General features: G+C 38.0%; 2 protein-coding genes across 2 annotated transcripts; both read right to left on the bottom strand.

Moving 5' to 3' along the window:
* Window positions 1–17009: 17009 nt before the first annotated feature.
* On the bottom strand, window positions 17010–26130 carry LOC144207162 (putative glutamate receptor). Its single transcript, XM_077732449.1, has 9 exons — window positions 26061–26130; window positions 23670–23701; window positions 22359–22544; window positions 20888–21111; window positions 19776–19873; window positions 18726–18943; window positions 18417–18636; window positions 18100–18350; window positions 17010–17447 (listed from the first exon to the last, which is right to left on the bottom strand). Exons 1-9 carry the CDS (start codon window positions 26122–26124, stop codon window positions 17349–17351), a joined length of 1392 nt encoding a protein of 463 aa, XP_077588575.1. The 5' UTR covers window positions 26125–26130; the 3' UTR covers window positions 17010–17348.
* A 3072-nt stretch (window positions 26131–29202) lies between these two features.
* plch2a (phospholipase C, eta 2a) lies at window positions 29203–65977 on the bottom strand. The gene is made up of 22 exons (XM_077714855.1): window positions 65153–65977; window positions 58978–59124; window positions 56742–56985; window positions 56426–56555; window positions 52694–52864; window positions 51562–51655; window positions 50700–50903; window positions 49845–49965; window positions 46236–46407; window positions 44027–44134; window positions 42701–42853; window positions 42470–42568; window positions 42269–42363; window positions 42099–42187; window positions 41836–42018; window positions 41658–41765; window positions 40509–40633; window positions 40239–40323; window positions 39429–39575; window positions 39205–39284; window positions 35441–35825; window positions 29203–31998 (listed from the first exon to the last, which is right to left on the bottom strand). The coding sequence occupies exons 1-22, from the start codon at window positions 65379–65381 to the stop codon at window positions 30440–30442; spliced, it is 4728 nt and encodes a 1575-aa protein (XP_077570981.1). The 5' UTR covers window positions 65382–65977; the 3' UTR covers window positions 29203–30439.
* Window positions 65978–72089: the final 6112 nt, after the last annotated feature.

The following is a 72089-nucleotide window of genomic DNA, read 5'->3' as shown; positions in this document are numbered from 1 at the left end:
GAAGGTCAAACTTAACCTGAGCTGTTATATTTTTGTCTGCAAATATCAGTTGGAATAACATCTGCTGAGCGGAGATGATCTTCAAATAATGTCAATGTCAATTATGTAATTGTGGCATACTTTGAATACAGTAAACACTACTGTAAAAGGGTACTGCTCGCTCCTCTTCACCAAGCAGTATGGTCTCTTTTTCCTCTGACATTTGTATATAACGAGCGCCCCGGTGGCTGTTTGTCTCCTTGTGCCCTGTGATTGGCTGGACACCAACTCAGGGTGTCCCCGCCTCTGCCTCGAAGTCAGCTGAGGTAGGCCCCAGCACCCTCCGCAACCCTAGTGAGGATAAAGTGGTTTAGAAAATGAGATGAGAGAGATCAGATTTGCATATGATGGTTTGATGTCATGTTGCGGATAATAGAGCAAACCGTGTACGGTTTGGGGCAAAATTAATGTTGTATATTCTGAGCTGACGGAACATAAACAGTATCATGAACCTTGGTCTATTCTAATAAAATAGCGTAGTCCTATTATTTGTTACTCTATTTTTCCCAGATAACTTGACCTATCATTAAGTTTATTGCGTATCAGTGGTACAAATAAAAGATGGAAATGGTCATACTTAGTTAATACAATACTGCTTGCAGACCACTAATAGGGATTGTTCATTAGCATGTTGATTAAATAAGAAAACCCTAACCACATCGGAGGTTGATTTGACTTTATACTCATGGCTGACTCGGCTTTATATCTAAGGATGTAAAATCAAGTACACGTAAAAGCTTTCTTAATTTTACACTTTGTTCCTTTTAAGGAAGACTTACAGAAATGAGGTATGTTTGATAAAAACAGAATGATTGTTAATTTGGATAAGTACTTTAAACAAAACTGCTTCTACATATCTGTATGTCGTCTGTGTATCCTCCCCTCTAATTTTATAGCTCTGTTAAACACATTTTAGTACTATTAAACCACTCGTTATGTGTTACTTTGTCAATATATCGCGAATTAAAACAAATGATAATGTTTTTCCAATCCAATGTCTTGTTTTTGGTGTTTTTTCAGAGGGTTGGAACAAATTAATGTGTTTTTAGTTCATTTCAATGGGAAACGTTCGCTCGAGTTACGAGAAGCTCGACATACGAGCTCAGTCCCAGAACGGATTAAGATCGTATGTCGAGGTACCACTGTACAAGAGATTAGCAAAAGGTTAGATAAAAGATTGGATCTAGGAAAAATGCTAAAGCGGTGACAGGTTCATTGGCTTGAATTTACAGTGCTTAACATAACATCTGCACTCCATAAATGGATAACCACATAAATTTACTGTATGACTTTTATTATTTGTTGAACTAATGTCACACCGGCCATTTAGTATATAAAATAACCTGAGAATCATTTTGCATTGACATCTTTTTCCTTACGCCTTTTTTGTTTTGTATTGATAAGATTTTGTCTGCTCATTACAGGTGAGAAAGTGAATTTTGACATTGTCACAATGACACAAGCAGTATAACCTGTCAATAATGTGTTTGTGTATTTGTGTGTGAGTGTCTCTTTATGACAGAGAAGCGGCACGTTGTCATTCAATTTAATGAGAGTCCAATAAATAGAAAGTGGCAAGTGAATATGATGACTAGACACTCTTCAAGCAAATAGACCATCATGTCCGTTACTTATGTACTTTACTTACTTGCACATGTTCTTGAAGTAGAAAAACAATCCATTATTCCAATGACAGTGTAATTTTGAAAGTTTTTTTTACTACTATCCTGATGTCATTTATTTTGGTACTCATAAATTGTCATCTTTAGCCTTAACAAATGGTAAACGACATACAATATGGTATAACCCAAAGAAAACTAGGTGAAGAGAATCACAGACGTAGAGGGAGGAAGTGACTGCACTCTAAAATAAATCAATTAAGCCGGCTAGCTGCAGAAGCAAGTGTAGGGATAATTACTCAGGGAGAGTTATCAGAGGCCAATCTGATGATGATGCCCTTTGCTACCCACTAGCAAGCAGACTTGATGAAGGAGCATTCTTGCGGGATTGGACCATGCTGTGAAGTCGACACATGCAGTTAGAGGACGTGCAAGTGTCTGTGTGGTGTATTGTAGTAATAAGTCAATCAGGAAGCAAATGTGGAAAACGACAGGAATAACATTGATGAGTAAATTGAGTCCTAGCCTTCTTTTATAGGTCTTTTTAACTTATACATTTCTGACAATTTTAATTTTATGAGTTGTAAAAATACCTTTACTCATTGCAATGCGCTGAAGACTCGATCGATTTGAACTGACAGGGGTGGCAGAATATGAACATTGGTTTATCTCACCACATTTTAACTATTCATAATACTTATGTTGAGTTTTGTTTAGTACTAAAACAAATACATCTTACATGATTGTGTGATTTTGTACAATAAGTGGCCAATGGAATCATCAATATTAGACATACAGGCAGACCGAGGCAATGTCAGTATTTGTTACAACTGCGGTGTATGATGGAAGTGGTGGGGCACAAATTCAGGGACGCAAATAGAGACGGGGAGTGAAGGTGCACTAAGAAAATGTTAATAACGTTCGAGGGAGGGTTTAAATAAATAGATATGGATTAACGAGACAATTAGAAACACCTCTACACCATGAGGCGGCCTGTTAAATACATAATCAATAAATAAGTAATCAATAAATAAGTGGTCAACATTGTAAATATGTATTATTCCACACAGATATGTTGTCACATGGATTTGCCATGACAATTAAAAAAGAATCAGCATTACAAGTGAATGGAATGTAGCTCTGTTTGTGAAAGTGATGTGCTGCCATAATATGATATACTTTATGATACACTAAAAATTCAACAACATCGGGTCAGAAGTGACTGAAAGACATGTTCAGATCTGCAAACTTTTTTTTTCTTCAAGTCAGAGCAAGTCGGTTGCAAGTCATGAAATTTGCCACCCGAGTCCAAGTCCCTATGCTTGCTTGATTCCAATCGTCTGCTTATTTGTGAACAACTATGAGAGCCGAACGATTACACAGCACTACAGTACGTGAGTATGGATATTATTACAATCAATCATTGCACATATACCTTCAGGGAATAAAAAGCTTTATCTGGCATGGAAGCTTGGACAAGTTTAAGATGTAATAAAGACACCAACATACAATATTCTAAACCTTGCGAGCTTTGGATTTGCATGTGAAAAAGAGAGAAGGATTTTAATTAGATCTTGCTTTAACATGACTGTATTCTTTTTGCATTTACAAATCACCGAAATGGTTCATTTCTTCTTTCCCACACTTAAACACGGAATCAATGCATGAGACCAGTTGATAAATACTGAGAAAATGTATATGTCAGAAGCATTTGGACCCTGTTTTGAGAGTCTGCCAATGTGGGAACTCCTACACGTTTATCATGTCACTGTTGATGACAAAAAGGTAGTGACAATAACATTTTGCAAAACAGTACCCATGCCAGTTTGTCTATACCCTTGCCTTTCAGACATGGCGGCTGACAAAAATTTAATCCAATTATTGGCCCCATTCTGTTCTTAAGATGTCTCATAGAGGATGTATTTTTGCCAGTGCATCTCTTGTCAAGTCTGCAAGAGGGATTTAAACTGAATGCAAACAGAAATAGCTGATTTAGAAGAGAGAGTTAAATGGAAGACACATCATCATACACTGAGGCATTTTATAAAAAACAGCCAAGAGAGTGAAGCTACAACATAGACTCAGCTGTTGGAAATGATATTGGGGTGCTTAATGCAGTTAACTACTGTAAATGCAAAAGTTTCTGAACCGTGAGTATTCCTGAACTTTTGTGCGACTTCAGATCAATGCTTCACTGATCAATATACAAGGAAACAGTTCATCCATAACGCAGTACTGTCATTACGTACCACTTCACAGCTTCATTCTATCATGGTATTTTATACTACTATTATTTATTTTTAAATGAAGATGAAAGACCAGTGCAGTACGCTTAAGGTGGATTGAAGATGATGATTTTTTGCACAGGGTGGTCTGGTGGATCGAGTGGTTAGTGCATCCTGTGGGATCCTGTGTTGCAGCGGCAGTCCATGAATTTCCTAGCGACGTATTCAACTGTCGGAATCAATCTAACCCTCAAAAACTATTTTATTGCTATAAAACCTCTACTGCAGCTACAGCTTGCAACACATAAAACAAATCATTAATAATAACCTCATACAATTTAAATATGATTTTTTTTCCTCGGGGTACTCTGATTTCCTCCAACAATCCAAAAAATATGCATTTTAGGCTGATTGGACACTCTAAATTGCCCCTAGGTATGAGTGTAAATGTGCATGGTTGTCTGTCACCTTGTGACCTGTGATCAGCTGGACACCTGTTCAGGGTGTCCCCAACCTGGGATTGGCTCCAGTACCCCCAGCGATCCTAATGAGGTTGAAGCGGTTCAGAAAATGAGATTAAATGAGATTCAGCACACAGGTTATTAAGAGTTTTATTTCAAGTCAGGCTTCCGGACGTATTTCTGGAAAAAATCCACCCTCACCGAAGCTCCCCTTTGCAGTTTGCTTAGAGAGCTCTATTTTCGGTAAAGAGCGACAGTATCTCCCATTATTCTTTATCGGGGTGAGTTTAGTGGTGGTTCCCTATCTTCTGCTTGTTTGTGAGTTCCAAGGTGAATTATGACATTTTTATGAACATTTTTTATTTGGATACTTAATATAAAATATTGCGAGAAACTGAAGCCACAAAGTGGTGAACGATGACCGTACACCAGAGACTGGTCACCAGTCAGCCAACAAAGAAAGACAAACGACTGTAAACACTCTAAATCTTCCCACCAGCAGCAGGAATCGAGCCCGCGACTGCCCGCATCAAAGTCAGGGGAGTGAACCTCTATACCATCAGGGAACTTATGATGTATAATGTACTTGCTAACTAAATGACTCTTCTACATTTCAGAGTTCCTTCTTCCTCATTCACTCCAACATATCCCTGTTCCACACAATTTGGCTACCTGGGAGTCTTGAAGCTAATATGTCAGCGAAAAACTTACAGGTAGACTGCCATGGTCCACATCCGTCTCTAGCCACTTGGACACTGGAAAGAGATTATGATGTACATGACAGCTACTCCAAAAGTCTCACTAACAATTTTCAAGAGCGGTAAAGATGAGACAAAGTAAAATGTGGCAGCCATCTCAATTTCCAACCCACAGATACATGATTATATCTTTAATCCGAAAATGTTAATTCTGATGAAAACTAATAAGAAATTTGGTTCCTTCAGCCTGTTTGACATTCACATAATGTTCTTCAAAGAAATAAAACATGAACCCATTGTGAATTTGATAAACCGGTTAGGCGGGCATTGCTAATTTGGGGTGATTACACCACTTTAAATCAGTGGTGATGAAGAACCAACTGTGTGCTGATAAAATCTCCATTCAATATTCACCCCATTTTTTCATATACAGTTTAGTTTAGCCTTAAATACCTAGTTCGACTGACCGTTTACAACAATTCCCTCCATACATTACTTTTCTATGTCATCCGTACTTTATGTTTAAAAACCTAACAATGCAATCTGAAAATATAAAGCTCATGATTTGTCTAGATGATGAGTGTTAAAATTAATGGAAAAGAGCCTCGGATTGGATATCAACAGTTTGTGGGAAACTTCAAGTCCTTCTGTAAATTAGCATCATTGATTTTGTTTAAACTTGTCTCATGGCAGATCTGCTATTTTCTCATCTCCATCTCAACTTGTCGTTAGCCAGCATCAAACAATTACTGCATTAAAATCAGAGGGGATTCAATATTTCATCTGGTAATCTATGAAGGCATAAAGAGACTTGCTGTTCTACCAACTGCCACCTGTTGTAAACGTGAATAGCCATTGTAAACATAGCGCCAAGTGGTTTCAGCAAACGTTTATTTGAAAAACTATTGGTTTACTAAGGCTAATATGGAAAAGTGTGAACAGGTTTGTTTGTGTATGTGATAAATTGATTACATGTTTTGCATGCCAAACTGTTAATGAACGTAGTTGAATAATAAAAATAGTAATACAGTAATAAATACCTTGACATACGAGTGCCCCAACATGCGTACAGGTTGCATTTTTGGTATTAATCAGTGCAAAATTAAGGGGAAAAGCAATGGGTCCAAAGAAGGCCAGTCCAATGAAGCTAAGCATCATTTCCAAGCTGTGGAGTGACATTTATTACGAGATGGAGAGCCTTCGTTGAATATGCTTAAAAGATAAACAGTTAGCGGGAGATAGCGTGACTGAGTCGATAATCTGTGAAAAAGCCAATGGAATCTACATCGACTTGAAAGCAAAGCAAGCATCTGAAAAAGACACCAGCAAAACTCTTCAAAGCGAGTTGTGGCTGGTTCGATAATTTTAGAGAACTAACTGGATGAAACGAACACTCGGTTCTGAGGCATGGATAAGCCGGAAGTTCCACCTCGAAAGCCGCGATGGAATACATTATACATTAACATCTTTGCCTCGGTTATTGCACAAGAAGGTTTAAATTTAGTGTAACGTAAGATTATTTTTTTTTTTTTCGGTGTGTGCCTGCGTGTGTGTAGTAATCTAAGTTCATTTAAGTTAAATTTAAACTTTGTTATGTTACGAGCACGTCCGCCAAGACTCTTTTCTGTCTTTTTTTTCTCTTTCTCTAGAACCCACCGTCTGACTGTACTGAATAATATCACATTTTAGTATTGAAGAGCATAACCACTAGATAGGTATTCGTCACTTTGTGAGTACAGTGTTCCCTCGGTTATCGCGGTTAATGGGGACCGGGACCACCCGCGATAAGTGAATTTCCGTGAAGTAGGGATTCCCCTTCAAAAATGTTTAATTTGAATTTAATTTAAAAAAAATAAAAATATTTTTTATTTATTTATTTTAATTTATTTATTTTTTTACCTCCTTGTATACAGTACACCATATAGAATACTGGTAGAGAGAGTGAAATTCATGTTATAACAAAAAAAAAACTGTAAAATATGTTGTTTCAATGTAATATTTGTATTTTTTTTCCCAAAAAAATCCGCGAACCTCTGAGTCCGCAGTAGCTGAACCGCGAAGTAACGAGGGAACAGAACCAATAAAAGCATGTTTTTCCATTGTAATATCCTGTTTTTGGTGTTTTTTTTCTGAGGGTGCGAAATAATTAGTTTGTATTTAGTTCATTTCTATGGGAAAAAATAATTTGAGATATGAGTAAATTGACATAAGAGCTCTATCCCTCAACACATTAAGATCGGATCTCAAGGTATTACCGTAATAACACAAATCCTTTCATTTTCATTTAACATACTATGTACTCATGTTGGGCTCAAAGTACTGAACCAGACTCATTTGTGAAATCTCCAATGACAACAAAAGTGTATGGCAAACATCCCAAATTTGCAGCCCATGTGATTTCATTTTTTGTTTTTTTTCTCTCTCAACTGTCTTCATTACCAAATGAGTTCTGGACAACCTCCAAGACTTTGCTTCTAGCCACTTTCTGCCACCTGTCTTACACAAATCTATTTCAATGCCTAATCAAGACCATTCACCCTTACCCAGCGCCAACAGCCATTTTAAACTCTCTTTTCTTCACTCCAAATCAACCAACACACTCATTAACAGGCCTTGGGTAAAAGTTTGGAAGAAGATAGGTTCAAAGCCTGAGCGTGTGTGAAGGAGACATCATTTTCTGGTTCTCCCTTGCCGGTTTCTGGAACCAGCGCCCTGTAGGTTAACATATTAACATACAACATCAGATGTGGGTATTCACAAGCATCCAGGAGGCCTATCAGGTCCCAACTCATGCATATGTTGCACAAGATCTATTAGCATGCATGACAGATTTACCATCTGCCAGATAAAATGGGCCATGTCATGTCAAATCATGTTATTTTATATTCTATTATGAAGGTATCAGTTCATTACAAACTGTGTAAATGGCAATGACTATCCGACAATTTAATACTACTCAATCTGAGAGTCGGTGCTTCAGTCTCACAGCTCTGGGGGCCTTGGTTGAAATCCAGGTCGGTCCACCTGCATTTTCTGCCTGGACCTGCATGGGTTTCCTCCGGGTACTCCGGTTTCCTCCCATAAACCAAAAACATGTATAGTAGGATGATTGGATACTCTAAATTGCCCCTAGATATGGGTGTGTGTATGTGCATGGTTGTCCGTCTCTTTGTTCCCTGCGATTGGCTGACCACTAATTCAGGGTGTCAGGGTGATAAATTATAATAATATGCCAATAAATTGGGAAACAACCACCAAGAAATGTAATATATAAACAGTTATTCAAATAACTATACCCTAAACATCACAATTCTTTGCCAAATGTCGCTCCAAATCACTGCCAAATCCATCCAACTCTTCATCTTCATTTAATCTTAACTTAACTTTACTGACTATGGAAAGTGAAGGCATGCCTATAATGCCCTTTGTGTGACTTTCAATGTGTAAAATAAAGATATCAGGTCACAGGTGTGTATATCCAAAGTATGCGAAGAAAATGCAACTTTACTCCCAGAAAATATGGCAAAATACAAATAAACAAATAAATTAATTAATAAATAAATAAATGTGCTGAATCTATTTATGAGGTGAGTGGCAGGATAAACATGTCAGTTTTTCAGTTAATCATGAAGAAACTTGTGATGTAGAGAACTCACGTGAGGCCAGTTAGAACTTGCAAATGCCACAATTTAACAGATGAGACCTTCTCAGTGTGAGACGTCGGTTCTAACTGCCGACTACAGAGTTGCTTTCTTCTTTTGTGGCTCTCTCTGATTTATGCAGGTCTTAATTTGTCACTGGTGTGTATTTACTGTGTAGCTCATACAAGGATGAATGGCATCAAACCTAAAAACAAAAAATGGGGTCTTCTGTGTCCTGGACACTCCAATTCCATCACTTCCAGAAGCGCTACAGAGCGCCAAGCAGATGTCACTTCAATGTCCTTCACAAAGCCATAGTAACTCCTCCAGTTACTTCACCTGCTGTTCTCAGAGTCTTCACCTGTCAGCATCAAAAGTTAGCAGTATGTGGCTGCAGGTGGGTTTCAATGGATGCCAGGTCAGCCAAATGCATCTGAGCATTCGGATACCTGTCTCCAAACATTCCAACTTGCTCCTCTCCGCGCTTTCAGCCGTCTCCTGAGGTTTATCAATAATGCATTGCGGATCTCCATGAGCAGCGTATGAATGCACCCACACAGTCATAAATGCACAGAGTTGAAAATGCTTAACGCAGGAGGCTCAGTCAACTCTGTGTCCCCTGTGTGATTTATAGATCGGCGCTGCAAGGGGCTCCTCCTGTGAAGGCCATTATCATGCAGGCAGGCACATCTGCAGACTTCAATGAAGGAGGCAGGGGGTCGAGGGAGGTCCCAAGGTCACCGCCATGGGGTGTCTTTGGTGTCAGCACCATTCCGTTCTTACTGTTGCTGTCTTTTCAACAGGGGCGACAACAAAAGGTGCCCCCTCATTTCTCTACACTGGCTGACTGTTGCTGGATTGATGAACAAAAAAAGAGCAAAAGACCTCCTAAGACATGTGTATGAACAAGAGGGAGGCCAAAGGAGTAACCCAAAACGGGAGCTAGGGAAAATGGAAAGTGGTCAACTAGCCTACTACGGATGTTTTGGGGATTTGTGAGAGGACACCGATGTACCCAAAGATAATCCAGACCCCTGTCAAATTCAAATCAGGAACCCACTGGGGTGTCAACCTTTGATTTCAGGGAGAGATGCTTACCACTTTACACCGGGGCGCATCATAATCTGTATAATTTGTAGATCATAAATTATTTAGAGTTAAACCATTTAGTCAGGACATCACATCAATTAAAAGAAACATTTTTAAGTATTTGGAGAAAAAATGCAGTTGAGTTTTGCAACTGAAGAGTATTTTGGGTTTAAGAGTGTGTGTTTGTTGTCTAGTAAATCAGGAATAGTGTGTGTGTGTGTGTGTGTTTTAACTATTATGGAATGAGCAAAGTGGTTTTTTTTTCTTGCCAAAATGCCATATCATTTTTAAAAGACTGTTTTACTGCTTTCATTTTGGCAAAAATATATTCAAAAATAGGTTTAACAAACCAGCAAAAGTCAATATAATATAGCAATCTTTAAACAATACATTGTTTTTCAGCGAAGTTTCAGAGCTAGTCACATCATATATAATTTAAATTCAAATGATACTACAACTTCCAACAGGGTGGCACGTGGACGAGTGCTTTGCCCCTCGGCCTCACAGTTCTGGGGTCGAGAGTTCCGTCCCAGGCCAGTCCTGACTACATGGAGTTTGCACATTCTCATGGGCTTGTGCAGGTTTTCTCAGGTACTCCTGTTTCCTCCCCAATCCAAACAACATACAGGATACGCTTATTTATAACTCTAAATTGACCCTAAGTATAAGTGTGAGCGTGAATTGTTTTTAGTTTGTCACTGGTGTGTATTTACTGTGCAGCTCATACAAGGATGAATGGCATCAAACCTAAAAACAAAAAATGGGGTATTCAGTGTCCTGGACACTCCAATTCCATCAGTTCCACAACAGTTCCACCAGTACTCCTGTTTCCTCCCCAAAACAAACAACATACATTATAGGCTTATTTATAACTCTAAATTGACCCTAATGAGTATGAGTGTGAGCGTGAATTATTGTTTGTATCCTTGTGCGTCTTAATTTGTCACTGGTGTGTATTTACTGTGCAGCTCATACAAGGATGAATGGCATCAAACTAAGTATGAGTGTGAGCGTGAATTGTTGTTTGTATCCTTGTGCTCAGCGATTGGCTGGCCACCAATTCAGGGTGTGCACCGCCTGGTGAATAGTTACCTGGGATAGGCTCCAGCACCCCCTGCTACCCTTGTAAAGATAAGCGGTTCAGAAAATGAATGAACGAGCTACTTCCAATATTAGAGTACACACTCAGAACCCTCGTCTCTTGTCACGCACTCATCAGGGAACACCTGTCATGGAAACCCACCGGGTTAAAGCAAAGCCTACATTGAAGGTGAAAAGTAGTTTATAGTTTGGGTTAGAAATCTTTTCTGACTCCATTCCTGGTGCTTTTCCGACACCCCTCTTATATGGGATGCAGAACATAGAAGACGGAACACAGACCAACGGGCCTGCGGCAAGACTAGAAATGAGAGGGAAAGAGGGAGAGTGCCAAAGTCATAGAGATCAATGAGCAAACGTTGCCGACCGCATCCAAGGGAGCAGCAGACTCAAAGTACTTCAAGCCCTCAGTTCAAAGTAGTGACATGCCTGTTAGAATTTCTAATTCTGAGATCATTGACAGGCGTGGGGCTGCAGTAGGGGCAGTGAAGAGAGGAATCAGGAATAAGGCAGAGAAGTCCATGCATAGTCAGAATATGGCATTACTATTTAAACGACAACCTTCTTTTTTCCAATTCATCTTCATAAATGTACAAAACAGGTAATCAGCATAGTCACATCCTTCAAAACTAATCTCAGCAAAGAACTAGAGAATGGGTTCAACAATGGGTGTGCTAAATGTGTAGCATCGTCTATCTGAAGCTCCACTTGAGTGCTTTATGTTGAAATAAATTTCACAAATGTTCATAACAGTCCCAAACTAGAATGGGAATGTTTTGGTCCGCGGGTCAGTAACATTTTCCCAATCACCATTGGAATTGATGGCTAGATCCGTCATTGAATTCAACGGTTATTTCGGCTAATGCAATTAACTAATATTTTAGTCATTAGAGTTGATGAAGACAGCAATAAACTGAATTGACAGATGTTGACAAACCCACACTATATAACTAGGTGCCAAGGTATGGACTTGGCACTTTATATAAAGATAGATCATATAGAGTCTAAGCCTTAACGAATGACAGATTTTTCCATCAATTCCAATGACATCTGTGTCTACACCAATGACGACAATATCTGTCAATTCAAAAGTTCTATCCATAAAAAAAAGTCCAAGATGAAAATGCCCATAAATGTCATTGATTTGTATACGCTATATCAGTTACTTTTTCCAATGCCGTTTATATTGTTGAATTCCACTATTGGAAATTCTGTCAATTCCAGTGAAATGAGGGAATTCGGGAAAACATTACCAACCATGGGCAAGGCATCCCAATGCAATTTCTCCATAAGTGAACACAAGGTATAAAAACCTTGTAATTTCGGCATTACAGTAAGTCATTTAATGCGGCAAAATTGCAGAAATGTGACAGCAGTAGTTGGTGACCGAAGGGTTAGGACATAGGCCTCACAGTTCAGTAAATACAGGTTTTTGTTTGTTTTGGCTGTTTTTACGTTTCATCTGTTTATGGTCTGAGGTACATTAAATGTATTTTCATATTACGCTTGTATTTGGGTCAAGTGAAGCAGTGACCCACCAAATCCTTGAGACTCTCTCTCTCATCTTATTTTCTGAACCGCTTTATTCTCACTAGGGTTGCGGGGGGTGCTGGTGCCTATCCTAGCTGACTTCCGGCCAGAGGCGGGGGACACCCTGAATTGGTGACCAGCCAATCACAGTGGACAAAGAGACAAACAACCATTCATTCTCAAACTTATACCAAGGGGCAATTTAGAGTGTCCAATCAGCCTTCCATGCATGTCTTTGGAATGTGGGATGCAACCAGAGTACACATAAAAACCCCAAGCAGGCCCAGGGAGAACATGCAAACTCTACACAGGTGGACCGACTTGGATTTGAACCCAAGGCCCCTACTGTGAGGCCGGTGCACTAACCACTCAGACGCAGGCCCGTCCATCCTTGAGAATGTAGCGAGAAAACGTCTCGTCTAACAGGTGGCCTCTTCGTAAGGTGCACTACTGCCTCTCACCGGGATGGAATAGTACCATTCAATACCTTGGGGGTTTTCACTCAAATGAATTAGACAGACATGATCGAGTCTTTGAGCCTTGCTGGAGTTTTTTTCTTCATCACATGAAAAAACTACCTTTTTGATCTGATGGTGAACACCGTAGATTCCTTTATAGATACATACTTTCATGGTTTTTACCATGGATACCTCGAATCTTCCAAATCAATGTCATGTGCAATAAGGTAGTCAATAATTATGAGAAGAGGAACAGTGGGGGATGGGGTGCCATGAGTTTGAGGCACTGAAGGGGCGGCAGGAAATCTGTAGGATTTACAGCTTAATCTTCTTAGGCACTTCCCTGTCAGCTGAGCTGCAGACTGTGGCATAGGGAGTGTGTGCTATCTTAGCACAGCTGTCAGGAGCTGCCTGCCACCAAATCAATACTTGTCTTTTCCTACTCCACCACTCGCATACACACCCTTTTTCATGGCTGCAACGTATCATGTTCATGTTGCCTCCTCAACCTCATCCTGACAGCTTCTCCTGTCGGCATTAAATCAATATGTCCTGATTAGTAGGTTCACATGCAGGTCTTTTCACAAAGCCAGAGGACACTTGTGAAGATGAAAATATAGGCTGTTTTGTGGCAATGTGTAGCAGATACATGTGTATATATAAATATGTTTGCTCCACATGTCTGAAAGTTATGGAGCTTCCGGGATGCCAAGGCTAGAAAAAGAACAACAAAATTTTATTGCTAATCTAGGAATTCTTGTGAATTTCTGGGTACAATTTAGTCATCTGTACCTACTGTTTAGTACTCTGTTCTGTGAGTATTAAACTGCAGGTACTGTTTAGTAATCTGCACCTAAAGTTTAGCAATGCCCTGGAAAAAGTAGGTACCAATTTGGTTTGGTGACTTCTATTCCAAAGTTTGGAATTGTGAGTGAGGAGTTTTCTTAGGTATAATTGCTCGAGTTGTTCTTTGGAGTTGTGTGCAATGCACTTCAAAGCAACATTTGACACGCATATTACCTTGGTTAGTCTTTAGTAGTGTCTTCTTCTGATTTTGACATGTTCAATGTGTATCAAATTTCTGGCATCACTGATGACAGCAAGCCAAAAGTGTGATTCATTTGTCCTGAGTTCAAATGATCTATGTGGAGTTTGCTTGGCCAAAAATCAATCCTAATCATTATTTTACTAGGTTATATTTATATATATGTCGGCCGCAGGGTGTGCTAGAGCCTATCCCAGCTGACTTTGGGCCAGAGGCAGGGGACACCCTGAATCGATGGCCAGCGGATCACTGGGCTCAAGGAGTTGGATAACCATGTACACTCATACCCATACCTGGGGGCAATGCAGTGGTCTCAAACCGGTCCTCAAAGGGCCGCAGTGGGTGCAGGTTTTCATTCTAACTCAACAAGGATACCTTTTGCAAGTGCAATCAGTTAATTAGAGCCAGGTGTTACTTATTTTAAAGACACCTGATTGGTTAAAATGTCGGCACTGGATCGGTTGGAACAAAAACCAGGACCCACTGTGGCGCTATGTGGAACCGGTTTGAGACCACTGATCTAGAGTGTCCAATCAGCCTACCATGCATGTTTTTGGTATGTGCAAGGATTCCCACACAGGTCTAGTGAGAAATGCAAACTCCACATAGATGAACCGACCTGGACTTGAACCTAGGACCCCAGAGCTACGAAGATGACGCGCTAAGCACTCGCTCCACCGGACTGCACAGAAGAAAACACTGCATCTGAAATTTGTTCATGTGGCATGCTTTCAAAAACATTGGCATTGAGGACTGATGCTTGTCAATAGAAATCCAATAGCACGGTCAAGTGGTAAAAGAGGGGAACAACATGCTGTCAAAGGGAAACACAAGTGTGACAGTCATACGTTTAGGAATGCCAAATAACCCTATTTGCAAAAGAGAGTGCTGGTGTTTCTTTCATGAAAACAGGAAAAGAACAATACACATACACCAATACTACTACTACAATACTACTACAACAACAGTGAAAGAGTGACATTTCACTTTGGCCCCAATTTGAACAGAGGCCTAAAAGGCTTCTTGCATTTTCTCCCCCAATGTCCCATCGAGTTTCTCAGGCACCTGGCCGGGCCTCAAGTGTTAAAAGACCATTTGCCAGAAATTTTCTGCAACCAGAAAAAATGTGCTGAAAAGACATACTGACCATCCAGCAGACGGTGCAGCTTTGCTCAACCCTGAGAGATTGGTGGATGTTTCAATGGCTGAGTAGGATGTGGCAGAATGCCCTGCCAAGGATACTTGGCCCAGCTTGTGGCATTTTCCACACTTGTACCCAGGTGATAGCTCCAAAGTTGACAATCTTCCTTGCTGGCCTTGCTCAAAAGCTTTCACGGCATATTGTTGATTCCATCCTCTTGATGTCAGAGACAACAAACGTCCTCTCCTTCTTCTTCTTATTGAATGCATAGATGGTGGTTCACCCCAAACCATTAATTCATTCATCCATTCTTTCATTCATTTATTCATTCATTCAATTTCTAAACCGCTTAATCTTCACTAGGGTCGCGGCGGGTGCTGGAGCCTATCCTAGCTAATTCGGGCCCTTAGGCGGGAGACACCCTGAATTGGTGGCCAGCCAATCGCAGGGCACAAGGAGACAAACAACCATTCATAATTTAGGCAATTTAGAATGTCAAATCAGCCTACCATGCATATTTTTGGAATGTGGGAGGAAAGTGGAGTACCCGGAGGAAACCCACACATGCAAACTCCAAAAAGGTGGACGTGACCTGGATTTGAACACAGGATCCAAGAGATGCGCTAATCACTTGATCCATTGGAATGTGGGAGGAAAACCGAAGTACCCAGAGAAAACCCAACCCAAACCAATCTAAAGGTATTAACCTGACCAGGCCAAGTGACATGCTGGTCTATATCCTACATCTTTGTAGGCTAAATTTGATAACAAATTATTAAGGCTAGATCAACACAGCCTGAAAAACATATAGTTTAGCCATTCTGCCGGTTGTTGTATTCGTCTCTAATTTTCATGAGGAATTTGTCTTTTTTTTTCCAGAAAAAGGAAATACATATGTAATCAAAGTAGTCTTTGCTTCTGATTGGTAGGACACTGTATTTTGCTCCTTTTTGGATAAAATAAAAAAAAAATCTTCCACAGATATCTGACAATCATTTTTTTTTTTTATTTGAGACCATTTTTAATATCCTTCTCAACTCCTGGGAATTCATGCACTCGCTGTCAAAGCTGATCTTTCAGGCAGAATAATGTTCTCAAGCTCGCCTAGTTTTTACACTGATATATTCAACAGCACTCGTTTTTCTCAGCTAGGTGTTAATTTTACTGGAATCACTAAGCATTATGTCATGAATCAGAGGCTTTGTCTTCTATTGAACATTGACAATGTTGTCGTGAATTTTCTAATCAAGTCTACATCATATCTATTTGAATATAATTCATTCATTCATCTTCTGAACGGCCTTATTCTCACTAGGGTCACGGGGCGTGCTCGAGCTTATCCCAGCTGACTTTGGGCCAGGAACAGGGGACCATTCGATCGCAGGGCATGAAGAGACGGACAACCAGTCACTCTCGCACTCATACCAAGTGGCAATTTACAGTGTCCAATCAGCCTACCATGGAATTTTTTCGAATGTGGAAGGGAACCGGAGTACCCGGAGAAAAAACACAGACCCTGGGATAACATGCAAACTCCACACACGTGGACCAACCTGGATTTGAACTCAGGACCCGAGTGCTGTGAGGCCGACGTGCTCACCAGTTAAGCCGCCGTGCCACCCCTATTTGAGTATATTTTGGGAAATTGGGTAAGTCTCACTCGCCTGACTTTGGTACAGGCAAGTGCTAGGTACATATGGCCATTTGTCTCTTTGTGTGCCCGGGGCTAACTGGCGATCAGTCTGGAGTGTACTCTTCATTTTGCCTGAAGACAGCTGGGTTAGACTCCAGCAACCCCTGCAACCCCTTCGAGGATGGATGGTATGGAAGATGAATAAACAAATTTTGATAAGTTTGTCATTTGGGCAACATGGAATCTTTTCGTTTTTTTAGCATAGGACATATCATCATTCAGATGCTTCCAGATCACTGAGTATCCTAGAGACAGTTAATAACTTTGCACACTGAAAGGAAACAAGAGTGGATCTTTATTTGAATGAATAAAGCAAGATACATTGCATAGGCCATTTGGGTGGAGTTATAATTGAGAATATCAATGCATTAGTATTATTGTTATTTGAGGTTAGTATTTCATCAAACAAAATGTTATCACCTTGTTTTTTGTCCTCTTATTATGATGCCACTTGCTAATGCGTTTCATAGAATCAATCAGATTTCTGGCCAGAAATGAAACATCAGCTAACACAAGAGTTACAATAGGAACACAAAAAGCTGGGTGTGCTTGTACTGTATGTCTAAGTTTGGGGTTCACCCTCAGTTTATCTTCGTCTTACTTTGGTTGTACTAGGCTTTGCTTTTGTTGTCTGTGTCTTGCTCTGCCACCTCTCCTCCATTACCAAAGCGTTGATTAAGCTCAGATGTCAACACCGAGCAGCATGATCTCTGTACCAAAGAGGAAAAAACACAGGTTGCTGGATGCACAATGAGATATTGCCACATTTAAAGTGGCTGAGAGGCGCCACGTTGGTTGTCGACGAATGAGGTTGGTTGTTTAGACTGTGCAATTGAAAACAACAAAATAAATGAATAAATAATCAATCTTGACCGTGCAGACTTAATCAAACAATGATTATAGAAAGAAAGGCAACATTCAGATTCATTCATTCATATTCCGAACTGCTTGCTCTCACATAGGTTGTGGGGGTGCTGGAGCCTATGCCAGCTAAATATGGGGCACTAGGTGGGGGACCACACCCTGAATTGATTGCAGCCCACAAGGAGATGGAAACCATTCATGCTCACACTCAACCTAGGGGCAATTTACAGTGTTCAACCAGCCTACCAAGCATGTTTGGGGGAAGTGGGAGGAAACCAGAGTACCCGGAGAAAAGCCATGGAAGCCAAGGGAAGATATGCAAACTCCACACAGTGAGGAACGACCTGAGATCGAACGCTCGGCCCCAGAACTGAGGCCAATGCGATATCCACAGGGCTGCTGAGCCGCCCAATCATTCAGATTAGTATGTTGGAAATATAAACAAGTGTAAGGATGAGATTGCATTTTACATCAGACATTGTAGACTGACATTCATACCTTTTGTTCCTTGGCACGATTGCGAGTCTTGGATAAGAGTTCGAGCAAGGCAAGAAGAAGACCTCCAACCAAACCGAGGCCAAGAAGGAAAAAGAGGCCCCGCAGGTCATGGGGCTGAAGGGTTTCTGTGGTATGAGCTCCGTTGTCGCCTACGCAGCTGCTGGCCCACCACTTCTCCTGCAAATAAGTCAGCTTGCCAGATTCACTGAGTTGAAGAATAGCCATGGTGAGGGATTTTAACAGTGGGGAACCTGGAAAAGGAGATTTGAGTCTGTAAACAACTGTAACCTCAAGGCTTATTGGTAGCTGGATCTCACCTCGACTTGCAGCGATACTGTATGCTCTCATCCCAATGACTTCCTCTGAACGGATCAGTTTGCAGTGGCGAGCCACGGCCAAGTCTAAGGACACTGCTTCACCGATGAAAGCGAAGTTTCCTCCCTGAGCACGGAGAACACCTTCCTCCATGCTTGCCACATAGCTCTTTTTACGCTCCATGTGCTCGTAGATGCGCCTATGCAAGGCACTGGTTGAATTCTTGGACAGTAAAGAAGAAACTCCATCAGTGCCTTCAAGATATCATTATCACAAGGAAAGTGTGTTATCAATGCACACGGAACAAACACCTTAAAGAAAAGCCTAGTGGAGCCACCCTCCACTGTGCCATATTGGATGTCATCCTGGTTAACGAGGTCTTCAAAAGTTTGGACGGAGGTGTGTTTGTTGTTCGAGTGACGCACTGAGTTAAAGTTTGCCAAGTAGCAAGCAAACAGCAGAATGGCAAATAACCACCAGATGGCACTGACTAGTTTTCCAGACACTGCTTTAGGATGAGGACCAGCACCTGAAAATACACAGACATACTATACTGCTCATCTCATTTTCTGAACCGATTTATCCTCATTAGGATCGTGGGGGATGCTGAGGGCCTATCCCAGGTGACCCCGGGCCAGAGGCGGGGGACACCGCAAATAGGTGGCCAGCCGATCGCAAGGCACGAAGAGACGGACAGCCATTGACACTCACACCCATACCTAGGGGCAATTTAAAGTATCCAATCATCCTACTATACATGGTTTTGGTTTATGGGAGGAAACCCACGCAGGTCCAGGCAGAAAATGCAGGTGGACCGACCTGGATTTCAACCAAGGCCCCCAGAGCTGTGAGACTGAAGCACCGACTCTCAGATTGAGTAGTTTTAAATTGTCGGATTGTCATTGCCATTCACACAGTTTGTAATGAACTGATACCTTCATAATAAAAAATAAAATAACATGATTTGACATGACATGGCCCATTTTATCTGGCAGATGGTAAATCTGTCATGCATGAGTGTCTGAATTTGCCGACCATGCATATATTTAGAATGTCGGAGAAAACCGATGCAGAACATGCAAACTCCACACAGGGAGACCAACCCTGGATTGGAACCCAGGACCCCAGAGCTGTGAGGCCGACGCGATAACCACTCACGCACCGGGCCGCCCACACACAGACCTACTTTTTACTTTATATGTTAGATGATTTTTTTAGTGTACATTCTGCCTGGAGACAAAAAACTGCCATTTGTGTTGAAGCTGCAGAGAATCAAACTTCTTTTTGAAGTGATTGCAATGTTGGATTTTGCAGCAGAGTGGAGAAAGGAAGTGGTCAAGTTCAACTGGTTGCTAGGATACCTTGCAGCGTGAGCGCTCCTGCGATGTACCAGTAGCTGTGCAATAAAGTGAATTGGTGCTCCTCCGTGTTAGGTTCGGTCCATTCATTGGGGCTGATCCTGTTGAAATAGCAAAACAAAGGACAGGGCAAGATTCACGCCAGCCTAAAACATTTTAGTCGTTTTTAGATATGCTCAAGTTATAGATAACTATGTTTATAAGTGGACATTTATAACCAACCACCTATTCATCAATTCTGATTTGGATTGCATGTATATTAAAAACATTGGTGTGAAGTGAATGTATATAAAAATAAACACCCAGTGGATTTAGTGGTTAGTGTGTCGGCCACATAGTTCAGGGGTCCTGGGTTCGAATCCCGGTCAATCCACCTATGTGTAGTTTGCATGTTCTCCCTGGGCCTGTCTGGGTTTTCTCCCTGTACTCTGGTTTCCTCCCAAATTCCAAAAACATGCACGGTAGGCTGGTTGGACACACAAAATTGCCCCTAGGTATGAGTGTGAGCATGAAAGATTGTCTAGCGCCATCAGCATACTTTGTCCTTATTTTATTATACTTAATATTTTCTGTTTTTTAATATTCCATTGGCAGCATTCATTTATTCCATATCACTTATCCCAAGGGTGAAGGAAGGGGTTCTGCTAACTACGGGCATTCCTGCTAACTACGGGCATCAGGCAGGGGACACCCTGAATCAGTGGCCACCCAATCGCATGGCACAAGGAGACGGACAACCATTCACACCCACACCCATAGCTAGGGTCAGTTTAGGCTGCCTGCATGTTTTTGACCTGTGGAAGGAAATTGGATTACCTGGGTATAATCCATGCAAGCCTAGGAGGCACACGCAAACTCCCCACAAGTTTCGGACCTGGAATCGAACCCTCGATCCCAGAGCTGTAGGGCCGAGGTGCTAACCATCGGCCCAGCACCAAGTTGGCATTGAAAATAAGAATAATTTCTTGACAAGTTTACATCGATAAACAAAGGTTAAGTGCACCCCAACATTATCAGTGACTGTACACATGTATTTTTTGAATGGCTTGGGAAAATGTGTTTGTCAATGAAACAGAATCCATGAGTAAATGTTTCTAGCAAAAGTTTGAAAATACCTGCCCACAAGGAATATGCAAAGACCAGTCACTAGGAATGAAACCAGGATACCAATCCACATCTCAGTGGAGAAGGGAGCAAGGAGGCTAAAGGAGGTATCATCATCGGCCACGTCTTTGTGAAGAATGAAACTAAGTCCTGTTTGCATGAAGGGGGTCGTCATGTCAACATATTGCTCTCTGACGGCGGTGAGGGTCAGTGGTGCCACAGCCAAGTCAGCTTCCTAATGGGTAATTTTGTAAAAACGTGATGCAAATTGCCAAGTTTTTCTAACATCTCTGAAATAATAATAAAGTAAAATTCATAAGAATCCAAAAATGATTTCATTTTTTTCTCTATTAGGTGGGTGTATATATATTTTAATAGTGTTAAATAAACATGGAAATCATGCCTATAGATTGCATATTTTATAACATGTCATTCTTTGATTGTTTTAATCAAATTAAGTAAAGGGAATTTTGCATTTTTAAGGGACTAACAACACCATGTGCATTCCAGCAGAAAGAACCTTGTTTGATAAATTGCAAACAAATTCAGAATTAAAATTTTCCAATGTGTAATACTAGTGAACAAAAAATAATAACTAAATAAATAAATAAAACCAGAATATTTAGGAACCCACGTACTAAAATTTGGGCAAACATTTAGCAATGCGACTAGAGTGTAGTCTACCTTTTGCCCGACGACGGCTGAATTATGCTCCAGCAACCCCTGCAACCCTTTCGAGGATTGGCAGTATGGAAGATGAATGAATGAATTGTCCATTTATCAATGCTAATATTTTAGCCAATCAAACGGGAGTTTCAATTTAAACATTACCTTCTTCATTTATAGCAAGCAAAATCAACATTTGCACACTTAAATAGTTTGAGCAACAATTCATGCATTTATGCCATTGTCTGTTCTCTTAGAAAAACGTTGATCGTATTGGTAAAAAACAAATTGACGTTATCAAGAAAAACTAAATCCAACTTTGGATTCTGCACATGAAAATCTAATGTTCACAACTGTTATACCCAATGTTCCCTCTAAGCTGCACGCGTGTGCGCAATTGCGCACTACTCTCGTCTTCTCTGCGCAGCGGCAATCATATGGCGCGCAGTAAATAAAATCCAAAGTTGTTGTTTTTTTAACCCTTTCCCCATAATGGTGCCATTTACACGGCAGCCAGTGGTAGTAGCTCTGTCTACTCTTATGTTTTTTTGTGTTCTACAGCAAAAATCAGAGGGAACATTGACATGCACCTGCTTATGGCAAGTGTGATACTGGTGTGCCCATAGTGAGCAATGATGATGTCGCTCACACTGGTACTCAGTGCGCTCAGGGAGGTTTTCTATATGCCCAAACATATGAAAAATTAGAGGGAACATTGGTTATACCTTCAAAAAATGTGTTTCTTAGTGTATTAGATCAAAACTTGTCAAGTTTTAAAATCAGTGGCTGCTTTTTTTTAAATTTAGTTTTGCTTACCCCTCTGATGACTTCACCAATCATTCCATTCCAGTTCCCATTGGAATCCATAACTCCATAGCGGTTGTCCTTGACTAGATGGACTTTGTAGGTGAGGCCAAGCAATTGGCTGAGCTCAGACATCAGATCGATGCAATATCCTTCCAGCTCATCCCCTGAGCCTTTGGACATTGCGTATGGGTCTTCCTGAGAAACATAGTCATTTTATTGCAACTCATTTGGCCGCCATTGACATTACTAGACGTCTATTGCATTTTGACTCAAAATGGATTGAGCAATTAATCCTGTTAATGTGTTTTTAAATATATCTTCATTCTTTCCACTCTTTAAACTATCACAGTGCATACTCGGTGAATAATATACATTGAGGATTAGGTCATCTCCTCTTGTTTTACCAGCAAGTTAACACTATGATGAGAAATAGTGATAAAATGAATAAGTAATAATATGGAAGAAAATCAATTTACCGTAAATTACTGGCAGATCTGGTTGGAGGATTATTTCTGTAATATACAACTAAAAACGGTATTGTGCAGGGGTGGCTAATCTGGTCCTTAAGAGCTGCTATCCGGTCTGTTTTCCATATCTCCCTCCACTAACACACTAGAATCAAATAATTGGGATCTGTATCAAGCTTCTGGACAGCTTGCCGATCATTTGATTCAGGTGTGGTCGAGGAAGGAGATATGGAAAACAGGCTGGATAGCGGCTCTCAAGGACCGATGTTGGCACCATAGTGCTTTGGTAAGTGTAAATTGAGATTATTTTTTCAAATGAAAATCGTAGTGCAAAAAATCTAACTGGATTTTTTTTCACAGTGTAATCCATTTGTAACCAGTTCAGATTTTTTTTAATGTCACTGGACTCTTGTTCTCATCCTCCGCCACTCCAATCAGTTAAACCCACACATTCATCTTGGCACTTGGGCACCCTGACTACTGAGCTAATGCATACTGGATAGAGCAACTCCTGTCCGTGTAGTGCAAGGGTCACCAACTCTGGTCCTTGAGGATACCTGCTCAGTCTGTTTTCTATGTCTCACTCTTATAACACGTTTTCAGGTGTGTTGGAGGAGAGACACATGTAATTGAGATTGGACAAGTACTGCAGTTGATGAAAATATTACTCCCAGAGAACTTCAAAGAGCTTCCATGCAGCTGACACTAGACTGGGTTGATGGCTCAGTAGTCAATGAACATTAGACAGTAGACAATGAAGATTCAAAGCTTGTTCTCCCTTTTTTAAATGGTACAATTCTACTGCCAGTAATTTACAGTAAGTATAACTTACGTAGGAAAAAAAAACAAGTACCTTTATTGTAGTGATTGATAATTCCTTGGTGCCTAGAATGTGGATGGGGAAAAACAACATCTCTCTTAAGAACAAATCACAGTTTACCAAGCACACTTAAATGTACTTTGATTTGAAAGCATGATGGCTTCTATTGATGCTTTGTGTCCTTTTGGCTTTTCTTTCGCTCTAGCGGTAAATAAGAATCGCAGCCACTGAAGGACAAAGGCAGCCTTTTATACAATAACACACAACATTGTTGTATGTGAGAATCAAATGTGAGGGAACCCTTTAGACAGATCCCTTTCCAAGCCTTCTTCTAAGCATGTAAACAAGAGCAGGGCAAGGAATCTGCACTACGTTAGACATTGCACCATGTCTTCTATCTGAATAGTGGCCAGTCATGGTCTCAGCGTGTCTTACATCAGAGAAGGCAGTGGGGATCAGGAGGTGCAAAGGGTGCCATGTCGCTTATAATTTCACACGGCAACAAAAGTCAGCCCAGAAGGGTCATATGGAGCTCACGGCACCCGGTGAACCTCCTCCAGAGAGGCTGGCAAGACCTATTATCAGCGGAGATGCCTGTCAGTTCATTGCCTGCATGACTACAGGCGTTTGGGTAATTGATTCATCACAGTGCTTTTTAGAACACAGCACGACACAAGCCCCTCCACTGGTGAGAAATAGGGTGATGCCCAGTGGACTGTGCATTGACAGGACCCATACAGTGCGGCTGGGTCAGTGGGAGGAAAACACATTCAAGAAAATTGGTTGGGAGCAAGACCTTTTTTCAAAAGGTCAGCCATAGCTCAGCGTCTGGGATAGTGCTGTTTATAACTGTTTGGCTGGAGAAAAATGCACTGTGAATGTGAACATGTTGGCTGCCATGGACAGTGATAGACATCCATTAGAACTTTGGGAGGCTGACAAGTAGGGTGTACACCTAGGATCAAGGTTTTAAATGAGAACTTCAAACTAAGGTTGGGGTGACAAATGAGGGTTTCAAACTAGGGTTGCAGTAACAAATGAGGGTTTTAAACTAGAGTTAAGTTCTAATCAGGCTTCAAATTACAGTTGACGTTTCAAACTAGGGTTTCAGCCGAGGATGAGTTTCAGATGTGTATTTTAAATCACTGTCACTGTTCCTAATTAGGCTTTCACACAGAATGAGTTTCAAATGGGAGTTTAAAACTAGAGTCATGATTAGAAAACTAGGACTTCAAATTAAAGTTTAAAAGCGGGGTTATATTTCGACATAAAAATAGATAACCCTAGATTTTTGAGGTTGCACCTGATGGTGTAGTGGTTAAATCCTCTGACTTCGATGAGGGCAGCGTGGTGGTGTTGTGATTGTGAGTGCAAATAGCTTTTGTTCTCTGTGTGTTCCCTACAACTTTAGGGTGTGTTCCGCCTTTCGCTCAAAGTCAGCTGAGATAGGCCCCAGCACCGTACAAGCCTGACCAGGATAAACTGTGTTTAAAATGAATGAATGCTTAAGGTCGGTTGCTTTATATTTTTTTTAACACTTGCAGTGCATGTTGGACATCTGTGCACATTGGCTCATCGGACAACCTATAATACTTCGCTCCATAATTAATTATTTGTAGCATCTTACTTCAGGCAAAAGGCAGACTGACCTACACAGGGTGTGTGTCAATGGCAGGGCACACATAGTCCTTACATTCATGAAACTAAAGAAAAAATCTTACAATTGCGAGGTTTCTAACTAAATTCTCTCATAAGAAAGGAAAATGTGTCACACATTGTCATCCTACATGTTACAAAAGAGAAACAAAGACTGATGGGCATTGTACTGGTTCATGAAAATGTTTTTTCTTTTTCCATTCAACTTGCCCAGGTAGAAAAAAAAAGGTTTTGATATTTTGCTACGATTGAAGGGTTTCAATTTAAGTTTTTTTTCACAGTAGTGATTTTTAGACTCATTCTGAAATTTAACACAAAACAAAATATCCTTATTTTTTTAGACTAGGTTATGTTAGCCAGTTTCTGCTGAGTAGTTTCACAGTAGTGAAATCTCTATTGTACCTGTAATGAATCTATACCATGTCTGATATTGTCAGAGAGCATTATTATATATTATATATCTATTTCAACGATAGCTATTGCCCTGATACAATTTATATTGTATCTTTCCATCTATACATCCATCATTGTAATGATACTTAATGTATAGGCAGGTCAGTGAATACTCCTTGCATAAAAAAAAAGTTTTTCCAAAGCAAGGAATGAATGAAGACAAACAAAATCTAAAGCTTGAACATGTTTTAGTCTCAATTACTAGTTTGCTACATCGAATAAAAACAAAAATCACAGTCACCAATAATACTCATTTGCTTGTTTTATGCCTGTTTATATGTTCATGTAAACACTGTTATTGAGAAATGATCTTACCTGCAGCAAAAGCCCATCTACATAGGAGTCCTACACTGAAGAAAAAAGCTACGCAGGCTTTCATAGTGTCAGAACTGAAAAAATGACACACATTTAATGTGAATGTTGACATAGCTGTCTAAAAACATAGCTTTTTTTTCCAATATTCTTACTCACCTTTAATTTGTTGAGTAAAAAAAGACAGCGCCAAGGAGTCAATCTACTTGTAAACAATCTTGCAAGTGGTACGTGTTGTATTCTCTGATGCCAGTAGTGGGAGATTTTAAATGTGGGAGGACAGAGGGAGGGTCTAAATGGGGGAATACCAGGACCTGTTTGTTGAGCCTGAGACTGAAAAAAGCTTCGAAACAGATTTGTGTCTTGTATGGAAAAAGTCAAATAACAAATACATTTTTGACAGCAAGCTGCCTGACGCCCTGAGTGATTAGCACGTCAGCCTCACAGCTCTGGGGTTCTGGGTTCCAATCCAGGTCGGTCCATTTATGTCGACTTTGCATGTTCTCCCCGGGCCTGCGTGGGTTTTTTCCGGGTACTCCGGTTTCCTCCCACATTCGAAAAACGTGCATGGTATGCTGATTGGATACTCCAAATTGCCCCTAGGTATGAGTGTGAGAGTAAATGGTTCTCTGTCTCCTCGTGCCCCCCACTGGCCCAAAGTCGGCTGGGATAGTCTCCAGCACCCTCCGCGCGACACTTGTGAGGATAAAGCGGTTCAATATTTTTATATCAGGTCAGGCTTTCATTTCGGCAGAAAATCTGTGACGGAACGGCAGTGTGTGACCCAATGACGTAGCGGTTCGTTTGTTAATTACGGCGTGGGCAGCGTGGGATCAATTCCCACCAACTGGTGGTAAGATGGTGTATATTGTGAGTGTTAATGGTTGTCTGTTTATTTGTGTCCCCTACGACTGACCAACTAGTCTAGAGTGACGCCTGCCTTTTGCCCGAAGTCAGCTGGGCTTCAGCACCACGCTGTTTATAACAATAAGTTTTTTTTTAAATGTGTTTTCTTTCCAATGCAGTTTTTCCGCCCAAAAACTATGTTATATATCAAACAGAGATAACACGAGGACCAAGCATAAAACAGCCACTAAGGCTGGAGCTTGTTTAGACCACTCACATGCCTATTGATTGGCTCTGTCATTTCTATGTGATTTTAGTAGTGTAAATTGCTCAAAAAAAAGAAAAACAGGAAGAGCCCTGAAAAAGCCACATATTAAACAGGAGGTGACCCAGGAATGCCACAAAATTGACAGGAAGTAATCCAAAATGAACAAAAGATGACCAGGGAATGCCTCCAATTTGATAGGAAATGACAGTAAGTTCTAGGTAGTGACTCTGAAAAACTGACATGCCCAAAATCAGCAGGACGTGACCCAGAACTGCTCTAGAATCAATAGAGAGTAACCCGAAATACACAGAAAATGACTCGGAAATGCAACAAAATCATTTGAAATTGATTCAGAGGGTTTTATTGACCAGCAAAGTAAGGCATGTTCACACTATTCTTGCAGAAATGTCATTTTCTAGTTACATTAACGTTTTCCTTTTAATGATGAAAGTTACCTTTTTTTTCTCTGTGGGTTTTGGCAAAGGTCCAATAGTTAATCAAGCTTTAAAAATGAGTAGTGACTTTATCAGAAAGGAAGGGTTGCATTCACATTTGGAGACAAAACATTCTGTTCGACCTCAAGTGCCAAACTGTGAAGCGAGCTTCAATTGAGAGAAAAAGTTACGCCAAGCTGTCTAGATAAATACATCCTTAAAAGAGTGTCTTGGATTGTGTTGGAATCCTAATGAAGCTGTCTTTTGTATTTCTTTACTGGCTGGAATGGATTCTGAAGCGCTAAAACAAGCATGTTGCGCTTCACAAAGTCTCTCAGAGCTGAAGAAGGGGCCCAGCAGAATGTGACAGCGAGCCAGCGGAGGCCATCAGTTCTGGAAAGCACATAGTGACAATAGGCGAGGCTTAGAAGAATCCGTGTCATGAGAACGCGTGAAGTGGCTCCGTGTCTTTATGCGTGTGAAGATTGAAGGTCCTGGTTAGGCTTGAACTGTTTTTGGGGTGCAATGCAAAATGTAATCGCAATCTCATAGAACAGAATTCAAAAGGACTTCTTGAAGGACACAGTTTATATACATTCCACATGTCCTTGTTTATCTACCTTTTCAAAAGATTTACGGTCGAGAGCTCTGTCCTAACAAATTTGCTTGGAGTAAATTAGTAATCAGGACAGTGGTTGCCAGTTTAGCCATTAGCGGTGAAATCAAATGTGGATCCACTCTGTCTTTAACAAAACATCTCCTGTTCTGCAGGGGTTTAATAAATTTTGCCAAAGGTAATCGCTGAACACAAAAGCACAGTTGATAATTAGAAGACAAAGCATTTATTTATACCAACTACAAGGTCAAATCCATCCATGTCAGTTCACGTAACACTCAATTACAGTGGAACACACATTTGGACCAAAATGTCAAGCATTTGCTTTGTTCAAATGAATGTAGGGCCTTTTTTTGACCCCTGAGAACAAACAATGCAAAGCATGTATATTAGTGCTGTCAGACAATCAAATATATTGATCGATCACATGCAGTCCATACTTAGGCGCCGTTCAAAGCGGCAGCCAATTGCAGTAGCTCCCCAAACTCTCACTCGTATTCGGTGTTTTTACAGGGTTTTTTTTTTTACAGCTTTTTATCCTTTATTTTTACGTTTAACTAGCTCTTAAGATTCCACTTGTTACTTTACTTTATATTTTATACTCTATACTTTAATGTTTTACAACTTTACTTTCAAGACTCTACTTCAAGACTCAAGTTGTGCGAGAGGCAGTCTTTTATCTTTGCAAATTCTGGACATTACATTTTTGACCATCTACAGGAGGAAGCTAGAGAACCAACTCCATAGAGGCAACACCAAAGAGGTCTGGAGGAGCTTGAGGACCATTTCGGGCCATGGAGGCAACAGTTTGGCCACAATGCCCAGCAATATGTTTGGAGGAGAAAAGATGAGGCCTTTAACCCCCGGAGCATTGAAAATTCCCAAAAAGCGAAAGTATTCAAACAAATATGGTAACCATTTTCATGTCCTGGTGGGAGAGACATTATCACACCATCAATAAAAATAACCATACAACTATCGTTGATTTTGAAATTATTTTATTGAATTATACATGATTTAATTAAATACCATTCCAATATGTTTGGACAAACAACTGGCATGTAAGTACAATTAATACAGCAGGCCAACAAATAAACGTGCATTGTTTTAGTAGCATGGACTACAAGGAACAAGAATTATAATGTGATTCTCTTGGAAACACCAATAAGGTGTCCTATAAAAAGTCTGGGACATTAAACATCTTGATATAAAAAATCTTAGTAAAATAAAGCCCGTCCATGGGATAAATATCACAGTGTTTATGACACATGCAGTCAACTAAAATAGGCTAACAACGAAAAAAAAGGAATAGTTCTCTCAGTGTTGTGACATGCTACAGATGAAAATCATTAGCTGAAAGTTGGCAGCCCAGTTGCATTACACTGAAGCGCTTCACAAGCTATTTTATTAATAAAATTATACCTAGCAGTGTAAAAGTATAAACATAATTGATTTTCTCAGCAGGTAAGCCTTTAGCTCATTGTTTAGCTAAAACTGCACATGGTTCACATAACAATGCCATCGCGCATAGAATCTTGCTTGATGGATGGGCTAAAAATACGGATAAGAATATCACAATAGTTCTAAAATTCAAATGATACATTTCTGAGTTTAAGAATTGGAAGAGATGGCCTCTACTACTTCAAATATTGCCACTGGAGTTTTCCGATCTGATCAATACACATGATTAACCCTTTATAGGACATTTATTTAACTCAGAGACTGCCATAAATGGTGATTAGACGTCCAGTGCCGTCAATGGCAGTGAAAGATGAGCAGTCATATTTAGGCTTACTAGTTTAAATGAATAGAACGAAAAGTAAAGTACCTAGCAATTTCACGAAACTACTCTTAAAAAATAACAGCTTTAGATAGAGATAATTATTAATAAAAGAAAATAGAATTGAGACCTGGTCACGTGGACATTAAGTTTTTATCGGGTTGTTTTTTTTTCTCTGCTTGCCCTATAAAGGGTTAAATCATCATGAAGATCCATTTTAAATAAAACGTTAATTTTTATATCATTTGATACAAATTTACAGGAATCTTAACACGCTGCTTTCCTGAAGTCAGGTGAATGTTTGTCGAGCCAGATTTCTCTGATAGACATTTAATGAGTTATGCTACCTTTTTATGATACAAAAATGAAAATTCCTTGAATGCTTGAGAATATGTAGCTCTTTGAATGTGTCACACTGGTTAATTTCAAGTTATCCAGTTAATAAAGTTGAAGCTTGAAAAGTGCCTCATTGTTTTCAGGCTCTGGGGAGGTAGGGAACAGACTTGAAGAAGGGGATCTTAAAGATGGGGCGAGATTGACAAAGTTTGGGCTGCCACAGGGAGATCTTGCTATACAACATGCCCCTTCAGGTATTCCCCGTTCCTCAATGGGGCTAGCGATACACCTGTTGATGTTATCAGTATAGCCAAAACATGTATTTCCTTGCATCAAATTCTGGAGCCTTTGCCTTTCTTGGGCTTTCTTGGCTCGATTGGCAATATAACGTACTCTGCTTTGGCTCCTGGAAGACGTCCTTCGAATTGTTTGCGGTGCGTCAACAGAATCTTGATATTCACTCGGTTTGTTGTCAGTGGCAAAGTCATTCACCGTGAGGGGCTCCACATCGGTCAACTTCCGTAGCTGCTCTGTCAGCTCATTAGTTGGTCTAGCTTTTGCCGGGCTGCCCTTTCGAAGTTGGTCCCTGGTTGGTCTCATGACAAAGCTACGGCTAATGCTGCGGTACTTGCTTACAAAGTTACAAGAGATATCATCCGAGGTGAGATCCCCGAGGCTTTTGGATAGGGATGTCGGCGTTCCAGATGGGGAGGTTGATGAAGTCCTAGCCGATGACTGCTTGAGTCCTTCCATGAAGAGTCGGTTCCATGTATGACGTCTTTGAGTAAGTCTATTAGTCGGGCAGACGTTGGATGTGAGGGTGGGAGATGTGTGTCCATCTTTTAAACACTCACTCTCTGGAAGGTTAGGGTTGGATCTACTCCTGTTGACTTGAAGGCTATCAAAGGAAATGAGCGCTGAATGGCGGCAGCTGGCACAGAAGGGACCACAAGGGACGCAGGTTTTGGCAAGAGTCTGCCTGGCCAAGTTGTTAATTGGGGAGTCAATGATCGTGTCACAGGAAGAGACGCTAGATGATGAAGACATGCTGTCTCGATGGCAAGCAGGATCAAGCTTGCTCCAAAGACGGTCGTTCAGAGTAGCATCTGTACATACTTCTGGTACTACTGAGTGGGTTCTCCCGCGAGCGTGGACTTCACTATTTGTTCTTCTTACTATCGTGTGTGATTCCAGATTTCTGGTTGCTCTTTGCGACTGACTTACATGAGTTTCAACAGGTGTTTCTAATGTAGGCTTCATTTCTGATTCAATATTTTCCTCATCTGTCAGACTATGAAGGGTTTCCTTTTGGATTTTCATATTCTCCAAGAAATTTTGGTGAAGTTGTTTTCCCTCCAGCTGAAATTTTGGCTTGGCAGAGTTTGTCACTGGGTGTGATATTGTCCGAGTGAGTGTTTTGACTTTTTTGTCTTTCATAGTCATAGCAATTGCATTGCTGGGCAATGGATTTGAAACAACTACCAAATGGGATTCAGGATTCACTGGAACAGAGGCAGTAAGCAACAATGATGTAGGACGCTGTGGGGAAAAGCTGTCCTCAGAGATGGTAACAGAACAGTTGATATGTGTCTTTTTAGAATCCCCAGATTTCTGGGAAAGAAATGGAGGTGGAGCAGTTGGGTTCCGGATCGTGGAACAATCTGTGGAGGGGAGAAAAGGATAATTAGGAATGATTTGATGATTAACCTACATTCGAATAATTCTGCTTCAAATTGTAATTAGTTGACAGTAGTACATAACCAACTTGTTAGTACAGAAACGTAGGCAGCAAATGAATGGATGTTCAACTCCTCCACTTGAACGTTTGTTAATTTGCTGCCAACCTTCCCATTTTTCATCCATTGGACATATATCAATGGCAGTGAATGGGTTAATTAGTAGAAAATGCCACACATGTCCATTCACCTGGGTTTGTTAAGTAGGAGAAGACAGTAAAAAACTATGCCTTTTAATTACAATGGAAAAGGTATGGCCTTTTGTAATAATTAAAGAATCACAATTGTTTACACAACTTGGACCATTATTACTATTTGTTAAAAAAATACCATGAATTTCGGGATGTTTTATTTCTGGTACAATATATTGTATAGCTCGCGCGACAACAATGAATAAAGAAAAGTGATCCGGGCTTAATATTTTGTTGCACATCCCATTAAATATCTGAATCATTTTGAACTTACTATATTTCCATTTGTTTTTTTTAGAGATGTATTGCCTTTCATGACAGAAACTTCCCGTTGTAGTTTTTCAACAGTGTCCTTGGGTATAATTTCCCTCATTCATCATCATGCAAGAAGATATGTACACTCAGATCACTTATCTCTCAATATTGGTATAGTTGCTGCTAAATTGGTCAGATTGAGAAAATAAAAGCTACCGAGTCTAAATAAAAACATACATCAAAATATATCATGTTGTCCTTCAAATATTACATATTACAAGACATTTTTACATAAGGTACTATGCTACATACACAGTTTTTATTTAGTTATTTAATTTGTATGGTGGACTTTAGTTTGTTGAATGATGTTATTTTTGTATTCAAATAAAGTAGTTAACCTACTTGAAGCTATTTATTCCAAACGCAAATTAATTATGATTAAAACTAAATAAAAACATTCTGCTCAAAAACCACAACAACTTGGAAATGAATGGTGGACAAAGGTTAAAAAGGCTGGTAAGATGGAGAGAATGATGGGTGGAGTGAAAATGCACCAAAAAACAGTACTTGAGGTTGTGTGCATTCAGCAGGTTTACCTGGCTCTGGTCATCCCCTCAATTCTGCACTAGGAACAGAGAGAGCGTGCAAAGGGAAAAACAGGAAAAAAGGAGTTCAGCAAAAACTGGAAAGAGAAGGAGATGGGGCCTAGGGAACAGCTTCCAGAGAATTGCATCAATTAATAGAAGTGATAAACTGATTTCGAGGAAAAGTACATCGTAAAAATTATGCAACAGTGAAAGGAGAGAGAAAAAAAACAAACTTAAGCATGCCAGACTACCACAATATTGCATGCAGAAAACACAATACGATCACAGAAACATAACACCTTCTAGAAGCATCTTGAATAATATAGTGGTACCATTACTTTCAAAATTATTTCGTTGCAAAAATGGTTTTGTAACTTGGAATTTCCGTCAGTAGTGATATATTTTCCATTGAATTAGCATAATTGGTTCCACGATCTTTCTACTATCCCCTAACCCGTTAAGAATATCATAAGTATACATATTTTCTATTAAATATATCTGTGTGGCAAAAAAAGAGAAAGAAATTAAATTAGATAACTTTTTTCATCCCATATTTGGGAAATTTTGACTGTTATTCTTAACCTAACCCATCAAAATGAGTAAGAAATGCATAAACGTTTTCCCATGGTGTGGAATTATGAGCAGCAGCTGAGTAAACATGCATACACATGCATATAAACACACAATTTAAGACCATAAAATTATGTTACGCACACAGAAAAACTCAAGAAATAACTCAGTGAAGAATGAGGGTCAAAAGTACACAGATCAGGACTTCACCCACAGAAAAAAGATGAAAAAGTGCCCACAAAGAGGCTTTTGGTCGGACAGTCGTGCTCATACCGCCTGTGGCCGCTTGCCCAACTTGGCCGGCCAGGCGTCCGCCTTAAGAGTGCAGTTTTTGGGACAGATTGGCGCTGTTTTCACTCTATTAGACTAAGTGGCAGCTACCCCACACAGGACCAGGGCCGGCTCTAGTGTCTGCCTAAATCTCACTAACCTTGGTTCTATCATCATGAGTATGCATATTTAAGTTTCTGGAGATGTTTTATTTCATTTGATGTTTCAAAACTTCGATTGATTTTGCACCTTGGAATAAAAAAGTTTGCCATTGATGTTTTTCATTGGATATCTCATCTTTAGAAGCATTCTTAAGTAGAGGTACTACTGCATCGTTTGGTACTGACACTACTTCTATTTGCAATCAATTAAAACTTACCACTTGGGTGATCTATTAAGCATGTAGGGTGTTCCAGGGGGCAAAGAGAAGCACAAAGAAATGTTTGTACATTCACTTGGGGAATCTTATTGTTAAAGGAAACTAAGATTTCAAATAAACTAAAGAGGATAAAAGTTGCAAATTCTGGGGTTTGCTCTGATTTGGAGTACATCTACCTCAGGTGATTTTAGAAAGTACGGGGATCTACTAGGGTAAAACTAAAAGTACTCTTCTACACTAGATTGTAATTACTGAGCATCCAGCTGCACATGGCATCTTACCAGTGAAGAACAGGGGTGACTTATGACGCAACTCCTCCATTTTCTGGGCAAACAGGGCATTCATCTCACGCTGAAGAGTGCCTGCAGCCCTCTTGCGGCTGTCGAGGACAGAACTTCGAGGCAGCACTGGGAGTGAGTCAAAACTGCTCAGGCTTCCAAAACTATCGCAGCTGCTGCTGTCATCACTGAGTGAGAGTCTTTGCATTCCATCACTGTTTGTGAATGGTATGAATGCAGGGCCACATACTGTACCGTATTTGGGTACTGTTGCTTGATGCCAACCAAGGTTTCTCCTGTATTCCGGTGTAACGCTCTGCACGGGTGTGACCGTATTGGGAAAGTGCCTACGTGGAATATTACATGACAGTGCATTCCTGTGTGAAGCATCAGGCAGAATTTGGAAGTGCTCAGCGGCTAGAGTTTGCCTGGCTTTGGATCTGGGGATAGGCTTAGGTTGTAGAAAAGCCTGGGTAGAGTACTGAAACTGGGCTTCCTTGGAGTGGGGAAGTGAATGTGATACCGGTGGAGAATGAACCGAACGTTGCGGCCGAACAATTTTCTTGGGTGAGCAGTTACTTCTTTCCTGCTCATCCGCCAATTTTAGATTCGAGCCCTGCTTTTTATCAACACCACCCTTTCTCTCTGTGTCTGGACTCTCCTTGGAGCCGATCACACAGGTGATACAGTTAGAAGATATTCCCACTCTGCCCGAGCTGTTAAGCGAGACCCGAGCTAAAACCCCTGGTTTTGTGTCTAAATCGTGAAAACGCAGTCGACTGGCCCGTTTTAAAGGCTCACTCAGAGGACGTCGATGAGCAGAGCGAGTGCTCTTACCTTTACCATCGGCACAATAAGTCCCATTGGAATCAGGGTGTTCATTGGTGGCCTTGGGTTGGCCGGATGCCAGTGAATCGCCATTGCGGAGTTGTGATGGTGTTGGCTGGTGAGAGGAGGAAGCAGAAGCCTTGTCCTCTGACTCTCGATCTGCACTTGTACCATCCAAGTTGCAGTCTTTGGTGTTTGTGGTAATCTCAGGAAGGCCCTTCTTTACTTTGGGTGGGGCTTTGGGTGGGGCTTTGGTTGGGGCGCTGGCAGTGCGCCGCAGGATGTGGGCACCAAACGGCTGCTTACGGCTGTGCTGTGCAGCAGCATGGCTGTCTAGGGAGGCCTGCTTTGGGTTTCTGTGAAACAGGCCTTTTATGCCACTGGCTGCTTTGGCCTGACAAAAGCACAAGAAACAGAAATGGTAAATTACTAATCACAGAGGATACCATTGCAGCCAAAACAATTGACATGAAACTGGTGGAATTCACTAATACAATAACACGGTTTTAGAGGAGTGAACATGCTTAAGTGAAGGAGCAAGTTAAATCATAACACATTCATATGTACACGTAAACGTTCATGTCACTGCTCACCCTCCAATAGTTGATTCATACATTTGAAGAAAAGCTCTTTGAAATTGAGGTCCTCGCTTTCAAACTTGAAATGATACCACTGATAATTATTGCATGCTTGAAACAATGCATGAGTGGCAGAAAAAAAATAAACAACTGCATCCGATATTTTATGCAAATCTTACTATTAATGACATGTCCTATACAAATCCAAGGCTATTGAACATATTTTCCATAATAACACAGCATAATACTCTGTTCTATGTCATGTATATGCAAATGTGTGGATGTTTGTGTCATAAATGGAGCAAGGTAAGACTTTATATTTACATTTATAATAACAACCCGACAATGTGATGACATTATTTGTCCAATAGTAAATGTGATCATTCGAGAGAAAAAAAAACACCAGTGCCACTTTAAATAATGTGAGTGAAGTAGATCCATGTATAGTAAGAGTAGACATTGAGGTGACAGTAACAGTGAGAGAGTGACAACAACAAAGAAAATTCAAGAAGTGTAAAAGATCAGTGTTTCTATTTGCAAATATATATATATATATATATATATATATATATATATATATATATATATATATATATATATATATATATATATATATATATATATATATATATATATATATATATATATATATATATATATATATATATATATATATATATATATATATATATATATATATATATATATATATATATATATATATATATATATATATATATATATATATATATATATATATATATATATATATATATATATATATATATATATATATATATATATATATATATATATATATATATATATATATATATATATATATATATATATATATATATATATATATATATATATATATATATATATATATATATATATATATATATATATATATATATATATATATATATATATATATAAATTCGGACTATTTAATCAGATTTCTGTATTTCAGTAGCTGTCACACTAGTTTTTGTGTCAGCAAAATTGATGAACTGGAACATGTCTGTGATTGGGCCTCAACCCACGATTAGTAAAATGCATTTGGTTAAATATTTTGTAACAAATTCATTATTATGTTGGATGGAGTTTAAATGAGTGTGTAAACTAACAAATGTTAAAGAAAAAAATAAGTGGTGGAAGCCAGGCAGATTCCCTGATGTTTTTTTTTTCTTTTTTTGATAGAACTGTATACGTAGCAATAGCTCTAGCCATTAGACTTGAAGACATTGCATCTACTTGAAGGATCACGGAAAGTACTGATAATTCAAACTTTCAATAACTCATGTCAGGCATGAGTTGCTTCTCATTATAAAGCTGACAAGTGAGACATGTGCAAAGGCAGTTTGACTTGGGCTCATGCAAAATGCCGACTGGGTGTCACTACACCTGAGCTTTGAGTGGCAGCGTCAATTCTCCTAAAAATGTCCCACTTCGAAAAGAATCATTTGGTAAAAGAGGGGCCCACTGGAATTACAGAGAGACAAAGACAGAGCAGGGCAGAAAGAGAGAATCAGAAAGCAACAGATGAAAAAGAAATAAAACATGGGAGTGGTAGGAAGTACGATATTAAGCACAACTGTTAAGAAAGAGAAGCTTTCAAAAAAAGACAATATGAGTAACACTTAGACTACAGGCAACAAGAAACAGATGTTTGGAACAGAAAGCAACATTTTTTTTATCATAGCTAGAGCTACATTCTTTCTAAAAGTTGAAATACCAGCAACGCCTCTTCCTTACACATAATGTACGTACATGTCTTTTATAACTTTATGTTTAGATAACCCATATAGTGGGTAACCAGATGAGTAAAAGTGGAGAGAAACATAAATATAAGCCAACATTTCCCAACAGTTCCCTCCCAACAAAGGGGCAGACATTTTATCATTGCTGCTATAGGTTTGGCCAATCAAATAAGAGTATCACAGATTGCCTGCCCTTCCTTGTGATCTCATTCATACACAGTATCTCATGCACTTGTGGTCAAGTCTGCCAGTGTGTATGCATAATGTCAAAAAAAATGGAATTTTCTTGTAAGAGGAGTCATTTTCTGGGTGTGTTCAAACAATTTTTTAATTCATTATCAGAGGTCTAATAAAATTCCTATGCTATTTTTCCGCATTCAGGGCATTCAGAATAGCAGTTATGTGTTTCTCTAAATTGTGAAGGGGGAATGTAATTAAGAATAGTGTTTCTTTTATGTTAATACTAAATCATTGCCTATTCACTTGAATGTTGAATTACCGTATTTTCACGACTATATGGCGCACCGCATTTAAAGGCGCAATCTCAGTGACAAGTGCTATTTTTGCAATAAAGCACATGCCCAAACTATATACGGGTACCAGGTAGGGGCGTGCCTTTAGCATCTTCTTACACACACACCCACGTCCGCCTTCTGTCTATATAAGAAGCATGTCGGACAGAAGTGCTCTGAGTCATAACTTGGAAATCTGGGCATACACACGGCGCATGGCATTATAGGGCCCCCTTTCTATTTTGGAGAAAATGTAAGACTTTTTAGTGCGCCTTATAGTCATGAAAATACGGTATTGTTTCCATGGCTTCGTCAGGCAAAACTTAACTCGTTCTCGGCCATTGACAACGGCTTTCACTTAAAATGGATTGGACCTCAACTACTGATGAATTCATTTCAGCACATGGCAGAAGCATGAAAAGACATTTCATCACCCGTACAAACATGTCCTCAGAGCAGCCATGTTAATAAGGGCGACAGTCCCATTAAAGTCAATACATTGACAAGTTGGAATTGTCTAATTATTAACCAATTTTTAAAATACTAGTTCATTAATACCAAAGCATCTTCTATTGACTCAGTTGTTGCCATTGACCAAGTTAGGGCTGACAGCAAATGAGAGTGAATTAATTTGCTGCCACACTCCCACTACATTTAGGTGGGACATGTACTAGTGATTAACATTCACAACAGAAGGATGATTGAATGCCACACAACTGGATGTGCATCCTCACCTTGGGAAGGACGACAAGTGATTCTCTTTTGACCAGTATGCTGAAGCTAGCTCTTAAAAACTATATATTGCACACCATTGGCACAGGATTTCTTATTTCTTCCTATATCTGTGATGCCATTTCAGTGCCGTATTGCCATTCATGCTAGAATAATTAAGAGATGACAATCACAGGAGTACCTACCTTACCAGTGATGTCATGTACAGCTACATGAACAAAGATGGAAGCCTCCTCCATACCTTCTAAGTACACGTGGCGATAACCTGTACACAATGAAAAAAAGGTGGTCCATAATCAGATCTAAATGAAAGTAGAGATATATTAACATAATGCGCTCATCAGAAGTCAGCCAGACACACACTAAGCATAAAATTGTAAATATGCGTGTAGGCGATGAGTATATTTACCTGGCATCATGCTGTTGAAGGCAATGGAACGTTGCCCAATGAAGTCTTGACCAATGGGGTCGTGGTCCCACACGAGGAAACGTACAAGAGTCAGTTCCGGCATGTGGATCGTGAACACCAAAGTCTCCTCCCACATTGGGTTGAAACCTGTGGGATCATCCCAAGCAAGGTTTTGGGTGTTGAAAAATCAAAGAGCAAAAGAGTTAAACAAACAATGAGTTGGAAGAACACAGAAGAGCAAAAGTAAGAAATGAAAAGATAACAAGAATAAAAGAGTAATAGGAGGAGAATGAGGCAATAGTAGAGTCAAGAGAGTGTTGTACTGTGGAATTCAGCTCAGTAGTAATACATTATTCAGGGAGTGTGTTTTTCTGTACAGACAGAGGTTTGGCATGCGCAGGTCTCTTTGGGCTCAGCCTATCAATAATACATCCAACGACATATAAGCAGCCCAACTGTGTACTTTTAACTTGCATGTTCCTCGAAAACAATATAAATCATGATTTCGCTTACTTTTGATTTTTTTCCCCCTTAGGATCTAATATGCAAATTGCACAACCAAAACAGCAGCTTCCTTAGCCAAGACTGAACTTCTGTCAGAAGATGGTTATTTTTGTTATGTTACAGTAGGGATAGCAGTATGAGGTTATGGCCACATATATTGTCCACATTGTGGTATAAACTTTTCCATTAAAAAAACTAAAACATGAATTATTAAACTGGATTCACTGGTTTACATAACTAGATGAGTAGTGGTCATAAAAAGGCAGAAGATAAAAATTGTGAAAGGTAACAAATAATGGAACTCACCATTATCATCCACTACTCGAGTTTGCTCCTTGGCACAGTCCACCGGAAGTCCAATGATCTCCACTTCCACAAAGGGATCAATTATCTGTCAAAGATGACATACCAGAAAACATACATTAGGTAATCCAATATCACCATGCAATGATGAAGTGTACTGTTAACATGTACAATGCAAATGCAACCATTCATTCTCTATTCTGGCGGACTGCATTTGACTGATCGCCAGCCATTTTATGTACACTTATGAAAATGAGTATGAGTGTATTCTACCTCTCCTCTGTCCCCCATCATAGAGTCTTTGGGTTTGGGCAACTGCTGTCCACTAATGATCTTCAATACCAACTGCTTCTTCATTTGACCTGGTCGTGGATCGTCCGAATTGGGATTAAAGGCATCTGAAATGTAGCAAAGCACAGTGGAGGAAAAAGTTAAATAACATTATTCTTAATATAACTACTATAAAATGCATTGTTGAGGCAATCCACACTAATGCTACTTCATACCACACTATAAATATCTAATCGGTACAGTGGTAGAATGGTGAGCACATCCACCTCACTGAACTTTTGTGTGGCATTTGCATGTTCTCTCTATACTGGGTGTTCTTCGGGTACTCTGCCTTTGTCCCATGTCCCAAGACATCTTAGGCAACATGAGCATTCTAAATTTCCCCTTAGGTGTTATTGTAAGTATGAGTGGGTTATTTGGATGTGTCCTACGAGTGGCAGGGCAACCACTCGACCCAGGATAAGTGTTCAGGGAAATTAATGAAAGAATGAATGAATGAATGGTCATTTAAACTAGGGGTCTCAATCAGTGGGCAATTGTAGTATATGTTTAGCCCGCCTACAATTTGCCAGGGGCAATAAAGCTCTAAATAAATACATTTACATAAATTATATAATAACTGACAGAAAAGTTTACATTTTTTAAGAAAAAAAGAATATTAAACACACAATTACAAAAGTACAAAAGCAATGATGCACGTTAGATCCACCCAGATTCTATTTCAAAATTTCCAAATACAGGGGTACTGCTATTTACAAAACTAATTGAAACTGGTACTGGAAATGCATTTACATTTTGGTAGATTTTGTAACGTGGATTTCGATTTCGTACATTGGAACAATTATTTGCACATCAAAGGGTTTCGTAACCTGAAATTATCCTATGTAAAAGCATTTGTAAGTAGAGGTACCATTGTTTATTGAGTTTGAAACCCCTGATTTAATCAATGTATCTATTTTATTGGATACAACCTACACTATTATGGTAGAAGAAAACAACCTTAGCATAGCAATCTTCGAATTAGATGTAATCAAAATCACTTTTGAATTGATTAAAATTGCAAAAAATGAGAGGAACATTCTGAAACCCGATATAATGAAAATGTAAAGTAGTTCAAGCAAGCGCGCTCACCTTCACACATGCATTTGGGTTTGAGGATGAAGCCGCAGTTGCCATTGCTATAAAATTTGGCTCTGTTGAGCTGAAGGACACGACCCTCGGACTGGTAGTTGAGTGCAACTGTAATAACAGCCTCCAGTTATACGAGTCAACAAATGGATACAAAGTGATGACTACTACAACGGCCTACCGAGTTGGCAGCCTGCGTTCCAGAAGGGTTGCGGGTTGAAGTTTGAAGAGTCCACGCGATATGAAGAGGGGTAGATGCGAGAGAGCTGTCGCTGGTTAAAGTGGTTGAAGGAGGTGGCTTTCTGCTGCATCACCTGATGAGCTTTGGTTTCACTCAGGGACGAAACCTGCCAGCTGCAGTTGGCTGCCATGCAAACCATGCAACTAACATAGGTTAATCACATAATTGACACGCGTCTTGTTTACATGCAGTCAAGAACTCACCTTGTGCTTCAACGTCATAGAGGCCCACAGAACATGTGTATTTGACAAGGTCAGACAGGGCTCGGGATAACTTCATAGTTTTCTTCTTTCTGGAAGGGTTGGGGATTACAAAGAAATGATACATCAAACATTAACAGCAAGCCACAATTGTGTCTTAGGGCGTGTTTCACTTGTGATGTAGGGGTGCGCGTGATGCACTGCTGGAGCTCTCTTGGTCAGTATCAGTGTCTTCCAAGCTTGAGGTTTTTTTCAGCTTGTTTTTTTTCTATTGTGGGGACAGAATAACACAGATCTTAAAAAAAGTATTTGCATGGAAATACACATTATTCCTTTGTAAGGGGAAAACAAACAGAAATAGACAAAGAGCAAACCTTTCGTTTTGAGAAGCTCCCTATAAATGAGTGGCCAGTGCGCTTATTGCTGCTGGTGTTAGCATCGTCCGATGTGACTGATCCATCGTGCCCTTTAGCCTGGGAGAAGTAAAATTATTGACACTGGGAAGTAGGGTTTTAACATCCTTTAATTAAACTAATAATATTTTTTACGTTAACTGCTACTGTATTTTTTCAGTGCAATAAAATGTGATGGTTTTTAATTCTGACCTCTGTGTCAGTTTTGTCTAAATGTCCAGCAGGTGGAAGTCCAGTAATTGTGAAACTGTCTGGGTCTTCTCTGTCTCGAATCTTGGACTCCTTCATCAGGTTGTCCAGTTTTTTCTTGGCCATATTTTCCACTTGCTTCCTGTTGGCAGACATCTAAATAAGGAGAATATAGATTAGAATAGAATGCCTTTTACTGTATACACAGTACTGTACTGTGTAACAAAGTATGATGAAATTTTAAAAGCAGTGCAAAAAAATGAATCCTACTGTGGAGTAAGTGAACTGCTTAAATTCAACACAGATGAAAGTTCCAAAACATTAAATGCTTCATTGAGGAAGTGATTATTTTTGGTCACAAAGACTCACTGGTCATCCATGGACATCAAATTTTGGGTCATGTAGGTCATAATTTTAGACCAGGGGTGGACAAACTATTTCAGAAAGGGCCTTGAGGAGGTTTTTGTTCCAACCTATAGAGGAAACCTTTCCACCAATCATAGAAGTCCAATCAGTGGATTTTGGACACATTATTTTTAAAATATATTTTCACACAATACCAGTTAAACTTTTCGGTCCTTTGCAAGATTTTTTTCCCCGAAAACATTACCTTGTAAAAGTTGACTGATTTTTACATAATAGAGGACTGTGCAGTATAGTCATATTGTCTCCTATTGTTGGTCTACTTTATCTGCAGTTGCCTAAATTCTAAAAGAGGGCATACCAGGTATGACTTTGTTTTTTTATCATTACTATATATGTAGTCATTTTGTTAAAGATATTGCATTGCAATAGTAATAATAAAAGAAAATAGAGCTTACGGTGTTACGGTGGAAAAAACAATTCAAGACTGACTTACAACAGTTTTAAAATGTTAAATACAACTGTAATGTTGAATGTAGCCACGTGATGTCAGAGTTTAGCTATAAACCAACTGATTTAAATCTGGCGCGATACAATGTACAGTAATACCTTGAGATAGGAGCTCAATGCGTTCTGGGACTGAGCTCGTATGTCAATTTACTCGTATCTCAAATCAATTGTCCCCATTCAAAATAACTAAATACAAATTAATTCGTTCCCGTCTTCTGAAAATAAACACATTCACGTTTTAATTGTTGTAATTCACCACCTATGTTCACAAAGTAACAAATACCACGTATGTTGGGACCTTCGTATGTCAAGGTATTACTGTAATGTTTCCTTCGAGCAAGTACAGTGTATATGCTCAAAAAATGGGATAGGTTAAGTTTTTGGTTTAAATTCAAATCTTAGGTTTCTTGCCTCTTTCAATTAAATAAATGCGTTTGAAAAAATAAGGTTACATACATCGCCATTCATCAATTTGCAGTCATCTTCCATCTCATCTGCACTGTCTTCATCTGACACATCACCTTCCTCTGCATTTTCATCAATGTTTGGCGGCAATTTTTTACCCTGTCGGACAAAATACATTTAAGAATGTAGTTATGCAACAACATTAAATGCAAAAGTATGACAATGACATGGAATTTTAATTTTTCTACAGTTCTACTTTCAAATTTATTAATAATTTGCATTTTGCTACTGTGGGGGAACTATTAAACAAGCATCTGGCGAGTAAACCCAAGAATGCATGTTCTTAACATTTATAACATGTTATTAATAAAACATTACTTATTTGTTCTGGGCGAGTGGTTAGTGCGTCAGATTCACAGTTCTGAGATAGAGGGTTCAATCCCAGGTGGATGCATGTTCTCCCTGGGCTTGAGAGGGTTTTCTCCAGGTACTCCGGTTTCCTCTCATATCCCCAAAACATGCAGGGTAGGCTGGTTGATCAATTTTAATTGCCCTTACTAATGAGGATGTCTGTCTAATTGTGCCCTGTGATTGGCTGTCCACCAATTCAGGTTGGCCCTCGCCTGGTTTCCCATAGCAAGCTGGGATAGGCTTCAGCACCCCCCGAGGCCTTTGTGTGGATAAGTGGTTCGGAATATGAATTAATAAGTGGTCATTTAATCGTTACATTAAATCCGCATTCTTAGTACAAGATAGAACATTTATGGGTATCGCATTGGAATGGGCAAATGGTAATTAGAAAAAATAATCGGATTGGATCCGTAGTGAAAACAAATCAGCTTGGAAATTGCCTAATATAATGTATCCCCTCGACTTGTTATGATGAAAACTTTCTCCGGAAAAAAATAATCATGATACAGTAAGTGAAAATAACTCTAGTATTGCATTCTCATCATGAGGTTTGGGGCACTTTAAAAAATGAAAAAAAATTACATTGATGCTGCTACTACTATATACTACTGCTGACAAGTGCAGTAGTGGATTAAGACGTTTATGTAACACCATATATTGATACTGAGCGTACACTTCAGTGAAAGCATTTGGTGACTTTGCAGCCTACTTAACTTCAATATGCTGCATCTGAGATCTGTTACATAATAATAATTGATCTTCAAAAATCAGACCTAAACTTGAAGTTGGAATTCATGACAATATTTCTGCTCTTAAGCACAGTTGTTAAATTATTGACTAACGTCACTTTTTTTCTCCAGTTAGCTCAGTTTACTCTATTAGACCACACACTATTATTTGCGAGTTGCCTGTCGGTCATCAATTTTCCAGTTGGCTAGGTGTTGGGTTTATTCTGTATTACTATTATACATATATGTGTAGTAATTAATTTCTTTGTTAAATCAATAAATAATTTTTCCTATCGTTCGGCTCGAGGTCATAAACTACCGCCTAGTCCACTCTCACATGGACTTATTCAAGTATTGTTTATAGAGCAACTCACCCAATCTGGGGCTTCGAGATCGGTTGTTCTCTTTTGCAACGGAGCCAGGGTCACTGGCCAATAACAAAGATGTTGTTTCTGCCACTACCATAACACTCGTGACACTTCGGGCTTCTTTATGTAATTTTTATATGATTGTTAGGTCAAATGAAGGCGTGATAGTTTTTATCCAAAGAAGGAACATGTTCATGTATTTTACAAAGTTAGTTGCCTCAAAATGTATTTAAATATGATATTAAAATGGAACAATCCACCGTTCTGAGCTCCACCACAAGGCGTTGTCATCGCTATGGAAACCTATGGCTCAATGTACATCATGTTGCCTTCTGTTGCTCTCAAAATTGATTCATGCCAAAAATACACACCGGGGAGGACCAAAGCTGTCATTCTGCCGGTGTAAAGGCACACTTTGCACAGAGGGGATATATTACATTTTACAACAATAAGAAACAATATTTTTATTTAATATTTTCCCCAGTATGAAGTAGTGAATTTAAGTGAATGAGAATGTCTCAAAAAGTAGACTAATCTTGCTTAAACGATTGATTGCCTTTACAATTGACACCGATTGACCGCCATTACAATAGACACAAAGTCTGATCGTCTTTTTCCAATAAATTACCATCACTTTTCACAAGCTTGACCACTTCACTGCTCAGAATCTCTACCTTTGAAGTCCAAGTTCAAAGGGCAGTTTTAAACTTCCAGGTCAAATTGGGCAAGGGCTGATTAAGAACCTTGACTTACTTTAACGAGGATCTTTCCCTTGAGGGCCTCTGGTGAAGGTAGCCATCCAGACTCTTCTGCTTTGATGTTGGAAACATCAAGTTTGTCCCCAAGAATATCAATGAGGTACTGAGCCATCTTTTTCTGTTGCGGGACACTACAGTGGTTCTCTATTGAGAGGATGACTGGGAATCTGGTGTAAGGCAGAAAATGTCACACAGGAGATTGTTGTTATGAGATGGAAATTCTGTACATCACAAATAATAAAGTCATATTTGTTGGAAATGTTATGCATCTGGGTCCACGAGATTGAAATCACGTCCAAATCTATCATGTGTTTTGAGGAATTGATATGCATTGCTTGTGTAAACATGGTATTCACTGACAAGCACTATTTCCCGACAGCTGAACACCAAATAGTAAAGTTTCTTCCAGTGTAATGGCGTGGGTGTACTTTAAGAAGTCATTGTTTCATTTCATATCTGATCTGCAATATTTGAAACTATATTTCCTTACTTTACTGTAATTTAAGTTTATTTTTGTAGCCCTAAAGAATGAAAAGTTCTAAAAGTGTATCATATGGTAATGCATATAGTGTTCTACAACAAGACTTGACCATAATTATACTTAAATCCGCACGGTTATCATAATAATAGCAGGTCTCAATAAAGCCCTATAAATGATGCCAAGATAAGGCACATTACCAATCAAACCAAAACACAATCAAATTAAGAAACACAGTGATTAAATCATTACCAGCACTGGAGCCACATTTTTCCCTAAAAATTGTCGTGATTATTTCTAGAAAAAAAATGCCTATTTTTCTTTCAGCCTATGTTTTTCCATGGACATCCATACATCAATTGCCTTCTAAACATGAGATCTAAAAGCTAAACCAGACAATAGATTCCTTGAGTGGCAATCTTCGTAAGCTTTTCTTTCTTATTTTGATAATATGAACTCTCTTTATAGAAATTCCTCATCTGGTCAGGAGGAAATCTGATCATCCTTTTATATTAAATGGGACCTTTTCCTTCGAAATCTTCTGACAGATTTTAAAAGGGTATTAATGATCACGATTTCAGAAACACAAAAGGATGAAAACCTCAGCAAATGGAGCATTTCTGTGCCTTTCACTCTAAAAATAGCGCTTTTCTGCACATCCTCCAAACTGTGTGCATGTCGATGGGATTATCACCTTCAGATGCAGCTATCCTAAAAGAAAAATAAGGGGGTGTCTCTTCTTCCACACACATTTTTCTTGGTATGTGAATAGACATTGCAGCAACTCTTCAATTCAAAATGTCAAGGATCATCTGAGCATACAGATGGCATATATATATATATATATATATATATATATATATATATATATATATATATATATATATATATATATATATATATATATATATATATATATATATATATATATATATATATATATATATATATATATATATATATATATATATATATATATATATATATATATATATATATATATATATATATATATATATATATATATATATATATATATATATATATATATATATATATATATATATATATATATATATATATATATATATATATATATATGCCATCTGTATGCTCAGATGATCCTTGACATTTTGAATTGAAGAGTTGCTGCAATATATAATATATATATATATATATATATATATATATATATATATATATATATATATATATATATATATATATATATATATATATATATATATATATATATATATATATATATATATATATATATATATATATATATATATATATATATATATATATATATATATATATATATATATATATATATATATACATACATATATATACTCTTTCAGTGCCATTTATGATAATAGATGTCCAATTATGTGGTTCTTATCTATTTGTGCTGGTAGGGTTGGAAGCGATGAACATAACTTCATTTGCTGCGATGCATCCAGTTCAAATGGATTTGGCATCTATGATAACACCAATGTATGCGGAAGCTTTAACATCAAAATATATTTTTTCAAAGCAAAACTCAATTCCTATACCACTTATTGTAACACAGATTTGGTTTCTCTCCGGGATTACTGATAAGTAGTGGTTCAGTCACATAACTTCCAATTGATGGGTTCAGTTCAAAAAGTAAGAGTGAGCCTCTTTACTACTCTGAATTCAAGGGCGTATTTAGTCATTCAATCATTAGTCAACTATTCCAATGCTTTTAGTGTAATTGAAAAGAACATTAATCATTGGCTAATAAAGTTTACCATGACGGAAATGCACTGTAGTCTCAGTAACAACAAAAAAACATTCAGTTCCTTCAAGATATTGGAAATGTGGCTGATAGACTTCTAACCTCCATGAAAGGACCCAAGCACATTACAACTGTCTTTGCTGCCCTTCATTGGCTACAGGAGAGTTTAAGAATAGATTTTAAGAACACAGTTTTAGGCTTTACTTGGGCCATAAATGTTGACTGGTCTCCATGGATCATAGAACATTTGCAGTTAAAACTGCATGTCTGGGGAACTCTCTTTCTTTTGACCTCAGACAAAATAGATCAGCCTTTTTTTTAAGTGTTTTTATGTCATAGTTCAAGTATGAATATGTATGATATTATCTTTAAATATTGCATTGTTTAGTTTCCAGCACCTAATAAGACCAATATAATTTTGATTACTTTTTTTTTTGTCACGGGCCACGTTGTGGTTGCAGTTTTATTCGGTGGCCTTTATGTTGATGAACTAGGCTGGCACAATTAATTGATTAATGAATTGACAATTTTCTGATTGTGATGTGGCGGGCTGGAAGTTTGCGCCGCGCCGCCACTTTGACAGCTGCGACCTTCTAATTAAGTATTATGAATTGTTTAAATTTCAGTGGTTAGCGCATCAGCCTCACAGCTCTGCGGTCCTGGGTTCAAATCCAGGTCACGTCCACCTGTGTGGAGTTTTCATGTTCTCCCCGGCCTGTGTGGGTTTCCTCTGGGAACTCCGGTTTCCTCACACATTCCAAAAACATGCATGGTAGGCTGATTGGACACTCTAAATTGCTCTTAGGTATGGGTATGGGTGTGAGTGTGCATGGTTGTCCATCTCCTTGTGCCCTTCGATCGGCTGGCCACCGATACAAGGTGTCCCCCGCCTCTGGCCCAAGGTCAGCGGGGATAGGCTCTAGCACCCCCATGACCCTAATGAAAATAAAGCATTTCAGATAATGAGATGAGAACATCTAAGATTTGTCCTCTTTAAGAATGTTCAATGATATCTGATCAGCTCAGCTAATTTCAGAAATGCTCTATCCATCACTAGGGTCGTGGGGGGTGCTGGAGCCTATCCCAGCTGACTTTGGGCCAGAGGCGGGGGGACACCCCAAATTGGTGGCCAGTGAACCATAGGGCACAAGATGAAAAAGCAACACTCACACCTATGGCTAGGGGCAATTAAGAGTGTCTAATCAGCCTACCATGCATGCAGTCCCGGTGACAACATGCAAACTCCACACAGGTGGACTGACCTGGATTTTAACCCAGCACCCCAATTGCGAGTAAGAATTACAGTATGGCAGGTACAGACTGAGAAAAGTGGAATGGTCGTGAGTTTTAAAACGTACTCATTCTTGACAAAGGCATATTTGTTGATGGTTTCAATAACGTCTTTGAAGAGGATCTTGGAGGTGAGAGTATATCCATGATGAACAATAGGTTCACCATCCTGACCATCCCAGCAATCCACTGTGGACAATAAGATGTGTCAATCATGGAGAAAAGCATATTTTCAAACCAAAACATGAACCAATATTGGATTAGGATGACTGTTGTTCAAGCCAAACCGCTTTTCCCATTTAACCTTTCACTAAGTGATGTCTGTGTCAAAGGAGTGATGTGTGAACACTGTAATCGTTGATGGTCTAAGACTCTAAGTAATGGAGTAGCTGGTCATGTTCGCATTGTAGGTATATAAGGCACCACCTAGCATGAATTGTGAAATTCCCATGGGAAGTTTACATCATTCAAAATAAGAACAGCTAAGAGTTCATTTGTGATTGGGTGTAGTAATTAATTAAAAACAGGATAAATTAAGTGAAACATTGACTCATTTCACAAAATGATAGTGATAATATTTAACAACTTTGTTTCTTTTCTTGTTTAAATGTTTTGAAGTTTTACCTTCAGACTAAAATGCTTTTGGAAAATATTAAAATGATAAAAATGTTTTAAGCTGTACCATTCGATCTGGGTCACCTGAATACATTCATGACATTCACGGAATATAAAAACAGCATACCTTGTTTATTAAATAAAAATGGGATCGGCAAAAATCAAGAATGGTAGGTGAGGTTTCTCAAAAATTTGTGATCAGCCAGAACGTTTTGATCGGTGCACCCCTAATTGGGCTTGATGACATTATTGTATCACTATGTTAACTCTGCCTAAATAGTGTAAGGCTGCAGGTGATAATAAAGTACCTTCAACGCAGCGGCAGCCGGCCTGCAGCACCCAAGCATACATGTCCACTCTGGACTGGGACATGAGCTGGTCTCCCATCAGGTAAGTGTTGTGTGACGAAGCAATGTAGTAGTTGCAAAGTGGCTCGCTCATGTCCTGGATAACATTGTAGTGATCTGGGTTGAAGATATCTCCTGCAGGACTGCGCATGTAATTTGTAAAGCCTGAAAAGATATTAAAATGCCGTTAACAACAAATACAAGTTTTTTTTTTTTTGTGCATTCAAGTAATTCAATTTATAAGAGCAAGCAGAGTTATGGATTTGCTCTCATCGCACTTTGAAAATCAGGAGTGATTTTGATTGATTGGTTTTGACAAGTAAATAACACTGGTTTAAGATTTATGGGCTGCTATATGTGCTTAAGAGATAATAGCTCAAATTATTGCTTCAATAAAGACGATGTGCCCATTTTTCTGTTTCCAACACACATGATTAGGTTGGAGAGTCTCTCTTTTCTTTATGAAAATTAACAATTTTCACTTATTCTATTAACTTAATCACTTAAATATATTTCAAAAAGAAGATTTTTAATAATGCCATTTTACTGTTAGAAACAGAAGTTGGATAATGGAATTGTTGTGAGTGAATTTATAACACTTGAAATAAAAATTGTATAGTAATTTTCTATATTGGATAAAAAATGTTTTACTAAAAGTTTTTTTAATTTTAATATATGATTTCAGAATAAGTCTCTTAGAGAGAATGGGAAGAGTATAATTTATGTCATCAATTTTGCTGGATTTCTTTCATTGTAACTGCAAGTTTATCTTTAATCCTGACAAAATGCACGCACTGAAATATAACAAAGTATTTGTTCTTACCATCAATCCCTAAAACTTCATTCTTCTGGTTCTCTGAACATGGCTCAAATTTGTTGATAATCTCCAGACAATGGCTCTTTCTCACTTTGGTCATCTAAAAAGTATGAAAATCCATGTCAAACAAAAATTCTGCAGAATTTATTAGCTTGGAAACTGTTATATGAATGGCTGTCCCTCAACCAATGATCCAATTTTTTTCTGAGGTTACTGTTATAGAGCGTGAAATGGTTTGTGCCTCTTATTGATGTTTTAAATGGGGGCGCGTAATGCTAGGTCAGCGACCATGTTAACTATCTATTCAGAATGGTATCAATTCCATAGGTTTGGATATCATTGGTATTGGAGGGACCCTTTATATTCAGATCCACTCCTTACTTCAAAAAAATCTATTAGTGAAGAAGTAATATTACATTGTAAAAAAAGAGTTAAACACCTAAAATTGGTCAATAATCTGGAAAAAAATGGGTGTATGTATTGAGACAATCCTGCAGCATTGTTGTATTCAAATGACTCAACTCCCAAAATGGCTACAGTTATACAAAAACCAAGTGCCATAACGTGATGATTAAAAAATCCTATATGTAGGTGGCATATTACTAACAGAGCATTTTCCCTTCAAAATGAGTCTGCATCTTTAAAAAGCCCTGCAAGACTGCTAATTGGAGAAAGGAGCAGTCTGGCACCCTAAGAAAAACTTCAGTCACGCTTATTAAACTCATTTTTTCCTTTTCAGTGCAATGGTAATGTCAGAGTAGAGAAAAGACTTAACAAATTTGCCTCAAGGATTGTAAGGGCACTGCAAATGTCTCCAATGTAGGACCTTTTGCTGTCTACATTTTCCCACACCCAACACCACTTGAGTAGTGTCGACTAAAGTTTTTTTTGCATTTCAAACTATTACAAGTCTGGAAGGAAATTATCCTAAAAGTTATGTCAATGAGAATTAAGTCCAAATCACCAGTTAATTGTAGAAAACATAGATATTTCTGGTCATATTGGACTTGGTTCGCCCAGGTTTACTAGCAATGTGAATGCTGACAGGGAGGACTGATTGTATGAATTATTTGACTTTTATTGTGGAGTTCAGCTATTACACAGCATCCACACAAAGACAACAACGAAACGATAGTACCTTCTGCTCTATTTCTAGGAATCGGGTCAGGTCATCTGTGTCAAGGTGGTCTTTGTGGTTGCTGTAGGTGAGCATCAGGAGGTAAAGATCTCTACGGGTTGACATCATCTTGTAAAAGGAGCAGAACTCTTCAAATCCCAGAGTTCCCTGGTTGTCGTCTGTGTCGGCCTCCTGCACAGCCGGTGTAAGCAAAAGAGTCAACTCGATGAATACTGTAGTACTTCATTTCAATTACTTCTGCTGTTTTTTTTAATTAAACCTGAGTGTTCCTAACCAAGTTCTTCAGTGAAGATATTCCCCGAGAACAAACCACAGTCATTGACGCATTACTCTGAAGTTGCAGCACTAAAGCACACTTATTAGTGTGAAAACCTCTTCCAAAGATACCACCATAGCAAAAGTTTAGCTGGAACTAAACATCATTCTACTCTTGCTCGTTCCAATTCATTATGTATGAAGCAGGCACTTAACTTGTTAGCAGGATTCTGCTCAGCGTTTTCGCTCAACAGCTAATATGTATATATTTCATTAGTAAGAACTGCGGTAGCTGGCTCTTCCAAAAGAGCTCTTCCTCGACACCATATATAATCAGTCATCTGTGATAACTCATTTGGCACAAAATCGCTCGAGAAGCCAGCATTTTTTTTCTAGATCTCATTTAATGTTTTAGTGCACTCAGCTGAATTCAGTCGCATTAACACATGAAAAGATTAGTCTAAAACGGGGGAGTCAAACCGATTCCGCCGAGGGCCGCAGTGGGTCCTGGTCTATGTTCCAACCGATCCAGTGCCGGCATTTTAACCAATCAGGTGTCTTCTAAAATAAGTAGCACCATTAATTGATTACGCTTTCAAAAGGTATCCTCTTCTTGAGTTGAAATGAAAACCTTCACCCACTGTGGCCCTTTGAGGACCAGTTTGACACCCCTTGTCTAAAAATTCTAAATTAGTTGAACAAAACAATCTGCCATAAAAATAGCCCTGGAGTTAAGCGTGCTAATAACAACATTGGATTGGATTGGATAACTTTATTCATCCCGTATTCGGGAAATTACATTGTGGCAGTAGCAAGAGGGTGATTAGACAGAATAAAAAGCAAAGCAAAAGCACAAAGTACAAAGCAAATCAAAGTAAATGGAATCATGAAACAGATTTGAATCAAAACATTGGGGTCCCATTAGTTTGTGATTTTTATGAAACTAGCTAGGCTGAGAAGCTTCATTATGGATAAATGAATATTTTACTGTCTAACTGGGTTTTGCTTCCTTCTGATAAAACTCTGCTCATCACATTTGTGCAAGTAAAATATTTTACTGCATCTTTGTAGGATACAAAAATACTTTATATTGGCTTGATTTAGTTTTCTAAATATATGAATACATGCTTATATTTAATGAAATAGGATGAACTGTGATTATTACACAGTTGTTCAAGTTTACTTCTCAAGCATAGTTAATATCTTATCGAGATGCCTTTCCCTACACAAAAGTATTTTGGCTGTAATTAAAAATGATTGAATTACAGTGTACAATGTTGTTTTCATTATTTATAATTGCGTTAAAATTAACTTAGGATTTTCAATGAACAAAACAGCAACAACTTGAGAAACAGTACTACAGAAAGTTTGCATTTAATAATTATAATCGGACATAGGCTTTGTCATCATCATTGACTCGACAAAAACCTAATTGTCATCATACCCAGCTGCGTATGACAAAATTGGTAGTGCTACTCCACAAGGTGCGCTTTCCCGGCAAAAGACCCAAACAAGTGAAAATAATTTCAGACTCGTATTTTGGTATTCTGCCGTGATAAGTCATATATCTTTTCAATTTTCTCTTTCAGGGTTGGTCTGTGTATGCCTGTGCCGTCTTCATTAATTATGAAAATTTAACATTAATAAAGTTTCTTGAAATGCAATGTCAGTAAATAGCCATATATGACTGTGAAATATCAAATTTCATTGTCAGTCAAGATAAACTTGTGGGCCATACATTAAGAATGTTCAGTCTTCCCTACCAATGTATATATGCCACATATTAAAACACTGTAGTTGGAGATAATGATGAAATAATTGTTAGTTTTCCTAAATATTGAGCAATAAACAAAACGAAAAAAAAGGCTGCGAATAAACGACCAAAAAGATTAAGGATTTTGCTAGGAAGCAAGTATTTGTGCATGTGCTTAGAAATTAAAAAACACCATCAACTCTACAGATGCTTGCCTGCGATTAGGTTAAACCAAGAATGAGCTGTGGTTTTCCACATGCAAATCTTCGGCAATCTTAAAACACAGAGGGGGAGATTGGACTTGTGTTTGCATTACATTAGAAGCCATCTGTCTCAACAGCACCATACGGATGCTGTTAACAGAGCCCTGGACTTATTCCAATAAGCAGGCTAACTTCTCTATGAACTGAAGACTAGAACATAGATAGTGCTTTACATGGTTGGGTGCTAATCCTACTGATGAGGAGGCAGTGACAAAGTCATGTGCCACTACAGTTAGCACAGCTGTGTACTCTGAGTCAAGGTGCCTATAGTTCTTACCAACAGATTTTTCTATACAGATACCTTCAGTTCCAAGTGGTTTTATCACTTGCTCATGTTGACCACTTATATTCATCTATTACTCAACTGATCACATTTTCTGAATTGCTTTATCCTCATTAGGGTCATCCCAGCTGTCTCTGGGCCAGAGGCGGGGGACACCCTGAATCGGTGGCCAGCCGATCGCAGGGCACAAGGAGACATAGTACAAAAACCATGCACACTCCCACTCATAACTAGGGCAATTGTGAGTGTCCAATCAGCCTACCATGCATGTTTTTGGAATGTGGGAGGAAACCCACACAGGCCCTGGGAGAATATGTAAAATCCACCCTGACGGACATGACCTGGATTCGAATCCAGGACCCCAGAGCTGTGAGGCCGACACGCTAACCACTCGCTCCACTGGGCCGCTGTTATCTATTACTATTTAGTGATTATTTATTTATTATTACTATATATTGATTATCTATGTCTGTGTTTGTTAGTTTGTGGTTGCGTCCATAGACTCAGTGAGTGGTGCGCTCTCAACAACTTGGCCCTGAACGTCTCCAAAATCATGGAACTTATCCTGGACTTCAAACAGAACAAGCCCGCTCCACTCTGCTGACCTCACTTGGACTACTCATTTCTTTTTCCTTCTTATTTATAGATTATTTGTGTGTTTGTTGTTGTCATTTGTGCACAACGTGTTGGAAGCTTTAAATCTCATTATACTTGTATAATGATACCTCTCCTACATAGAGGTAAACAAACCGCATTCCACAATTCCAAAAATAACAACTGAATAGAGTTGTGCGATAATATTTTCTATTATTCTAATTACCTATTGCTAACTGTATGAACACAACCAATATGTTGCAATGGATGGTACAATTCTAGTATTGTTATCAGTTACACTAAAAAGAATTAACAGTCAGCACAAATCTGATGGGGTGCGAACCAAATTTATACATTACCAAAGAGAGAATCAAGCTTTAAAAATGAAGGCATAGTATGTAGGTCAGGTTAGTTCAATTATTCATTCCGAATTTAGACAAGGGAAATGTAGGGCGCAGGTGAATAATGAAAACTCAACAGCATAAATATGTCTTACAAAAACTAAATTCCTATTTCCAAATTGATTTATGTCACACAAAATAAGACAAATTGATCACATAAAATAACAAGATATCCAACTGTACCTTGAACATCTGTTTGACTTTCTGTCGTGGTAAATTCACATTGAGTTTATGTAGGAGCTGCAGAACCTCACTGATGCTCAAGCTCCCGTCGCCATTCTTATCCGCCTCTGAGAAGGTCTGTTTTAGCCATGTGACATCAAGTGGAGTTAAAGAAAGCTTGAATAGAAACCAGGCAAAGAATGTACTGTATATTGCAGTGTTACTTATCAATGCATCACATATGTAAAGATCAGTATTTATAATTCATGTTTGTGCCAAAGTAGACAATTAAAACTCCATACAACAACAAGTCAGCTAGTAAACCATCGAAGGATATTGGTCTCGAGTGCGCTGCCGCTTGGCCAGGCTATCCTCGTCACTGATGCCAGCTATCAGGTATTTGAGGCCTGTGATCCAAGTTCGTGCTTCCTCACCAGTACCAGATACAAGATCCAGGGACTCCATGTGTTCGCCGTAGTACAAGGTGAAGCAACAGTTGGGGTCAAAGCTGCCCTCAGCATAACGCTGGAAGACTTCAGACTGCTTACCCTCACCCACCTCCCGAATGGAATCTATAGAGACTGGTGCAGGCAACAAAACAACATTAATTAGGTTGTTCAATAATCAACTGGTTATACAGTATAATCACAAATAATTTGAGGTTGACACTTTGAATGTATTCTCTTTTAGCTTACTGTTAATGTAAAACGGAAGATACCATAAATGTGCTAGTCAAAGTGAGCAGGGCTTCAAAATATTTGGAGTATTCGGAAATGTATATAGATAACACATGGATAGATTAGATAAGATATTTAAGAAGAGTGAATATTGATACTTTTCAGGAACATTCTTAGACAAGAAATAAAGCATATGCTGTTTGTAAAAAAAAACTGAATGAATCAACAAAACATTATAGTAACTACTAAAACTTGATGTTACTGTACTTGTGTACATCTCTGTGAATCTCAGTGGTCAAAATATATATATATATATATATATATATATATATATATATATATATATATATATATATATATATATATATATATATATATATATATATATATATATATATATATATATATATATATATATATATATATATATATATATATATATATATATATATATAGTCATGGAACATTGTGCTTTTTCAAATGATCATAAAAGTCAAAAAAAAGTTGATCAACGATAGAAATAATCATATTTTTTATGACAGATTGCATAGCCATAGCCTGCTAAAATATTTTAAAAATTGGTTATCTTCGTGCCTTATCAGAAGAGCATCTGGCCATGTGCTGTGGATAACCACAAGGTTCATTCATACATCATGAGTAGGATAAAACATTGAATGGGTATTCAACCAAATACTGTAAAATGCATTTGGTGAATTTTGAATTATGCTGCAGTAAAGACAAAACATAACCTAATCTTAACAAGGCATAACACAGTATATAGACTCGATGACACTTTTGAGATGCTACTGTATACTTTGTTGTCCCATGTGGTTATCACGATAGGTAGAATGTTTTTCCTCAGTGAAGCTCATAAATAATACAAGAAAATACCCCAGGTTGCTGTGAAGTAAGGTTATTTTGATAAGCTGCAGTGAGGTGATGATTCTGTCACTCTGTGCCATCTAACTTTCATTGACATTTACCCTACAGTATTGCTTCTGTGCCTCTATAGATTCAATTGGCCAAACAGTATATTTATGTGGGAAACTAGTGCAAGGATTGAAAAAGCTTCGGAAAAAGTAATCATCTTGATTTTTCAGGGCCTTTAAAAAAATTATATTCAGTAGAACAATCATTAGCAAAAATGAGTGATTTGCAACATGTGATAAATGTGTGTAAAGCATCTCAGCAAGATTAAATCAGGTGAATAATTAAATTTATTGACGTTTATTAGATCCAGGTTTAGAGTGGCGAGGGCGTGAGAGCAAGAGAAGTGAATTGAGTCGCCACAAAAAACTAATCCATGAAGCTGCTGATTTCTTGCAACGGAACATTAGGGTGAACACTCAATTTAACGCCATTTCTCAAGGAGCAGCCTCAAAGTTTTAATCCGTTCAATCTGTTTAAAAATATCTGTATATATTACTTCTCACCTTTCCCATTCTCTGTAACATATACTTATTGTTAATATATTATTGTGTTATATATATATATATATATATATATATATATATATATATATATATATATATATATATATATATATATATATATATATATATATATATATATATATATATATATATATATATATATATATATATATATATATATATATATATATATATATATATATATATATATATATATATATATATATATATATATATATATATATATATATATATATATAAAGAGAGAGAGAGAGAGACTAACGTATAAACCAAGTGAAGCTATGAATTTCATCTTAAGTAGTACAAGAAATACAAAGGTTCAAAGAGGATTGATTCATACAAAAAAAGGAGTAAAAGTCATCCAGGCCTGCTGCATTATATTGCAATTTCTTTATATTTGCCGCCTGAATGCAGGTGTGATTACAGGGAAGATGACACTCACTCTTGGCCTTTTCATTCTTGCGCGATGGCCTCCAGCGGATACAGGACTTGTGTTCGTCTAGATAGAAAAAGCGCACCAGTCCCTTGGAGCTGCCACGAAGCTTCACCATCTGTGTACCCATCTGCATGGAGCTCATACATTTCTCCACTGGGAAGAAAACAAAACAGACAATTAGGGGAAAAAATAGCTGTTCAAATAGAAAGCAACATTGTTTGGATGATATTTTTTATAGAAGTGCATACAGATTAATATGATATGAATAGCTAGTGAAAAGCTATATTAGCCACAATATAAAGCGAACTCTGAGCATGGCTCTTGGGAAGAAAATATAAAGGGATTTGATTGACAAAACCATGGCTGCAATATGTTGTCTAATACACTAAACCATCTTAAAATCTACAAGAAAAGAAAACAATGCAGCCATCTCTGTTGTTCCATTTTCTTGTCCTTTTTTTGTTTTGTTTTTAAATTTGTCAACAAAACAAGTCGTACACTAACATTGAATATAGAGGGTGTGTCCTTGACAAGATTTCATATGAAATACCTCCACATGAAGCCAATGGGTGGTATTCAGCAAAGAGGGGGTGGGTATAAAAGCTCCAAGGCTCCATGTATGTGACCTTCATAATAACTGTCAAGAAGGCCTGCCACTATCAAATATTTGTAGAATAGATTATTATTTTTTTTAAACTGAAGAATAAGGGTATTCAATTATAAATATATAAAAAAAATATTGATTCTTATATTTGCACAACTGAAACAAACTTTGTAGAACAAAGAGAAAATGTACAGCAACAGCAAAAAAAGCCAAAAATATCAAAAACCTAGATAGCTCATTTCATCCCGTTGAAAGACTAACCAATTTATTTTTTGTTATTTTATTCACCTTAAAAAAATGTTCGGAATTGTTCGTTTGCAGCCACAGTTTATGTTGCACAACTGTTGTTAAAAAATAATATGTATAGTGATAATTTTGGTCAAACTAATAAAATGAAAAAAACATTTTGATATTCACTTTCTACTATGACTTATTCTTGAGTCTATTTCCGTTTTTGCAACTGCAACCAAGATGGAGCGCCACTCAAAAAGAGTCTAATATTGAATAGTTTTTTGTTGACTCAATTGTCAAGAGGAAAGTAATAGTCTACCAGCGTGACACCGGTGTGACCTTAGATATCCCTGTTACCGTGCTTGGCACCACCACAGTCTGTTGAGAGAATTAGCACCGGAGTTAACGCACCGCCTGGAGCAAATTCATCACAGGGTGCCAAGCCAAACCCACATGCAGGCACAGTCACTCACACACACACACACACACACACACACACACACACACACACACACACACACACACACACACACACACACACCAAAACAGTACACCATACCACACTATTAAGTAGTTTGTAGTGAGTCTACATAGAAATGTTGTAATAAGGGGGCACCTTGGTTCAGTTGGAAGAGTTAAAGTAGCCTTGATGTATAATAACCTGAGTTCTAGCTGCTCCTGTGACTAAACCAATCTACCTATCTACATCTATTTTCCTTCCTTCTTTTCATCATCATCGTTTTGTCAATAAAAGTATGTTTTTATGTGTTTTCAGGTAGAAATGGAAGGAATGGTGATGGCCACAGTATATCAATTCCAGTTATTGAATGTAAGAAATGTCGATTATATTACATCTTTGGCAAGATGTCGAAGCGTGGAAGACAGATATTGGACCCAATCGCAGGGAAGCAGGCGAGGACGAGGAAGGTGGTGCTCAAACCAAAAGTTTTATAACTTAAACAGGATATTAGAAAATAACAAGACTTAAAAATCAAATCGCATAACCAAATTTTGACGAGACTATTAGGAACACCTGGGAAACACAAAAGGGAGCAAGCATGGAATACACCAAAGGCGGAGAAATGACAGCTGAACACAATGGGCAATCACTCAGACAGGACACCAGGAGGCAAAAAAGCCTGAAAACAAGCAGCCTTAACAGATTAATGTAATGTTAATATCAACATGAGTAATATAAGGTTTATTTAGTGATTTTACTGGGAGATATATATGAACATTATTCACAGCATGTGATGTGGGAGTTAATCAATGAAGATTTATGAGATGTACATTGAAAATACAATTGATGTTGCCAGATTTTTAATCCATATTGAGTAGGATGGTGAGTGAAGTTAGTCAAAATGAATTGGATATCTACCTACAGGTTTTACTAGCAGCAAATGAGTTAAAAATGACAGAAACCAGTTAATTTCCCAAGAGTTTTTTTCCCGTTCAATACAGTACTATCGGACAATATATTTTGAGCAAGGGCCGAGGGATCTTGTTTATTTATATCGGTCCATCTCGATATTTTTACATGTTATCTAGGGCAGTGCGATCATTTTTTAGTAGCAGTAGAACTTGTTTGTTAACATATGAAATAAATATTAACATAGAATTATCAATAATGAAAATGCCAATGCATATGTTTAACATTTAAATGCAAACCAAACATATTCACATAACAAGTCACAAATAAACTAAATGAATTTAAATAAATATAGAAAATACAAGAACTTCACCATAAAAGCGCAGAAAAATAAAGTTTGGCCTAAGGAAAAAGGATGGATTGCCGATATTTCCCCTCACTGACACATTGAAATGAGCTTCATTTTTAATAAATATATATATATATATATATATATATATATATATATATATATATATATATATATATATATATATATATATATATATATATATATATATATATATATATATATATATATATATATATATATATATATATATATATATATATATATATATATATATATATATATATATATATATATATATATATATATATATATATATATATATATATATATATATATATAATAAACAAGAACTGATTTCCAATACATTTGATCAGCTAAATGTCACCGCACATCGCAAATATTTCTAGTGATCAACAAACACACTCAATTAACCAGCATGCCCAATTTTGAGAACACAACCAATAATGAAAACTCTTCCAGCAATAATAAGAAGATATTAATTGGGCGGTAAGATCTGTAAAACAGCTTATTAACAATTCTTGTTCTTTCAAAAATTATTCAAAGAGCAGCAGCCGGAAACCGAAGATAATGAAGAAAACAGTCATTGGTAACAGAAAGGTAAGCAGAGTATCGTTCCAGGGTGAAGACCCATGATCCATAACCAAATAATAAGGGAGAGGAAGCGTGTTACTGTGCATTGATATGAGGGTATTTGTGTTGTGAATGTGTGCATGCATGTGAAAATGACACATTTCATGCAAGGGAAGAGGCTGAATCCAGGGAGAAAACACAACTGGATTCTGACACTCAATCCTGCAGTGAAGTTAAAACAACAAATTATTCCAGGTATTTTAGGCCTCAAACTTTGTAGTACAAACTGCAGTATTAATCATCTAGCTATGATTAATGCCTAAGTAGAAAGTATCAACTTACATGGAACAAGTATTGTAACACTCAGTTTTAAATGTTTTTGACATCTATAAATATGAATTGAATTTTAGTTAAATGAAAAAAAGTTAAAATACAATATATCTTTAAATAGGTTTTCAGCAAATTGAATACAGTTGTTAGGTTTATCATTATTATATATTTGCTTGAAATATAATCATTATATAAATGTGCTTGCAATGAAGAATGCTTTTCCTTATTTTGTATATTAAACATTACATATATGAACGTTTTGGTTATTAGGAACGCTTTGCTTATTAGGAATGTTAGGTTCATCATTATTATAAATGGGAACGCTTAATTTGTATATTAAACATTACATATATGAATGCTTTGCCTTATTTTGTATATTAAACATTACATATATGAACGCTTTGCATTTTAATACATCTCTTGCAAAAGAAGTGCTCGCTCCAAAGTTAACCAAAACACCTTTGGAGGTCACTTCTCCTTCACAGCTGGACTTCTCGAGACTATGGGACTTGGGAACTGTGGTTTTGTTTTGGGAAACGTGGCTTCTCAAGATGGTCCGCATCAATTCTCTCTCTTTCGGGAAGATTCGACAGACCTTCAATAGTTTTGAGAACTGAGACAAATTGTTATGAAACACTAAGTACTTTTTAGACTTCTGTTATGCATGTTACTTAACACTGATGAATATATTGGCAAAGGAGACACCGGGGTCTTCAGAATCATCTGACCGGAGGCGCGTGTGGATGGATTCTCTTTTTGCAAGAATAAAAGGATGTGATCTCAGATGCCTCCATTATGGAAAGTTGAACTTGGAAATACTAATTGGTAAATATATCAACTGTCATCATCTTTAACCTCCTAACACCCAGACTCTTGCAAGCCATGCATTTTTATTTTCTATTTGATATTCAGGCTAATTGGGACCTGATGAGTGTAAAAACAAATGATTATCTTTTTACATGATGTGCTTTCTGAGAAAACGCCAGGCCATTGTAGTCCAAAATTTAACATTGTAGTCTTTGACAACCATAAATGTGATGTCCACACATGTGAAGGGCAGATCCTAGGAGGTTAAGGTTTGAGGAGGCTTAAACGCTCATATAGCCTTATAGACCTACATAGTTATACCATATGGATTTTCCAAATATACAAGATTGTTGTTAGTTTTATTTTTTTTTTTCATGACATATCAATTTTACTCACTATGATCAAGTTTTTCCATACTGCTGCCTCTATAAAGTGGCCTTTGAAATTGATTTTGTTCTGTGTTATTGCTGCTGGCTGTGTATGTTTGACGACCATAAAAGATGTAGAGCACCTTTCGGGGAATAATCCATTAAATTATCTACTGTCAATTCGGTTGGGATTACAAAATGGTGTGACATTGTTTTGATTCAGAAATCTCAGGGAAGAGCATGTCTGGAACCACCCCTGGAAACAATTCAGCCACATCCATCACAGCCTTCAAACCCAATTGTTTTTGTTCCTAGAAAAACAGCCAACCTGAGATCTGCCAATCTTTCACCATATGATTATTTTATTGAAACAAAACCTTCAGGTAAGATTAACCAATCAAAATGTCTTATAACGTATAACTTATTGAAAGTGCACAGTTTCCATTTAAAGCAATGACCTATATCGACACTTAAGTAGTAGAAGAACTGCTTGAGACCACAGTTGTCGTGGTTATTAAAAGCCTTCTTAAATGAAGCAGACACTATCTAACTTGCTGTAGCTAAAGCCAGGTTATATATTGACCATTCTTCTGTGATAGAAGAATGCCACAGGTGTGATTATCTTGACAAAGTCACAATATAGGCCAAGCAGGCCTAGTTAAATTACACTACACCATGAGAGCACTAGGTTAAGCCCCAGGGATTTCCTGGAGACCATATGGTCCAGGCCTAGTATATACACATGTGATCTCGAGGTTCAGTAGTTTCCTGACGTGAAAATATATAGGTAAAAATTAGTTCCACAGCAACAAGCAAAAAAAAAAACACCAAAACAAAGATATAAGAGGATAATGACATTCTTCAACACATTTTAAATGCAAGTTTTGTGACAATTAAACAAATTGTAATTGACAAAGTAGGGCAAGTAGGTAGTAGTAGTTGACCTCAATTGAGTAATCTTGCCTACCGACAGGCAAACAGACCGGCAGGCAGCTTGTGACCTGGTTCGTACCAACGATTAATTAGTCTTGTTTGCTAAACATGGAAAATTGGATCATAATATTGTTATCTATTGTCACAGTGGCATAAAATTTGATGTTTGGCATTTAATTAGTAATTTTTCTTTGAGTCATTACAGTATTCATGGATGCTTTGTCAGAAAATAGCACAAAATGCATACTCTTACACTCACTTAGAATAGCGTACAAAATGTCCAAGTGGGAACCTGTGTCCATAGACTACTACTTATTACCTGACTTAATTAGAATTTTATATTTATGATATATTTTTCACACAAATGATCACCGTAATTATCACAGCTGCGCTAGACTACACTGATGAAAAATCTCACTATGCTTAAAGTCATGCTACCACAGACATGCAAAAGTAAGTAAAATTCCGAAAGCATCATGAACTGATTGTGAAAAAAAATGTAAGATAAGTGTCGAAAAACTACTTCAATAAATGACCAACCGAATCTGCAATTTTGCACTAAGAATGCTACATTCTGTTTCATCTATAATTCTTACCTATATAGCCAAGCCTCCATTTTGAGAAGGCTACAATACTGCTGCCTATCCAGAAGTACTCTTCCACCACATGGGATGATTTATATTCATCCACCTTATTTTCTATGATGGAGAAGGCCTCTTTAGCCGGTGCTCCGGGCACGTCAACAGTAGCCACAGCGGCTGAGCACATCAGGGCCGACGGCATTGGACGGATGGACAAAAAATTGCCCTTTTTCTGGGCATTCATTGAAAAAGATGGAAATTGCAATCGCCTTGATATTGCCCTGTCAATTTTCAGTCTTCAAAAAGGGACTATTTATTGATGTTTGGTCACCATCTCGTTTGTCATCTGTATTATCCCTCACTGTAAAAGTCCCATTTTCAGTCCAAAGAGGAAAAAAAGCCCACAGGAAGACTCGCTGACTGTTTGGAATCAACAGTTGGTCAATAATCCTTTGATATTATTGCGTCAGCAGCACTGTTTATTGCAATGCCAACTCCTTAATATTCTTCTCTGACAAAGACCCACTCGAAGAAAAAAATCTGCTGCAGTAGATTGTTTTCAAATCTGCAATTTATCTCCATTCTGTGCCGATATTTTCCTTTTCACAGCATCAGGGTTTCTGGAATTGCTGGGGTCTTCTCAAAAACGGGCAGTAGTGTGAGGCAGGTAGAAGAGACAGTGAAACACAACACGCAAATTGCAACTGTAACCTGTGTGCTGTAGGTGGAAATCCTAAATCCCTTTGGAGCTATAATCCCAGTCTAGGAGATTTGCTAATGGTGTGGAGTGAATCAGAATGACCCACATGGGGGGAAAAAGACGGTAAAGAGTAGGGGTGAGAACCTCTGGGTACCTCCTGATACAATTTGCGATTCAGGGCACACTATAATGATTATTTCACAATATGGCGATGTAATAATTATCGATACATCGGCCAGGAACTCAATCTTAAAAACCTTTGCATTCATTACATACTAAGGTTATTTATTTACAACATGTCTGTAAATAAATATAGCAACACCATATCATTTTTGTAAATAAATGAGTGTCATCAACGTATTGGCAATACGTATTGACAATGCTGTTTAATTCATTTAAGCTTGACATGACTGGTTTTGAATGCCCACATTTCATTTTCATTGGCTATCCTAGATGTCCGATCCGTTTTAACAGAGAGGGTGAAATGAACGTTTTTTCATTGAAGGGAAAATGAACGTTCATTTATTCACATATCCGTCAAAATGAATTGGACGTCTAGTGCTGACAATGGCAGCCAATTAGTTAAATCAGTGCCCTTTCAGGGTTGAAAAAGAGAAATCATTGTTTTTGCATGAAAGGGTTAAAAAGAAATTCCCCCAAATTTGATTCAGTTACAGTTACAGTGATACCTTGAGACACGGGTGTGCCAACATTTGAAAAATTTGAGATATGAGGAAAATTCCAGGAAAACTTTTGCCCTGAGATATGAGACAAATTTGACATACACTTGGATAAAAGATAATACAACACATCAGCATATCGATATATTATCAAAACCTGGGTAAAAAAAAAAGTTAAACAAATAAATGACTGCTCAGTAAGAAAACAGAATTTTGACTTGAGGATCACACAGAATGGAGACATAATGAGGATTGCCAGTCTCACTGCAAATCTGTGAGCCATAACATTGGTATTGAAGTTATATTCATCAGGTTCAAGTATTTTTGCGGGTCTTGACAAACACGTGCATGATTTTTTTTTCTTCATGAAGAACAAATAAAAGTGAGGGTATGTGCATCAGCCAGTGAAGATACAAAACCACCGCAGCCCACATTATGACACAACCGTCAATTGTTGACTGAAACAGGTCAGGGTGGGATGTGGTTGCCTGAGCACGTTGAATGGTGTCAGAATATGTTAAAACAATAGAGGAGGTCTCACATAAACCATTACAGACACAAAGTATGAATTGGAAATGAACAAATTTACAAGGCTATCTAACAAGCAGAATCAGATTCAAAAAGAGAAAACAAATAAATAAATAACTCACAATATCCCTGCCTAAAGCCTGAACAAAAAATAGCATTAAGTCAAATAATTTCCACTGTTTCCAATCATTTTTTAATATATATCAACCAGCCATTTTACTGAAAGATTCATTACGACAGATTCTTTTTGCTATTTAAGCACTTTGTAGGTTCTTGGCTTGTGCTGCTCCACAAAGTTTCAGCCAAACTGGCCACTTTGATTGTGTAGCACACATACACAAATAAAAAAAGGACCTCCTTGCAGGATGTAATTGGGCTAAATTTAGTCTACACAGCTCGAGTGGCCCATTTCTAATTTTCTCCCCTTAGATAGTTTACATATTGCGAGTAAGTAAAAAAAGTTATACAAAAATGCCTGGCTTTAAACTAACATTGACATTTCTGTTTGTTTTAACATTAGCATTTTAAATTGCATGAATTAATCATGCACAATTTAAGGTATCAATTGAAGGTAACTTTAGAAAATGGAGGCAAGTTAAAAATGATAGGAAGGGAAAACTTGATTGAGAATAATTTTGAAATGTTCTTAATAGCTTGAGATCCATTTTCTGATTTGAAAATGTGATCACTGAATGAATATGAATTAAACATTTGTGCTCAACCAGAAATTACTTAATAATATTATATCCTTAATATCACATTTTTGATTATTAAAAAAAATGACTGGTGCGCTTCTCCATTTTATAGAACAAATGATTAATAAGTCTCAGAAGTACTGCATTTCTGCACAGTTTCCCATTAAACTCTGATTATAAGCCGCCTCGTGGTGTAGAGGTTCATTCTCCTGAATACGGTGCGGGCAGGGGCGGACTCAATTCCCACTGATAGCAGTATGACTGCGAGTACGGGTGGTTGTTTGTTTGAATAAGTAACATTAATTACCAAATATTAATCTCATATCATCTCATTTTCTAGACCGCTTTACCCTCACAAGGGTTGCGGTGGTGCTGGGGCGTATTCCCAGCTGACCACGGGCACGAGGCGGGGCCCCCCCTTAGTTGGTGGCCAACCATTTTCTGGAATATACATACATCACATTATGTTTTATGTAGGCCACAATATTAACATTGGCCTTTCTAGTATGGCCTACAAAACAAAATAATGTTCACATATGAGGAGGTGAACGATATACGAGCTCTAAAATATCTCTGCATGTGGATGGATATATTCTGTTCAAGGTTGAAGGTGAGCTGGAGCCTGCACCATCTGATTTAAACGAGAGGTGGAGTACTGTATCTCCTGGATTAGTCAGATATCAATTGTACATTGACAACTAACCAGAGAGATTCAGACAGACAGCTAGAAAAAGGTAAGCTACAAACAGAGAGGCATGCAAGCACACACACACACACACTCTCCCGATTCCCTCTTAGAAGCTATAAATAAAACAATGCAGGCTATTACATCAACCTCTGCAAGAACAACAGACATATCAGGGGCAGACTAGCTCCGTCTATGGTAATGTGCTGTCCTATAATCATTTCAGATTCCAGATTAGAAGACTAATGGATAACTACTATAACTTAATATAGTAATAAAAGTAACAATCAATCACGTTCACATGAAAAAGGTTTGTGCAAAAGCTTCACTTCCTTCTTGGTTTTACTCAACAATTTGTTACCATTGTTCTAGGTACTGAAGTAGCGTAACCTTGTGTGTGCAGTTCCCAAACCATTCAACATTGCCAGATGGCATTGTGGCATTGAGAAGGATGCATGCTGGTTAGCTCTGCAGGGGAATGATCCCAGCTTGTGTGACCGAATTAGTGAGTGTGATAGCTTTAGTGTAGAAGATTAGTTTCATGAAAATTCCCTAAAACTGTCTGATGTTTTAGGAGACCCACTTTAAGAACCACCTGGAGGCAACGGAAGAAGGTTGTGATACATAAATCTGGTCTGAAACAGCTGTTGACGCTTTGGGGTCGATGATTTGCTATCTTAAATCTAGTACAATCTAAATCTGTAAGGAGGCAAGTTAGAGCAGGTGTTGGCAACTATGGGTATGTGCATCATTTGGAAAAGGGCAGTTTGAGCTGCTCTGGAAATTATGCACATGCAGGGAATCCCCAGGTACCCTCACATCCTCTTTAAATACAATGTGAAGGTTTCTCCCCCAGCACTTCACATGACAAGTGGGAACTGATTTGTTAGAGTTTTTGAGGTGAAAGTGTGCAAACTAGAAACAATGTGTTGTTCCTTAAGTTACACCTCTGTTGGATATCCAGACAAAACACATCCAGCCAGGTCTTCATTGGTAAAGAAATATTAGCCAACTGTTAAAGATATTACTTTTATGGAATCTTAAACACCAATCCCAGCAATTTAAGTTGATACTTTGCTAATAGCATATTTCATCCATTGCTCAGCTAATATATCTTCTTCAAATACGATATCCACCTAACAAATTGACACCAAATTCAACAAAGACTTTTATATTTGGCTCAGAGCACTCATTGCAGTTCTGGTTTAAGTAAGCCAATTTTAAAAAAAAAGTTGGATTTTAAAATTGCAGAAGCAACCAAAACACATTAGTATTCTTCAGATCCAAGGACAGCTTCCAAACATGAGTTATTTACATATTATGAATATGAATTATTATCATGTCACAGTTTGTTTTTTCTTCATGGCCCTTTTAAAATGAGGGTCAAGATAGAAATGAATCTGTAACTGACTTGGTCACATTGGAGAGATGAAGTTTCTTGAGAACAACATCTATCCATTTATTTAGGATTACGCTAATATACATTTAGCTTGCTGGTGAGGTACAACTGCAATACATGAGCAGGCACTGCAACCTACAATTTGTTTCTGTGGGTGGATCTTAATAAACAATACTCTGTGGGTTCGAGGTGACAGTGGATGCACAGAATATAAAGCTGAATACAATTAAAGATATTTGCTTTACTGATGCTGCCTGTGTTTTTGCTGTTTTGTTTCATATATGATGTTTAAAATTGCAAAGAAACAAACATGTATTTGATTTTATGGGAAATAAAATGTGTGCTATGTATGAAAAACAAATCATTTTCATTTTCACCTGAAATGAAATAATTTGCAATTCTTTTAAATTTAGACAAACAAGATTTAGACCATGAATATTTAGCGACCTTTTCATTGTGAATAAAGGCAAAATTTAAAGTGAAAATAATTCATGCACATGATATCCTAAATAGGTGTGTAACTCACCAATGTTATGATGTTAAGATATTGATTCTTCGGACAATGTTAAAGACTGCCAAGACTCAAGTCATATGACTTTGATCAATATAATATTATGTACACATTTAACATAACCGTCTACATTTCACTTGGAGCAGTGGGAAAATATTCAGGATATTTTACAATGTAAATACAAACCAGGGTTGTTGTTTTTTTTACCAAAAAAGCACATATTCATCATGATATTGATTCATAATTTTGCATTTTGATCCATTTCAATTTGAAAAATAGTTGGACTCATTTTCCTAAATTTCTGTTTACCATTGATCTTTGAAAAAAACATTTTTGCCTCATAGATGCTAAAATGTCATAAAATCTGGTATAAGTTTGGTCTGTGCATCATTTTTGGACATTTAATGAATGTATGTGCAGAGCTAATTATGCTTGACTTGGAATAATGTCTGAAAAGTCAGATTTAGATAGATAGAAGGCATTACGAATTGAAGCTTTAATGGGTTTAAACAAAATGTCATGTAAATCTGATGAGAAAATATGACATGTCATAAAGATCAAACTGGAGAGCATAGAGCCGCTGTGTCCCTGCACGCCGCCATCTTGGAGTAATAAGTTATCACTTATTTGGGTCTTTTGCCGAAAAAATGCACCTTATGGAGAAGCACTACCCATTTCGTAATTCGCAGTTTCTGGGTATGATGACAATTAGGCTTTTGTTGTTGATGATGACGACAAAGCCTATGTCCGATTATTATCAAACACAGGTGGGCTATTTGAAAAGCTGCTCTTTATGTACTTTTAGTCGGTAGATGATGAATACAAGCTTGCTAAAGTTATGGTTTGCACATCTTTGACTTTTTCATCCACTGTAGTAACGTAACCTTGTCGCACTCACAAAGTCAACAGGATATTGTCAGGGACTGAAACTGTGGAGTTGGAAGGCCGTGTGAGGAACAGAACAGTCGGTCATGTGTGAGCAAGTGTCCCTCTGCTCTGATAATTTTCATTCACACATACAACTAATTGCGTGCCATGGCAAATTCTATTGACCCACGCATCAATCATTCCACTCCTCTTTACGAGCAAACGGTCCTGGATTCTGCTGGCCCGGCAGGCACATCCCCAATTACAAAAGCAATGTTTTGACATTAACTTTCACATAAAGGCCTTGTGATGTATTCACATGGAGAAAGAAGTGTTTCCTTTAATAAAAATCAAAACGAGAAAAAGAACCATTTGGCTTTTTCTTTGGTCCTTTGACATTTAAGAGACAAGCTCAAATACGCACAGCTCTCATACAAGATCTGGTCATGGCACCTAGACTTGAGTCTTGCTATTTTAACATAACAAAATACTTGACTAACCTTTTTGTCAAACCTTTGTTTCACTGCTACTATAATACAGCATTTCTGCATTGATTTTATCATGAGTTTAATCCCATTTCTCCTTCTTTATTTTAACCCTTTCGGGAACAGTGCTCATGACAGTGGACAGCTATATTCACATTCCTTTAAAAGTGTCTGTTTTTGCTCATTTTATTCATATTTAGTAGTTATAATTTTTACACTTAAGACTTTTATTCCATTATTTACAGGGAAAGTGACTATCTTTGATGAGATTAAAAATACATATGAGCAACTTTCTTAATATTTGTAAAAAAAATATTAATTTTATATTATTTGTTATAATTGTGAATGCATTTATAAAGTAATTCAATGTCGAATCAAATTGAATTTAAATGATAATAAACA

This window comes from Stigmatopora nigra, chromosome 1 (genome assembly GCF_051989575.1).
Source record: "Stigmatopora nigra isolate UIUO_SnigA chromosome 1, RoL_Snig_1.1, whole genome shotgun sequence".
NCBI lineage: Eukaryota > Metazoa > Chordata > Actinopteri > Syngnathiformes > Syngnathidae > Stigmatopora > Stigmatopora nigra.
This window is presented reverse-complemented; position numbering and strand designations above follow the sequence as displayed.

Excerpts from the sequence above, each read along its gene's own strand:
- LOC144207162 (XM_077732449.1), bottom strand. The coding sequence starts at position 26,124 with ATGAAAGCCTGCGTAGCTTTTTTCTTCAGTGTAGGACTCCTATGTAGA. Across the intron at positions 23,702-26,060 it reads TAGATGGGCTTTTGCTGCAG|GCACCAAGGAATTATCAATC; the intron begins GTAAGATCATTT and ends TCCACATTCTAG. Across the intron at positions 19,874-20,887 it reads TGCATATTCCTTGTGGGCAG|GATCAGCCCCAATGAATGGA; the intron begins GTATTTTCAAAC and ends CTATTTCAACAG.
- plch2a (XM_077714855.1), bottom strand. The coding sequence starts at position 65,381 with ATGAATGCCCAGAAAAAGGGCAATTTTTTGTCCATCCGTCCAATGCCG. Across the intron at positions 50,904-51,561 it reads TGAAGTTTTAGGGATTGATG|GCTTTACAAATTACATGCGC; the intron begins GTAAGAACAAAT and ends ATATCTTTTCAG. Across the intron at positions 39,576-40,238 it reads TCGAGTAGTGGATGATAATG|GTTTCAACCCAATGTGGGAG; the intron begins GTGAGTTCCATT and ends ATGATCCCACAG.